Raw genomic sequence first — 72,089 nt, 5'->3', positions numbered from 1 at the left:
ACTAAAAGATTGAGGACCGGATCGCTCTGTGGAAGAGGGGAGAGCTGCCTGCTAAAATCCACATACAACAATCAGTTACAATCACATTTTCAACAAGAACTGCTTGCTAACGACGTGCCAGAGAGCATTGATAGGTATTTAGGTAATAAGTGTGTTTGTTTACTGTACTGTTTACCCTAGAGTTTTCATCTAATTTGATGTACAGCTTGTTACGCCTTCTTAGTGTACCATAAATAAAGTGTGATTGAAGAATGAGCTAAATTTCTAAACAACTCTAAAGCTAAAGCTGTATAAAGTAGAGGGGAGCATAACAAAGTTGGCAAAGGAAAATGGGGATAACAGTACACATTTACTTTTGTTGGGGAAATTCATGGTGTTGCAGATTGTGTTTCATAAAGTTACAAAAAATTGTCCGGGTTGATGCATGCAGAAAGATCAGTATGTTAGAATACCATTTTAAAATGTTATAACAATTCTTTCTGTGGGAAACATCACATCATGATCTGGACCATTTTGGAGGTAAACATTGCACTTTTTACTTTTTATTAAACAGTATTAGTTACTTTGCAGATTCTGATCATACAAAATACATAACATAAATCAACTGATAAATTATGATATATTATTGTTGGTTAATCTGCCCAGCAGTATAGAAAGTAATTAAAATGAGCTCCCCCATTACCAGCTGCAAATTAAAGTAATAAACACACACAAATGCATCGGTAATCATAAGCCAGTGATATAATACTATGATTATGAACTTGTAATGTTGCTTAAGTAAAACTTTGAATGCAGGATTTGTAATGTAACAGAGTGTTTTATACTGTAACAGCCTATTAGCTACTTTGACTGAATATCTGAATACTTCTTCCACCACTGATGCTGCAACTGAGCGTAATAGAACGACTTGAATTGCGGTAAAGATGGGCTTTGGAATGATTGTTCGAGTATAATTAGCTCAAAGAAAACAGAAAAGAGAAAAAAATGAATTATGTAATGATCCTTGAAACGTGAGCAGAGTGGAGTCTTTCAAGATACCAAGACAGAATGACCTGTGAAAGAATAAAGCCTCATTAAGAGCAGGATAGGGATTATCACTCTTCAGCTGCAGACTGACTGGGACCTAAAGAGCTTGAGAGCATCATTTCCTGCAATCCATTTACTCTTACACATCTCCTCTGCTGTAAGACACCACACATTGTGCTATCCATCCCACCTCTAACTCTCTTCTCCTTTGCCTTCTTTCTGTCCTGTCACACTCTTCAACCTCTCTGTGTTTCGTTTTATCATTCCTCAGCCTTCAACCTTGTTGTTCATGCCCTCGGTCTGCCTCTACACCTCCTCTGCTTTCTACTCTTCCTCTCCACAAACAACTCATTCCTCCTTAAGATCTTCTCCCGTAGCACCGAGCCAACTACCCACACACTTTTCCCTCCGTCCATCTTTTTCTGTTATGTATGACCTTTCTCTCTCTCTCTCTCTCTCTCTCTCTCTCTCTCTCTCTCTCTCTCTCTCTCTCTCTCTCTCTCTCTCTCTCTCTCACTCACCCTCTCAGTCTCTTTCTTTTCCTCTCACTATTGCTCTCTTGTCCTCTCTCTCTCCCCTCCTCCCATCTCTTTCTTTGTAAATATTTCATGATTTGGTGGCACAGTGATGAGGTGAGGAGCCTTCCTCTGTCTATAGCTTGCACAGCACAAATATTTACTCTCCAAGCTGAGTTTAGTTCAGTGCTAGGACAGACTAACAGTGTGTGTGTGTGTGTGTGTGTGTGTGTGTGTGTGTGTGTGTGTGTGTGTGTGTGTGTGTGTGTGTGTGTGCGTGTGTTCTAAGTAACAGTGATTACATGTGGCATGGCCCCAGTGGGGAAAGGAGGTCTTTGGTCTCTTCCTACATTGATGTTACTGCTCCATTGCACACTCTCTGAAGTTTTCCTGGATGGATGGATAGATGGATAGATAGATAGATAGATAGATAGATAGATAGATAGATAGATAGATAGATAGACAGACAGACAGACAGACAGACAGACAGACAGACAGACAGACAGACAGACAGACAGACGGATAGATAGATAGATTGATAGATAGATAGATAGATAGATAGATAGATAGATAGATAGATAGATAGATAGATAGATAGATAGATAGATAGATAGATAGATAGATAGATAGATAGATAGATAGATAGATAGATAGATAGATAGATAGATACATAGATAGATAGATAGATAGATAGATAGATAGATAGATAGATAGATAGATAGATAGATAGATACATAGATAGATAGATAGATAGATAGATAGATAGATAGATAGATAGATAGATAGATAGATAGATAGATAGATAGATAGATAGATAGATAGATAAGGAGCTTGGATAAAAGTGAGGAAAAAGGAGAGGAAATGGAGGGCAACAGAAGAAAATGTGTGTGAGAGAGCGATGGAAATCTCATGGTGCCTGTGCATTGACAAATGTCTGTTCTGTTTTGGCTGGCAAGAGTGGAGCTCAATTGCAGGTCTGGAGGAACATCAAAACACAATTAAAGGCTGACATGGAACTGGTCATGCAGAAGAGTGAGGACAGGGGAAGAGGAAGAAATGGAGAGGAGAAGGAGTTGAGCTTGGTAAAGAGAGGACAAGAAATTGAGATATTCGTGAAGCAGACAGTGAAATACAGACACTTAATTGTATTTTGTTGGCAAGACGGAACTGATAGAAAAGGAATAAGACAGTATTTAGAAGGTGTGTGTGAATGGGATGGGATAGGTTCAGTTAAGCTTGTTCATCACACCAAAAATAATTTCTTGTGTATAGGAATTATAATGCATTTAGAGAGGCTAATTTAATTTTCAACTAAGTGATTCTAAAATTAAATATGCATGAATTGGTGTGCAGACACGACTATCAACAGATGACAGAATGTGAGGAGTGACTCAAAGTCCAATGAGCTATGCGGATTACCTGGTCCATCACGTTGGTCTAATGATACACCCAGCTGGAAGTTGGATTAAGTGCTAATTAGTAAACGTTAGCATGCTAACTAGCCACTAAATGAAGATGGTGAAAATGTTGAGCATTTGGCTTAAAACATTATTGGGAGGCAGTTAGCATAGCTTAGCATAAAGACTGATAGTAAAGGGAAATAGCTAGCCTGGCTAACCCCAAACTGAAAAGAATATGCCTACCAACATCTCTTAAGCTCATTAATTAACACAATGTCTTAGTTGTTCAATATATTTCAAAGAGAATTACATGTTAGGTTTTAGAACTATATAAAACAACCCTGTTGCAAAAAACACTGACATACGAGTGGTGACGATAAATCCATCAAGTGGTTTCAGCGCTGTAATGGTGACGTGTCTGATTGAGTTAGATGGGGTGGGGGTTTGGCAGCTTCATTTGGTTCATTAGGTTGGAACCCTCCTTCAATGGTGTTTCAATGATAGGCCCATGACACCTCCAGAGGGCTCATCGCAACACCTGGTGTCCCATGAGTGCCCCCCTCTACTTTTCAACCCCTATGTTCTGCAGGTGTTGGTGGCTCTGGAGGTGTTGTCTCACCTCTTCACCCATAACCACCAACTTGCTACTTCTGCTGCACCTGAGAGGGCTTTGATGGTTTGGCGTAGGGTTTGGCCTCAAACTCCCAAGTCCTTTAGCAGCCGGATGGTTGACTTGCCTACAAAGCCTCTGCAGCTGACTATCGTTTGGAAAACATTGGCTCCCCATTCGCGTTGCCTAGCATCCACTGCCAACTCGGTGTACTTAAGGCCCTTGCGTTCGAATGCCTTCTCCACGGCAGCCTCCCAGGGAACTGTAAGCTCTATGATGTACACGGTGTGGAGTGAAGAGGACCAGAGCACAAGGTCTGGTCTGAGGTTTGTTGTAGCAATCTTAAGAGAAAAGAAGAGCCTTTGGTTCAGATCTGCGGCCAACTTACAGTCACAAGCCCCTCCAAGCTGGCCGAGGTCCGATGTTGTATGGACTTTGACTGGCTTTGCACCTTCTCAGATGAACTTCCTTGCAGATGTAAGATGGATTTCTTCGCAAAAACGGGCCAGGACCAGTGACTTTATGTAGCCTCCTCGGTCTTGTCGTTGTGAGTTTGCCAGGTGTGGTATTGCTCGTCTTTGGATTGAGAGTACAAGACAACCTGCGCTACAGCTGGTGACACTGTGCAAAATTGTTGGGTGGACAGAGAAAAAATTAACTTTGACTTTAAATGTAGTTTTGTCAAGGTTTTCATTGACTCCTTTATTAATCTGAAGGTGTACTTTTCTTTAATTCCAGCCAAAGTTCAACCACTCGATAGAGATATATTCAAAACAAAGGGCCCCTCCTTTCTCTCAATACAGTTTTGCTTGAACTTTATTTCATAGGGACAAGGCATTCTTTATTTTGAGTCACACCAGCATTTTAGGGTTACGATTTTCCATTAGCATTCATTTCTTCAAGAATACATTATAATTGATATGCTTGAAAAATCTGGATTTTAACTATCAAGTAGCTGTGTTGTAAAACTGAGCGTTATATACCTATAGATACAACAAGGCTGTAAAGTCAGCAGGAAGAACATCTTTAGCATTACAGTGGATTAAGCCCGTCTCTACTGTGACTATTAAACTTGACTTCATTGCTATTAAATGGAACAGTGAACACTGAACGAGAAAAAGGGCCATATGAAAATGAAGTTGTGTGTATGTTAAGTTTAATATCCATTCTAGGCTCGTTCTGCCCTTTTGCAAGTGTGTAGTGTTTGATTGATAAACTTTATTTTCCCTCAGGGACAAGTTTCATTTTAGTCAAAAGCAAAAAGGTTATAATTAACATTTTGTTAATGTTTTTTTGTTTTTTTTATCCCCGGCAAGCATAGCTGTAACCTCAAGAAATACACACTAAACAATACAGATAACATTCATTAAAATCTCTTCTGAAAGACATGCAAAACCGGGCATGAGTCATCATCATCATCATCATCATCATCATCATCATCATCATCATCATCATCATCATCATCATCATCATCATGGTCATCACATTGCCAAAAAATAAATATCTCAAAGTTTGAACTGACTTGACCCCATTTCAGGGCATATTGTGTCCACCAGAGCTCATTATCTCACTCTTTTCTGGACCTGGGCATTTGTTTCTTGAATCGTCAAACGTCTCCAGGCATTTTCCAGCCTACCTTGTTTACTTTTTTCCTGTTTCCTGTCGATCGTAGTCCAGGGCTTGTCCTCGGCTGTTATCTGTATGCCTCCTAAGGGTGTGACCTAACCATTTCCACTTTCCTCTTTTGACCAGAGTAGCGTTATCTTCCTGGTGGCTCATCCTCCACCTCATTCGTGGTTTTGACGGGCCACCAAAGCTTTGGCATGTTAAATAGGCATTAGTTGACAAACACCTGTTTTTTTTTGTGTGTGCCTTGGAGGTTGTCCACATCTCAGAACCATAGAGACAGCACGTAATCAAGTTTAATCATGCTTTAACGTTCATTGGAGGTGGTAGTCATTATGAAGAATACTATCTGTCCATATAACAGTGAATCTGCTCTGCCTTCCTTCAAGTCAGAGGACGTTTTAGGTATTCAACCCTACATCTCCAGTGCAAAGGGAATGTGACATATCAAACCTCTAGAGGACATCACATAAACTGCGGCCCTCCCCCTGCACACTGCACACTGAGCTGATTTCCTTTGTTCTAAAGCTGAGAAAGGCTTTCGGTCGATGTGTGACCACATTTGAACACCTGTGAACACCTGTTGTTATACGATCGATCTCGTTGGCAGGAGGGGAAGCCCAGATTTGGGGTTTAGGAATTGGATTGAAGCTGTGTCTAAGAGGCCCAGTGGGATGTTGAATCCTGAGTGATTAAGGTATGTGAAAGGCTTCATGCCCTTCAAAAGTGTTTTATAACTACAGATCGGCACCCACTACTTCTGTATTAATCCATAACATAATAATGCAATAGGTAAACAGATAAAAGTAGTGGTATGTGTGTTTGTTTGTTTTTTTGTAGTCTTTAAGGCAGTTGTGTACGATCAGTGTCCGTTTATTCAAGCCCAAAACTGCACCAGGAAACGATTAAACAACAACAACAACAACAAAAAAAACAAAACATGAAAAGCTCCAATACTAGCTCTTTTTTCTCTCGCTCTCTCTCTCTCCATGAAGCAAGTGTCTGATGAGGATTAAGCTCAGGCCCAGTTTGATAAAAATGAGTCAATGAGGCCCATGTATCACTTCTCCAGAGGGGATCTGACAGCGTGATCACACTGTCCTTTTGGCCGCGGCCAAAACCGGTTTTTCAGCTAAAGTCTAGTACCTTTAAGTAGTGTGAGCGCACCCGCTCCGCGCTCAACTGCGGCCAGCGGACCGTGGACGGCCCGCTTGAAAGAGGTGGGCTTTAGCGGAGCCGTTTGCACATGTACGAGCACGAGCGTTCGCACGTGCACGCGCACGCGCACGAGCCCTACGGCAGTAGCGTTATGTCCGCCTGTTCGGACATGTAAATAGAAGGACGGACCATGCGCGGACATTTAACAACAACAACAATGGCGGTGAAAGGTTCACGTTGGTGTGATGCGGAGGTGGAGTGTTTACTGCAGATTTGGTCGATGAAAAGATTCAAAAACAGTCGACAAGACGCACAAAAACTCCGAGGTCTACGGAAAGATTTGTAAACAAAGCCACACACGCGATCAATGCGTGTGACGTGTTACGGCTTGAAGGCGTGTGGACAGCAAGAAGCATTGGCCGAGGCCCAGGCAGTGTGAGTACAAACGGGGCTGGGGCGCGGGGGGAGAGGGAGGGGGGACAAGTACCCTAAAGTCCGGGTCTCGGTCCGGGAGGACAGTGTGATCACGCCCTGAAAGAGCTGGCACAAGTTGGCCCCCCTCTCAGTGACCACAAAGACAGCCAGCACAGCAAACTCTGAGCATACTAGATTCTCCCAAAAAGTGCTCAAGCAAGGGATTTCAAACCTTGAGTCATCCAAGAATACATTTCTCAGGCATTTAGGCCTGGCTGATAATTCATGCTTGGTCAACTATTTGTATGTTCTTGTTCTTCTCATCATAAAAAAAAATATCAGCAAATAACAAAGAAAACCATCTAATTATCGTGTGGCATTCTCTGTCCCTTTCCACAGCTTTCTTTGTAATTTCTTCGTCTACCTCTTTCTCCTTTTCGATCATGCATATTATTATTTAATCCTGGTCTTCTAGCTTGCAGGTATTTAATTTTTGTTACCATGCTTGCGGCATGGCTCTGTGGATGGCTAATATCTCAACCACGACTGAAGGGATTTAGTACACATATTTATTGTCCTCAGAAGAGGAACCCTACAGACTTTGTTGATCCACTCACTTTTACTCTAGTGCCATCACAAGGTTGACATTTGTGGTTTTAAATGAAATGTTTGGACGACTATTGCATTCATGTCACATCCGCCTTAAGATCATTTGTAAAATATTGATGAGCCTTTAACTCTTCTTCTAGTAGCATCATTATGTCATCATTTTAATGTGTCCATTATTTTAGTTTTTTCCCCAAATACCCAAAAAACGAACACTATTTTAGTCAGTTATGCTTTGTCTTTACTGCTAATAAGGACATTTAAGACAACTTATCATTTAGTTCAAAGCACCACTGGGCCAAAGTAGAGAGAGACTCTTAGACTCTTAAACGCTCCTGATATAAACAAACAAACATACCTTTTTCACAATTTTCAAAATACTCTCTTTATCTCTGTCCATTTATAATCTTACTTAAGAATACGTGTCACCTGCCATCCTTCATCTTACAGCTCATTGATCCCATTAAAGGTTAGAGGCTCATCTTGAGTTTCTTTCTACTTCCTGGCAGCTCACCTCATTACCTTTCACTTAACATAATTAGCCTTACTTGTCTTCAAATTGTGTTCAACACATTTTCATTTATAATAATATATTATCCATTAGCATACTTATCTGTTACATTCTCTCTTTATTGTGAATACACTATATTTTCATTAACTATAAATCAGTCTGGTTCATCTGGTAATCTGCATTTAAAATGTAAATGTAAGATATCACTTAAGCTGTCATATTAAATCCTAAAATGTATTTAATTTGATTAATTATATATTGTATGGTAATGCAAAACTATGTGTAATATTGGTTCTGTTTTTTATGAGCAGGTGGCTGTGTAGCGGCTGTAGGGATATAATGGCGATTTACCTGACACAAAAAAGATTGGTCTTGAAATTGACATGGCCATGTCCCTACAAGGGTTTTCCCTTTACCAAATGCATACTGGAAAAAGCAGCAGTGCACCCCTGAAACATAATGCACTAACCATGTACAATATGCTAAATGGATGTATGGATAATGTGGAATGCTGAAGCATATCTATTAAAGCTTGATTTGGATCTTAAAGCCCATTGATAATTGAAAGCCCTTCTTATTTCATTGTTCTAATTAATGAGTGATGGACAGGCAAGTGGGCGAAGCATGGCTGGGAAAAAGGGGTGAAGGGAACTGAAGTGGTAGGGGAAGCTCACAGTTTTATTTGACCATTTAATCAGGAGAGGAACAGTTTGGAAAAGAAAAGAAGATCATCTCTCAAAAGTGGAAATTAAGTTTGTTTCAGACATGCTGACGACTAAGTTTCCTGAATTCGGACTGTAAACAACTCAAGATGCATCAGTCACCTTGAACAAGAGTGATTCTATTTTCTCTACATACTTGAAACTCGATATCACCCTTGTGAAAGTGTTTTCGCTTTGCCTGAGAACAGATATTCTGTTCTATTCTGTGTTCAAGTGATTTGTAGGTTGTGTTGAAGAGAACTTTATTTGTCAAAAAGTCTGCCAAAGTGATTATGCACCACCTCACTGTGACTAAAAATCTCCAAGCACCTTTTAATAATACATTTATAATTCATGATGATAATTGAACTACTTCTGTAGAACCATTTAGTCACCTGCATTATTCATTTAAACTAGCTGTGCATAATGAATGTGGCAAAGCACCAACAACACAAAGGACTGTCTGTTTATGTTTCCACACTTGGACCTACAATATGTTTTTGTTCCCCAAGGCTTTAACATTCATCTTCCTTTCCTTGTTGGCATATTTCAACAGGCATTGATTAAAAAATAATCTGACATTCATTTTCATGTATCAGTTTAGGAAGTAATACAAAAAGGATGGTACCTAAAATAGAAGAAAAATTAGCAAAAGTGTTGCTCTTGCTCCTTACAGATAATGTATTGTTAGTGGGATCATAAAGCCAGTCCTGCTCCTACAGAGCTACCTGTACTATGTGTGTGTGTGTGTGTGTGTGTGTGTGTGTGTGTGTGTGTGTGTGTGTGTGTGTGTGTGTGTGTGTGTGTGTGTGTGTGTGTGTGTGTGTGTGTGTGTGTGTGTGTGTGTGTGTGTGTGTGTGTGTGTGTGTGTGTGTGTGTGTGTGTGTGTGTGTGTGTGTGTGTGTGTGTGTGTGCGTGCGTGCGTGCGTGCGTGCGTGCGTGCGTGCGTGCGTGCGTGCGTGCGTGCGTGCGTGCGTGCGTGCGTGCGTGCGTGTGTAGCTTGAAATAAGACAACAATTCAAAGAACAAGGCCCTCTGAGGCATGAGAAAATTAAACATTAATTTCTGGTCCACGGTTTGTTTGTTTGTTCAGCCGTGATTCTATGGATTGGCCCAACCAGTAAGACTCTCCTGATGCTTGTTAACAAAGAAACAAGGGCACATGATGCAGGACGTGAACCAGCTATTTTGCATTTCCATCCACTGATTATCTACAGTTTGCTTTACACGAATTTAAAAAAAAACGTTTAATGTTAAAAAGCTTTATTGAATTCTCAAAGAGCAATTTAAAGTAGCTCTATTACAAGATTTATTAAATATAACTTCAGTGTATTGAATTCCAAAAGCCTTATTCCTCAAATATAGTACTTATTGATTTCAGAGAGAGAAAAAAGACCTCATTCAATCCAGCTTTGATATTCTGGCCAATAGCCACCTGTCACATCGATTTGATCCACCTCCAGGAAAGAGAAATGAAATGAAAATTAACACCTCCTTTCTGTCTTCTCAGCATCTATATGCTACAGACACTGTGCAACATAGTACTTGGGAAGATGCTCGATTGATTTATTTAACTCTGCCTGCTGAAGCCTAATATGAGACTCTAGCTGAAGTTCAGAGGTAATTTTTACACCTAAGGACTGTAGATCTTGGCCTTCTTTACGTTGAAACTGCTTCAGCATAAAATATGAATCTATCCTTTAAATTAGTTTTTTAGGTTCTATGAATGTTTTATGAACAATACATATCATTAACGTATGAGCTCTCAATTAGGGTTCAACATTTTAGGCAATATTGATGCTTACGGTTATCTATATGGTTGCTTAGTAGCTAGCATCAGCTCAACATCAATTATCCACATTGTGACAAAAGTGTCAAATAAATGTCAATAATACAGTTAATGATGGTAGCATTCCATTTAGCTTCTCCAGTTTCAGGGTCCTGCTAGTAAACCTTTGCAACAGAATTCCATTGCTAGGGTCCTTGTTAACTTCCTGTCAGCTAATGTCATTTAAATACAATGTAACAGGCAAGCTGTCCTCATTCATTGCTCTAAAAACTTGTAATCTACAGTAATTTGTGTGTAATCCAAGTAATTAGCTCTGTAGTATTCCATGTATGACTATCAGGTGATTACGTACAAGTCTTCTAATCTCCACGTAGGGAGAAAGGTTGAGATGATGGATGAATCCCAAAACACAGATCTTTCACCTGGGGGACTGAAGTTTGGGTCCCAGCGGTGTTTGTGTCCTGGAAGTACTAGGTCAATTTTTTTCTAATCCTAACCAAGTTGTTTTGATGCCTAAACCTAATCGACACCTTTTGTTTCCATCCAACCTGATGATGACACTACATTGCAACTGAAAATAAAAAGAGGACACGTTTATAATGTTTTTGTTTACAACAGTGAAATAGTCTATTGTTCATGCTGGCCCACTGTCACACCTTACTGGGACACTTCAATAAAATAGAGCCATACGTATGTCATTCATGTTGAATGAGTACATTTCAACCATAAATGAGACGAAAAGGCTGAATGTACAAAAATAAAACCCCATTAAAACTTATGGTTGGCATGGCAGCTTAAAGGCCCTACAGGCACTAAGCCCACCCACACAGGAGTTTTCACTTATGCTGCCTAATTAGACCTCATTTCAAGACTGTGTGGGCGTGTACAAACTGTGCTTGATTGACACCTCCGTCCTCTACTGTTTTGCATCTGCACAACTTGTGTCATTCTTATTATGACACGGGGACATCTACCAACATGTGTAATCAGCCTCAGTCATTCAAAACACTGCAAATGTCGTACAAGTTGATTCAATTCAAACTCAACTCAGTGTCATTTGATACAAAGTCAAGTCATCGTGAAATTAATTTTTTTTAAAAACAGTCACAATAATTGAGTCAGTCTAGGGCACTTTGGTCATGATTCGGGGCGTGGATAGGTAAAGGTCCATTTAGGATTTATGAATTCACCCTAAGCCAGCATACAAGATGTATTTTTGCCCTCACATTCATAGCAAGGCTTGGTTTTGTGGGCATATATGCAATTACGAGTGTGTACACTGTACTGACAGAGGTAATAGTAAATACTCTTCCTTTCTCCTCCGTCTCTTTTCCTCTGGGTGAACGGTCTTGAAAATGTATGTTATGGGTCTTGAGTGCTGAGTGCACTTGTAAGATTCACAAGAACATCAAAACACAATCAAGTCATGTGGATCCCCAAGGCTCAAGGCTGGGAGCTAGCACTTAGGGAAAGAGAGGATTAAGGCGTGAGAGAAAGAGGGACTTCAGAAACGGGGAAGGAGAAGGATGTGCAGCTGGAAAATAGATGATGCGATAAATGACTTTCCATCCTTCACTACTGTTGAAACTTGCTGATAAGATATGTTAATACAAAACCTAGATTGCATGATATTGCATTGTTCATATCAGTGTTGGTAGGAAGCAAAGTTCATGAGTAATTGATTCCCTCATACATACATTTATTCATTGAAAAGATATTACCCCCCTCTGTTGTTAAGTACTGAATTCACAACCTTACAAAGCTCAGCTGCAGTCCATAAACCTCTTCATATACAGATGTCCCAATTCACTACTGAGCACTGTGAACTCTGACAGTCAGAGAGGGGGAGTAGGGGGAAATTAAGTTTTTTGTTTTTTTTACATGGTAAAGACATGCTGCTCAATTTTGCTCACTTGTGAAGCCAGAGTGTGAGGAATGGTAATTGAGCCATCACTCCAGGAGAGAGAGAAAGATGAATGGGAGAGAGAGAGAGAGAGAGAGAGAGAGAGAGAGAGAGAGAGAGAGAGAGAGAGAGAGAGAGAGAGAGAGAGAGAGAGAGAGAGAGAGAGAGAGAGAGAGAGAGAAAGAGAGAGAGAGAGAGAGAGACTATGTAAGACTGGTTCACAGAGAGATGAAAGCAAAGCAAGCGTATCTCCTTTGAATTTTGTTCATTTGCAACTTTATTTATATATCTGTGCTAGCAAAATACATTTCGGGGACAGCATAATGATGCTAACATTATTACAACATTTTCACTGCCAGAGTAAGACCAGGGATGTGCCCTATTTTACTATTTAGATATATTTATAGCTTTGGAAACAAGACTTGATTTTCCTTTGAAGCCACCTTTACATATGTGTTGGACTATATGGCAATGTTGTATTCATGCATGCATCCTTACACTGCGTACACATGCTTACTGTCTACCCTTACTCATCATTGTTTTTTTATTTGCTCAGTTTGGATGGTCTGCTTGTCCACCCGTAGACTCAACTATTGGTATACTCTTATTTATAAGGCTGTTCTTGGACTGCTTCCATCTTACAGATCGACATCCTACAAACAAAGTATGAGAAGTTATCATCTTCACTCCTAGAACTTTTTCCAACCTCAGACTTCAGGAGCTTCGGGTCGATTTTATCCCCCTTTTTTTTTTTTTTTAAATCTGGTCAGGGACTTTGATTGGTACCAATGTTTGGACCAGATTATCTGGTAATGTGTGCGGTTTATAGATCAAATCGTAAACCTCCCAAACTAGTGGCTGCCCTGATCACTTCAAACATTATTTAGGGATAGGATTTAGTAGTTAAAAACTGAATGATTACATTTATGATTATGTCTGTACTTTCACAATAACCAATGAGAGAGAGAAAGAGTGCTGGAGCCAAGAAACGCTAAACATCATAGCCCCTGTGAGTAACGGCTATCATACTACTGTTGACATATATTAAAAGTGATATTAAAACAGTTAAAATCTTACCTCCAGTTCTCTCTGAAGAACAGGCAGTCCATGTCAACCTCATCTCCCCAACACATGATAATAATAACATGATAATCTTAACTGATATCCTGTAAGTGTGTGATGCGCCACTATTTTCAGATCTTGTAGTGTGTGAATGTTTGAGATTAAAGAGAAAATCTGTGAAGATTCTCCTTACGTGCATATGCAACCCGATTTCAAAATCCTCTAGTCTGAGCCCAGCTTAACTGTCCTGAAAGTCCACAATGAACCGGGAAAAAGGCGTTAAGTACACTGCGCCCTCGGCTTGGAATCAGTTACAATACCATCTGAATCTTCAGAAGCTGGTTTCATTGGACACACTTGAAGTGATTCTAAATTACATCTATCTGTAGATGTTTCGAATGTTGAATAATGTTTTTATATCTTATTAGACTGTCATTTGTTCTTAGTTGACATTTTTAAGTGTTAGAAGTTTGTTTTATGTTGGAAACTGTTAGTGGTGCTCCCTTGTCTTGGCCCGTATGAGACTTTTTTTTATCTCAATGAATCGTTTACTCACTATAAAAAAGGTTAAATAATTGTTAAATAATACATATATATAACTTATTTGTGCTACCTGCCTGTTTGCACTATTTGTTTTTGTTCTAAATGGTGTGTTGTGTTATACCTTTGATGTCGATGTGTGGGAAAAGCTAAAGACACATTTTCACTAAAGAGTCAATCTAATATAAAATAATCTAAAGGTTAGACATGCTAGCGGCTTTCAATTATTGTGCCTTTAGGAGTTAAATGGTTTTATTGTAATTCATTCAGGGATTATAGGAATCATGTCAAGTGATGACTGTCTTTTCCCATGACTTCTGTGGGATCTGTAAAAATGTTAATAAATGTTAATTCTGTTTTTATTTACGTCAAAGTAGAGCCGAAACAATTAGTCACTTAACCGATGAGGCTGATTACACATCTATTCTCAGTGTGACTGAGCTTCATTTCATGTCTGTTTCATCAAATATTTCAACTCTCTAACTGTGAGGAGTGTTGTGCGCTCTTGATATCATTATTTTTGTGTGACAGGGAAAGCAATCTTGGCACCCTCCACAACAGATATTTATCTTAATTCACCAGTTTACTTTATTGCCACAGAGACATTTGTTTCTTCCCACTTTCCTGGAGCAATAATGATTCAGAATTTAAGACCACAGAATGATGCCATGATGAGGCAAAGTTTAGGATGAAATATTTAGATGCCACATATTAATTTATCCTATACAGTAATAAAACGGCTCACATGATAATCTTATTGTGTGAAGTTATATGTGTGTGTGTGTGTGTGTGTGTGTGTCAGAATTATGCTATTGCTAGCTGTTTCCACATTTATTTCAGCTTATATGAATTTTAAACCTCACACACACACACACACACACACACACTCACACACACACACACACACACACACAGACACACACACACACAATATGCTTGTGATTAAGGGTGTCCAGGGCTGTCATTAGACCGTGCGGTGTGGGGAAATGATGTCTCAGTAGACCTCCTGCAGAAGGCAGAGCAAGAGTTAAGACATTAGTAGGCAGAGAAAAGCTATACAGCATCACTGTCTACCTCTGTGCTAGAGCTGGCAAGATCAAAGGCTGACTCTGAGAGGGAAGGAGGGAGAGAGAGAGGGGGTGGGGGTAGAGAAATACAGGAAGGGAGAGAAAAAGTCATCCAGCGACAAGGAGACCGAGAGAATAGCAAGTTCTGAAAGCACAGAAGGGACAAGGTGGGCAGGTAAAGAAAAAAGTCGACAGGGAGGATAAATAGAAGACATTTCCCTTCTGCCACCTGCCTTGATGCTGGCTCCAGATTATGTGCTGCATTGGCCTCTGCGTCACCTTCTGTATGCTTTCTGAGACCCTTGAAACAAGGCAAACATTAAACCTGTCTGGTCAGCACATTGACGACTGTGTCATGCTAATTGGAAATAAGCCTGGCATGGCTCTATCAATGACGCGTTCTAGTTGTCAGTCTGTTGATCGGTTTACCACTTTTGTCCATCTTATATTTCTCATACTTTCTGTATTCACCCTCTGTCTGAAACGATGTTTTAGCGCCTGTAAGTGATGCATGGATTGCACTCCGTGGGCACCGCAATTAATGCGTTGATCAGGTTAAACAACATTCTGATTAACAGTGGATGGGTTGTGGGTGGATGTGATAATACATCCTTACGGAAAATATTAATTACATTCTATAAATGTAGCAGAAAACAGAGCTGCAGAACTTTAATTACTGTAGCACAGGCATTTTTCATTTTATCAATGCCAGATTTCAAGGGCAGACCAAGTGTTACCATTTTAAACCAAAAATAAAAACAAAGAGAGAGAGAGAGAGAGATGACATTGTGCAACACATAACATCTGCACACATTCCACTACGGCAGGATGAATAATAAATATATTATGTAGAAGTGCTTAAGTGCTTACGTAAAATGTGATGAATAGACTATTAAATATATAAAATCTAAGCATTTTTAAAGGTAGGCTCCAGGATGACCCCCTTTATTTGCAAACTACTACAGACATGTTCTTAATTTGAGGAAGTGCCACCCATTTGATTCTTACAATGAAATCCCCCACAAATGTTTTTTTTTATGAAGTTTCAAACTCAAAGTAACCGTAAGAAATCTATCAGTTATAATCAGCCCCTTCATACTTCTCCCCCTTCCTTACCCCTCTTTTGCCCTTTGGGTGAATAATCTATTATTCATGCTTTTTCTTCACTCGAGTGTCCACTTTTATACGATTTGAAGTGGGGAAGTTTAACAGAAGTGAAGTAAACATTGAGATGACGTAACTCAGTCTGGCTACACCTTTTTAATATGAGCATTTTATTCTTGGAGAACATGTACCACAGGGATCCATGCAAGGGTCAACTAGATGCTAATACAGATATATCAGTATGTATGTTTCTTTAAGATATGATGAAACACACAGTAATGGGGCTGGTTAACATGAGATGTACTGGAGTGAAAGAGAGATTTCCTAATTGACACTAAACCAATAACGAAGCATGGAGTCCCCTGAAGTGCAACTGAAGTTTAATCCAATATTGGACAAAATTCCCCCCATACATTTAAAATGTAACAAATAAATGTACGTGATTTTCATTATGCTGCGTTTATCTAAGTGTCATGGGTCTCAGGGTAGCTTCAGCATTGTCTTTGACATCTTTGATGGATGGGTGTTTTCCTTCTCGGGCATATGTTTGGGTGATTTTCACCCAGCAATAGTGATGGAAGGTAAAGGTTTTTGGTGGATTTTACCCAGGGAAAGTGTTATTTGTGTGCCAAGGACACTGGTGGACCAAAAACCATGTTTCCATCTTCATTATTTATTTATTTTAGGAATTTTTTGTTCCCAAATTCCTAATTTTCCAGTAACTTTGGAGCATTTTTATATCTTCCCCTCATGATGCTTTTCTTTCATTTTGTTAGACATAAAATAAAATAAAAGAACACTACTCAAATGTGTCATGTATTGTCATGTTTTGATATATTTTGATGACAAGTGCTTTTTATTGGGCGTATTACCTCAGCCATTATCAGTGATAGTGTTTTGAACTTGAGCGATAGTGTTCTAGGGTTAAACAGTTAATGATATTTTGTTGTGTGTGGCGAATAAAGCTGCGTTAGTTTTAGAGCTGTTTTGACAACCTGATCTTATGGGAGGGTTTACAAATAGCACGCCACTTTCAAGGACATTTTACGTGTTCGCATTTTAATCTTTTCACATCATTCGCAATTTTAAACACATTGTTAACATTATAAATTCAAACAAAACTACTCGGTTGCTTTAGAAAAAGATCATGTTTTTGGTTAAAATAAGTATATTTCTTTCGTAAATCAAGTCACGTGCGTAAAATAAATAGTCAACAAAAGTACAGTAAATCTTAAATGTTTGTATGACCCATCGATCCACCCCAACCTCCTCCGTTCATGGACTTTATCCCTCTTTATACTAAGTCAGTATAAGTCAGTAGGGAATAAATGGCTTGAAATGACAAAAGCATAAAACATGTTATTCATACACCATTTGATATAGGCTGTTTTTAAGTCCTTGGGGTAAAAGTCAAGTTTTCAAGACCAAGTCCGGGTCAAGTCTTTGAGCAAACTTCAAGTCAAGCTGCAAGTCTCTCAGATCTTTTAATTCAGACAATTAAAATGCGATGACACTTGTTTGGCTTTCAAATAATTGTTCATTTAATATTAACTCATGTGAATAATGTCCTTTTGATACATATGCCTACAAATTAAAATTCAAGACAGGCATGTGTCTATACAAGGCATGTCTGGCAATGTCTCAAGCCTAATTTTCTTTGATTAATGTATGACTGAATTCCAAGTGTGTCAGTCAGTAATCCTTGCCTGTCAGAAGGGTCCAAACCTGGCAAGTCATGTAGATTGTTTTATTTTTCTTGTTTAATAAATGAAAAATGTACTCAGTATATTTGACACACTTTAGGACCTTGGTGATAAATTAAGGAGTCATTTATCAACTGTAAATTTTAGAAAACACTAGAGGTCAGTCTTTCAAATATTTACAATGGTAAAAACCATGCTGTAATTCACACATTCTTAAATCGGACTTACGTTTTTTTTTTTTTCCTTTTGTAAGACTGAATGGTTTCCAGTTGCTTTTGTTCCCCGTTCTGCTTTTGTAGCCATGCCACAGTCACAGAAAGGATTGTAAACCACTGTTGGAATAGTAACTGTTTCAGTGGTGAGAAGTGTACACTCATTTCCTAAATTGCTGTAATGGCTCCCAGTTTTACCAATCTGCTGTTCCAATTTGCATTTAATTTGTGGAAAAGGGATGGCTTGATACTTAAAACTGAAAAAGGCAGAGTAGTAATCTGTCAAATCCTATTTCCCTGCAAGACTGAGCAAAGCTTTTATGTAGTTTCTGTATCTCCCGATCAATTCTATCTTTTCCTCAAAGGGTGAATGAATGTCCGAGCCAGGGTAATCTGTCCTGCCTTCACTCTGTTGGGCCCGTGCTTTGTCTTCTTGTGCAGCCGTTATGGATGTCTCCTTCCTAGTAGCTGCTGAGGCTCACAGAGGACTACGGGAGGGAGGAACAACCGCACACATCTCTTCCTGGTGTACAGTAGTTAATCAGGGGCCACACTGCAGTTAGTCTTGAAGTGTTCTGGATGCTTCAGTGTTTTTTTTCTTTTTCCCATGAGTCCTTTTAGCATTGAAACAATTTTTGAAGTAATGGTAAACGTGTGCCGTAAAAAAAAATAGGTCAGACAAGCATTAGTCACCTTGTGTTGCTTTAAGCAATTTTAAATAATATCCAACTACAATTTGACTGCTAGAATTTTATCCAAGCCTGTTTTTCTCCAAGACACTCGTCAGTCCAGCATTCATTTTCATTATTTTTCTCCTTGGATCATCGCCCCGTCAGATAAATCTCTAAACAAATGTACAAAACAAAACACACTTTTTGACTTCGCTTTGTAGTTTCTTGCATTTGGAGCCAATGTGTGTGTAACAGACAAACAGTAGATAAAAAGATGGAAATATCTGTTTATCTTGGAGTTGTTTCAGTCACACCCCAACTTAATTTCCCTCTGGCGTTGTCTGTCTGTGCTGACATTGATGCCACCCGTTGTCTCCCCAGGCCATAAAACACATGATTGGAAATGTTCTCTCAATCTGTCCTCAAATAAAATCCCTTTTTTTTTCCTTTTAAATATTGCATTTGGACTATACAAAAATGAACAAATAAGCTGCACTGTCTTTCTCTGAAGTGTCACAGGTGGTGGTTTCAGATTTTCTGCTAGTTCATCATGGACCTAACTAGCCATAAGTGGTAAGATGATGACTTGAGCATGTTTTTTTTTGTTGCTTTTTTAAGATTGCATCGCAGGAGTACAGCAATTGGTAGACCCACTTCTAGTCCATAATGTGTTTTCGAGGCTGCGAACCTCAGGTTTTCTTGGTCACTCCTATTGCTTTTCATGTGTTCTATAATAATACACACTTATTCTGGTAAAAAAGGCTGCTGTAGCCTCAATGACCTTACTCTTGTGCTTTTGTGTGCACATGGGAAAACTGTTTAACTTAACCTCTATAAGTATTTCAATTAAGAGAGACGTATTTACAGTGAAGAATCAATCAATACATGGTGCAAAAAAAAGTGAATTGTAAAGATTCTTTGGTGATTAGATCTCATTGTGACATAGTGTATTAAGGGGGGTAGTGATGATATGATTGGTTTAAGAATATTCCCCCCTGGGGGGTTTGGTGGTGGTGAGGGCACATGTGGACTATAAACTGGCTGGTTTAATGTGAGTAAACGCCCATCGTCAGCTGATGGAGTAGAAGCCAGAGAGCGGGAAAGAGAAAGCATGTGTATGAGTAAGAGTGTAAAGAAGGTCTTCCTTATTGAACTTTCGCTAAGCTTCGTTCGTTCTTTGCAGACTTTTCCCCCTCAGAGATTAGTAGTGTGACAATCAATCAAGAGCAGCAATCCTGGTCTCTCACTTCCACTAATGGAATATTGACAAATGATGACGTTTGATATGAGTGATGGGTACCCCAAAAGGTACTAAATCTAAAGACCCACTTGTTAGCTGTCAGGCACATTCAGTGTCAAACACATCAAGTCAAACATTTGTCACAATCATGAGAATGACCGATTGACTGTGATTATTGTGGGTCAAATCTGATTGGAATAAGCCAGTGACGTTCTATAGAGTATCCTGCATGAATATATCATCTCATTATGTATTGTACCCAAAAAGTCAACTTTGTCTGCTGCTTGGCGCTGAGCAGCTAGAACATGGTGGGTTTGAGAGTTTTTTTTCTACGCTGAAAACGGCTGCCTGCTGCTGGAAACAGTTAATGAGAACAGTGAGACTGAGCCATATAGCAAATTTACAGGCTGTAAGTGGAGCTGCTCAATGGCTTTCAGTGTGACTGACATACATAGCTTCCTAAATACCTGTTCTCCTGATGTGTTGTCATCGCTGTGTACACACCTAAAATAATAATGAACATACTAAATAAACACAGTGTCAGAGCTGAATGTTACCAGACTGAAAAAACAGCATACTGGCTCAGCAGAGCTCAGGCCAGATTAGCCTGCTTAGTGTCCTCTGACACTGAGAACCATCCAATGCTCCATATTTCTTTCTCATTCTATATAGTGTTCGACAATTCCAACCTCCATTTCCTCCTCCTCCTCCCTTTATTGTCAATGACTAGGGTTTTAATGATTACATCTGGCGGGGCCACAAATTAATTCCTGCCTCTCTGGCAAAAAGCTGTTCCCCACCTGATTATGCAAAGCAGGCCTACATTCTCTCCCTTTGAAGTGAAGGAAAAGCTGCTTAGAGATTCTCCCCTTGAGGAAACACTGCAATACAGGGAACATCAACAAACGGCAGTTCACACAAAGGTCACCAACATAGTTAACCTCAGTGAAGCCTCTTCTCATCTGCACATCTTGCTACTTTTGAGTTGTGTTGGTGTCGCTGTGGTGTAATGACGCACTCGTATCAGAGACTGAAGTTACTTTCCAAAGACGCACAGAAGTGGAGCAAAAGTAGGACAGCCAATACAAATAGCAGTATAAATGCACCCAATAATGCTTGTGTCTATGGCCATGCAGAGAAGTTGAATGAAACCGGTGTAATGCTGTTGTTGGTCTCCTATTTCAGCAATCACATCCTTGACAGTGTCTCATAGGCTCGCTCAGAACCACCAGCCTTACAGTATATATTTGGGGAGGAAGAAAGAAAGGGTTTCACACATAACTGCCTTTGCAAAAGCATACTTTATGAGTCTCTTATGTTTACCAGGGTAAAACAAAAATGAATTCTTGTTTGTTATTGTCTACAGTTACTTTCAAAATGCCTTTCTGTCTGAACAATCTCAGCCTGATGAAAAGCTACAACACTGCAGTAAAACTCTTTTTAAAGTACTTTTCACACAAGAACAGTCCACCCAGGTAATGAGCCACTGTAAGAGATGGAACTGTCGTCTCATTCACACTGAAGGGAGGTGCGATGATAGTTGGAAGGTTACTGTTAGTGAGACTTGAAGCGTGTGTGTTAATTCCGGAGGACATTGCAGGGAGGGAATAGCAGTGATGAAGAAAGAGAAACTGTGAGAAACTTAATTATATCATTACTGCTCTTCCTGGTTATTAAACTAATCTCAGACAGGAAGAAGGCCTCCTGTTGAGTATGTGATGTTGATGCATTGACACTTGCAATAGTGTTACGGCACTAAGATGCCTAAAAACAAACACATTCCAACAAACATATCGTAAGTGTTCAGATAGATACTTTTAAAATATTCAGTGATGACAACGATAAAGTCAAGAGGTTATCAAAATTTAATGAATGCAACCAGATTCAGTGACTTGTAGTGCTTTAGGGAAATAGATTCTAAATGTGTTTCTGTGGTGCTAAGTCTTATAATATCATCTCTCATTCTCTAACTAGCATCTTACATCTTAGAATATTGCAGTCTTGTTGTATTATCAATTTTATTGTACAACGTGGACACTAGTTATTAATGTGAAGCACTTAAAAACATGTTCAATCGATATCATCTAATTGTATATCTGCAGTGTCAGCAGTTTCCATAAACAATAAATCATAACAATAATAAATAATAAATAAAAAAGGTGTGGGTTGCAAAAGCTAAAAGAAATTAAACTTGCAACTACTGATTGTTTGGGCCATTTGGGGGCGGCGGAAAAATGTTGTGAATACAACATTGATTTATCAAATGTAAGTTAGTACAAGACAGTTTCATGAGGCACTTTGAATCTAAGCCCACAGGTAACAAAAGTCGTACCAAGGTGATGTCTATATTTAACTATTGTTCAACATATCTTTTCTACGCAGGAGGATACACACTATTTCCTTCTTCTAATCCGAGATAAAAACATGGGTCCCCAGGTCTTGCCGGGCTGAGGAACCACTAAAATGCCAAGTCTTTCGTGATAAGAGGGCAAAGTGCCATTCTGTGGCTGCAAGGATGACTTGTGAGGTGACAGTCCACGACCAGGGTAAGCAGGACTAAATGTAAAGTATTTTGATAAAGGAACGGCAATCTCCTCCCACAGGTCTTCAGGTTCAGCCTCAGGACAGTCTCTCAGCACAGTCTCAACCACAGCGCAGTTTTCAGCACTGGACAGAGTGCAAGTTGAATAGACCACAACGCCCCCTGGACGCACAGCTGACAGCGCAGACCTGTGAAGAGTAGACAGATATTGCACTTAATGCCAAGAGAACTTAATGAATTTGACACATTGCACATTTTGTAGCTCCTGAGGGAACTGTGCGAAGTCTGATAAATTGACTCAAGTGATGCCACTTGAGTCTGAGTCTATTGGGTCTGGAGACTAATATTTAAAAAAAAATGTAAGATCTGGGACTGTGGAGTCAAAAAGAAGTGCGATTACAAAAGCTCTGTAGCCCGCTCATCATCTCTGCTTGAGGCAAGCAGGCCGACGATACATATTCATGCCCCCACTAGCATAACACACCTAAATCTCTGACTAAACTGTTGAGTTACATTGTGGTTAATGTAGGTGCGAGGTCTTGGAAAAAGAAGAAAGCATGAAACAAAAATGGCGATATCTCCGGTTCTGTTCTCTTTTAAAACTGAGGAATTTCATTAAGCATTGATTTCACACAATTCCTCAAAGCTGGGTAATATTAATTTGCATACAAATTGTCACTCCCAATATACTGTATGAGTCTGTTGAGTTTCTCCTCCTTCAACACAGTGAACTATTTTACTATCTTTAGACTGATTATGTAATTTCCCTTTGTAGCACTGTTTGTAATTGTGATTAATTTAAATCATTTTCTATATAGTGTATTATTATTATTATTATTATTATTATTGTTATTATTATTCGGTGTACAACTGTACAGTACAGGGGAATATTCAATTATTCCTCATCCTGAACCAAAACAATGTTTGTTTTTTTGACCATCTTAAGGCATTCATAGTTCGCATATGCTGAGTAATAACATGTAGGAGGACGGGAGAGTACCACAAGGGTAACACATAGCAGACATTGGGGGATTGGACTTACCTAAGCAGTTGAGCCTGGAGCACAGGCAGCTTGGCTCTTCCCTTCAGCCTCTGTTCCCCCTGCAGGCTGCTGGAAGAATACAACCAGCTCCTGTCATTGGAACATGGAGCATCGACTAAAACCTGCAACAGAGAAAGCAAAAAATAAGTAGTTCAGAGTCAGAGAGTTCAGAGTGTAATGACATCAGGAGACAGAAAGTATCAAAGAAGAAAAGCAAAAGGGACAAAGTAAATAATTAATGAAAATAAAAGCACAAAAAAACAAATGATGGAGCTCTGTAAAATCCAAGTGCATGTTGTATTTTTTCCCACATAAACTCTGAAACTTCACACCTCCTCTGAAAATCTTCCAACAAATCTGTCGTCTATGATGCCAATGCATCATAGAGAATGCAGCTTGACTCTGTGTAGTATGTTTGTTCCACTCTGATGTCTTTCCGCCTCTTCAGACTTTCATTCTGTGCTTTCCTTTTTTCAAATATTGTGGCCCATTATCAGTCACTGTGAGTCCTTTGAAACCTCCGTGCCATTTGTCCTCCTCCTCTTGGCTCCAATTTTTGAGTAAACACTTTTCTTCTCTTCTGCTGGGATTATTAGCTTGTCTTCAAAGGGTTGCTGTTCTAATTCATTTCTAACCACAGCCTTAAAAAGACACGATTTGTTTAACACTGAAGCCAATTTCAGCCGCATGCTGTCATAACTCCCCTCACCTTGTCATATGTTCCTGCTTCACTTTGCCCAAAAGACTGTCCGTCCTGTGCAGACACAATCACTCTGCTGATCAGTGACTGAGGCACAAAAGACTCAAGGGTTTTGGCCAGCCAGTCCCGTCTGTGGGGGTCTGGTTCATTACAGCAGAGAAGTGCTGGAACACAACACAGGGCAGCATTACTTGTTACCGGAATTCAATGCAAATAGACTCTTCAAAGCAGACAAAAATATTCCTTAGATTCAACTGCAAAGTATTTTTAAGAAAAACAATCTTTACACATTTCAACAAAAAGGTTTTTGTGTTTTTGTGCAAACACATCTACCCTGGAAAATTCAACAGTAAGTTATGATGTCATTTCCATCAAATTTAGTATGTCCATTAATATTGATTATAATATGTATAATTATATGACTTGACAAATAAGAATATTATAAATAACAATATTTAAAATTTAACATGACCCTAAGTTATAACATGACCCTAAGTTATAACTTGACGTATACACTCCGCTGTATTTAAATTATATTGTATCCAGCCTTGTGTTAAAAACTGTACTAAATCCTCTATCTTATACCTTTTTGCATGCTAAAAATAAAATCAAAGTTAGCAAAGTCCTTTTAAAAACACTAGTTTACCTGGGGTAGCACACTGCATAATGGCTAAGGCTTTGCCCCCAGGGGCGGAGCACAGATCCAAAATCTTTTCCCCATCTCTCACATGCAGAGCAAGCACAGGAAGCAGGGACGCAGCATTCAGGAGGTAGTACTGCTTCAGCTGACCAGGCCTGTGAGCCTGAGAGGGAAACCGCATTGGATATGGATGGATGTAGCATTGTAATGTAGAACAGGACAAACTCAGTGAAGGCTCTGATTGAAGGTGCTGACCATCCGTGTAAAAAGTGCTGTGAGGTTGGGGATGGGAGTCATGAGGAGGGCACTTGGAGAAGAAGTCAGGTGGCCACAGAGAGTCTTTTCCTGCTTGGTATTTAGAATCTGACACTGCTGAGGGGCCATTACAAAGTGGGAGCAATGTGGAAAAGCCTTGTGATTTGAGAATCTGTGTTATGCCTGTCACAGTGCTGAAGCGGTTGAGCATGACCCCATACTGCCAAGAGTGACGGTCCAGGAGCACTGCTCTGCAGGAGAAAAGCAATCCCGGTGAAGGAAGGGTAAAAACCTTGTCTGTGTGTATGCTTCAATAATTATTTTAGAGAAAATGTACCTTGCAGATGCCCACAGGTTTCCTAGTTCCCGACTGTACTGCTGGTCGAAGCGGTCCAGTACTGGCTGACATGAAGATCTTTCTTTTCTGTGCCTTTTTGTTACCTGTTACAAAATAAAATGTTATCTAGAGAAAATCAAAATTAGGCAACATCCTTAGTGTAAACTCTGACAGTAAGTGCCATTCATGTAAAACAAATAATTTGGACCTATATAAAGAGTCAACAAGTGACCAAATCCAAAAGGAACATCTCCTGTTGAAATAATCAATTCATGTCATTTCCATCTTAACAATTTACTGACCGAAACCACTGGAAGAGTAATCTGCTGTCTTTTGTCTTGTACAGTCGCTACCCCTGGTGGATACTCACTGTAAAAGCTGTCCTTTTAGAAATGAGTGCAGGTTATAGAGTTTAAATGGCTGAGTGTACATGAAGGCTCCATAGTCCGAACAGGATTAACTGACCTATTGCAACGGAGCCAAAAGAAAGGCAGTTTTTGTTCGTTCCATCTCCAATAATTAAATTAACATTTGCTTTCTTCACAAACGATCACAAAACCAGATGATTTTTACTTTGTTGATCTGCAGCTGATTCATCGACATGAATTCAAATGCATACTTTCATCCAACAATGTATATAATTTATTGATAACATAATTTTGAATAAATAACTTACACAATAACAAGCCCATGTCAAGGAAAACCGGACTGTGTGTAATAGTGTCACTGACTAAATTAGTCTCCACTGTGACAGTGTTTTTTGAATATAAGTATGTTGTTATACTGTAAAATTGGTCAGATTTTTTTTGCTGAAATCTAGGGCAAGTTTATCACAAGCATATGGCAAACAGTTTTAACATTTATTGGATTACACTCCTATCTGTAATTAAATCATAGATTTCCATAATAACATTTATTCTAGTCAAAATTGGATTCTTACCAGAGAATGATAATTAAACATATCCACAATGACATTCTTCCTATCTACAATGGTCATTTTAGATATCCACAACCTAATTCTTACTAGTACTGATGACATGACTTTTGCCATTGATATGTATTTGGCCTTTAAATAATCTATACATCCACAGTTATATTTTAGATATCTAGAATCAACATTCTGGATATCTGTAATGCCATTCGTACTGGTAAAAGTGTAGTTGTACATATCTGTAATGATATTTTTACTAGTCAGAATGTATTTTGAATAGTTAAAAATTTGGACAATAATTGGGTCTGAAATGGGAGTTTTTCCTAGTAAAAATTACATTACAGATATCCAAAATGTAATTGTGGATATCTAGATTAATAATAGCCCAATACACATGAATGGCAAAAGTGACGTCATTAGTACTAGTAAGAAAGATGGTGTGGATATCTGAAATGTTCTTTGTGACAAGGAAAGAACTGAACTACAGATATATGCGATACATATCCAGTCTAGATATGACATGTTAGAACCGCTTTGCCTCAAAAGCATGCCCTCGTGTTTGTTTACCTGGTTATTGGGGGCTCCTTTTTGCTCGTTCAGCTGTAAAACTACCTCGGGAGCCGTGTGGCAGTGAACCGACCACCACCACAGAGATGTCGGCGTCAGCTGCTTAACTGCTTTTGAACGGTTTATCATCCTTCCACTGTAGGATTGATGTTTGGAGAACACATATTTAGACATTCGGTTATTTATTTTACTGCCTGACAGACATGTCCGAATATATTTTCATAGCTTTTGTGTTTCTTTATAAATACGACCTCGGAAACGCGTGCGTTACTCAAATCCGTCCTCCCTCAACACTCAGTCTTTAGTTCCGCCCTCCACTACAGTGCTGGAGTGTGGTCTGGCAACGCGAGACTGGATCAAACTGCTGTTTTTTCTGTCGTTGCAGTACCATAACGCAGAGATCTTCAACCTCAGGGTTACTGTCAGATCTTTCCACCGTTTTGTTTTACACAATCTTGATAGGCTAACTGGCTTATGGGTAAGGTAGCCATGCACAGATACAATTGAGCTGAAGGATTCAAAGTGCCTTTTGCCTGTGCCCAAATGTATGTTTAACATTAACATATGTTTAAATATATGAATGTTAATAATCATTGTAATATCTTAGTATTGTATGCACCATAAAAAGCTGAGTGTATAGCTTTAGGCCACCCTAGCTGTAGGCCCAATTTAATATACTTAAAGTATTTAAGGTGTTCAATGGAAAAGGAGTCAATGTCACTGTTTATGTTAGATGTTTTAACTTTTTCCCCAATTTGCATCGTAACTCGTACTGACATTGGATTCCAACGCAGCCCAGGTTATCCTCTCGCACACAGGAAAGCTTATTAATCAGGGCTTTTTGCCAGAAAGGGTTTATTTGAACCCAGCCCACTATCTTTTCCTGAATTTTACCAAATCAACCGATTCCCGTGCCTCTTCTCTATAACTGACGTTAACGTTCCCCTGGGACTTGGGGGCCAGATGAACTAAATTTTTGACAATCATGTTGGGTCTCTTTGAAGCATGGTCTAAACCCACTCTATATGTTAAGTGTCTTGAGATAACTTTTGTATTTATATGGCACAAAATTAATAATAGAGACCACAGGTGATCTTAGCACTTGAGCTATGTTGTTAATTAACGGGAACTGTTGAAGGAAAAAAACTATCACAACTGATAAAATACGGTTTGAATTACTTCACATTTTGTGTAACTGTTAGTTTTACCATTATTCAGGAGAAACAGTGCCACTGCTAATCTAAATCAACAGAAATAACCCCACTACCATTTACAAATGTACAAACACACATGATGAATTAAACATTTTACTTCCGTTCTGGGTAGCATGTTTAACAAAAAACATTTATTCAAATATACAATATATTGGCAAAACTATCATTTGAAAATGATTTGAGTTTGCCAGAGTTTCTTACATATCAGTGGGTTCACAATCTTCTAAGAAATACCAACAAACAGGAATGGACAACACGATAATCTGACCTTATCGTACCATTCAAGGGCAACTGAAAGTGCTAATCCTTATTAACATTGTGATGTATTCCTTAACAGTGAATGCCTGACTGGTTTACATGGCAAACAGAATAAGGAATGCAACCATCAGACAGAAGAGACCCATGGCTTCAGACAGAGCGAAGCCCAAGATGGCATAAGAGAACAGCTGCTGCTTCAGAGAGGGGTTCCTGTTAGGAAAGAGAGAGACAAATTGGAGGTACAAAGTGTTACACATACAACTGCCAAGACATTTCAGGGAGCAAACAATTCCAGTATCTTTTATTGTTCCCCATGAAGGACTTAACACATGTGATAAAATAATTTGGTTAATAACTGGAGGGCAGTAAGGCGGTAAAAACCCTTCATCATGTTGAATAATTCCCTTAATAATTCACTTGAAGACACCATCCCTTTCAGAAATTAAATAATTTTGACCATGGCAACATTCACGGTGTGAGAAATCACTGAGAGTTAATTAGTTGTTATTTGACCAAAACCGTATCTGTCTAACTGAGATGTCCTTAAACGATATGATGTGTTTTATTTACCTGGCATATCCGATAATAAGGCTACCGAACACTGTTCCAATTCCAGCTCCAGATCCGGCCACTCCCACAGTGGCAGCTCCTGCTCCGATGAACTTTGCAGCAGTGTCGATGTCACGGCTCACAGCACTAGTCTGGAACCCCCGCAGAGCCACCTGCTGCTGGGAGGCTACAAGGCTCTGTGGTGCCAGGAGTGAAGCAGTCTGAAAAACAAAAAAAAGTGAGGTGAGTACATAACAGTACAGGATCAAAAAGCAGCACAAAATGTTTTTTTCTGATAAATGCTGAAATATTTTTGATATTTTCCTGGCTCCTCTGTGGAATACTCAACATACCTAGAAAGTAGCGATGCACCAATACTGATACTGATACTGACTAATATCTGGATCAGGTGTCAGGGAAAATGGAGCTGATCTAATCAATTACATTTTTTATTATTATTATTTAAATAGTTAAAATGATCTTACACACAAAAGAGAGATCCCAGTCATTTCCACAAAGTGAAGAATCTATCTCATTAATTAAACATTGGTATTGCATCGTTACTATTGGATCAAGCCCAAGTATCGTATCAGGACTGGAAAAGTTGGATCCGTCCATCCCTACTATAAAGTTTATGCTGCAGCCAAATATCTGTCTCTATTATGGACTTGATTAAGGTTCTCCGGGAAAATGAATGCAGCTTTAGAAATGTAAAGGAAATGATGCATACTGATGCAGAATTGGCACTGCATTTGTTACAACCTATGTGCAGCTCACATTAGCCACTTAGGCTAGCTTGCCTTAAGCTTGTTTCCATTAAAATGTATGTTGTTTTATTCAGAAATGTCAAATCAGTTAGAATTCCCAGAACATATAGCTGCCTACCTCTGCTTTCCTGGCATCTGAGACTACTGCTGCTGAGAGTGGTCTGTACAGTGCCCGAGATCCAGCACGGACCTATATCAGGGAAAAAGAGAGGAAACATTAAGTTGAGACAGTTGTGCTCTGAGAAGATGCTCTCCCACAATGTTATACTGACATCTGTCTGTTTAATCAGCCAAGAATACATCTACACCGTTTAGTCTACAGCGACATTCAAGAAGTATTCAGTTTTAAAATACTCAATTACAAGTAAAAGTCCTGCATTCACATTTTCAGTGGCTTTCAGTGGCATTTTCAGTGGCTTCTTTACTATTAGATTATTAGATCCTTATTATGCATAATATGTAAGCAGGACTTTAATGTTAAAACTAATTTGAACTACTTCATATACTTTTGGTAGTTTATCTGTAACAATGGGTCATGTTGTGTACACTGATAAGGTATTGTAAGTAAAATCTTAATTTGAAATGTAACTATATCTCTTAAATTTTGGGCAACTGTGGTGCAGGAGGTGCTTTAAACCACAAGGTTGGAGTTTCGCTCCTCCTGTCTACATTTTTAAGTGTCCTTGAGCAAGACACTGAAGCCATAATTGCTCACCGGGCACTTTTCAGCTGCCCACTGCTCCTTTAGGAAGAGTTAAAAGCAGAAGTCAAATTTCACTATATAGTACTAACAACTGTATGTGACCACTGATCAATAAAGATGTTAAAAGTTTAAGTTTTTTTTAAAGTATAATGCTTTAAATTGTATTTAAGTAAAATACTTTACATCACTGAATGTTAAATTATGTCTTAAATCCAGCATACACAACACTGTATGCACAACAGTGACGCATTATAGTTTTGTATTGGATTAATCCTGCTCATCTTCTAAATTAACTACATTATATCCTTTAAATGATGTGAATGATTTAGATGATACTGGTTCATATAAGCTTCCAAAGGGGGGGACCGTGGACAGGCTGAGCTTTACCTTGATAATGCTCAGAACAAGGACGTCCTTGCAGAGTGAACACTAGCTCACTTTAGCAGAGGGTCAAAGACGGCTAGCTCTCATAGCTGGGTGCTAGCGGCGAGCTACATTAACACTGCAGGTTGTTAGCCTAGCACACAGACTGGCACCTTTTTTTGCATACAGTCATGATTAAGCGGATAAATAAAATACATGCAACTGCTATTATCTTCGTTAACTGACTCACCAGAGAGGGCGTGGAGACGAATTTAGCGCAGGCATACATGACGATAGGAGGTAGTGGTCAGGTCAACCAAAGGAGCTGGCGTTGATTCAGTGTCTGCTGTCTGTAGAAAGCAATGCATGAAAAAAAAAAAACGTTAATTAATACATTCAGTTGGTTGATATGTGGTGATATAACTAGTTAGCTAAACAAGAAAGAACAATGTGTGCAAAGTTACGTGGACACACACACGTAAGGTCAAGAAGAGCTGCAAACCGAGCAATGTCGCCAATAAACAAAGCTAGTTGTGAAGTCAGAAGAGCTGAGCAGAGTTTAAAGAGCTACAAAAATGTAGAGTTACAAAGAAGCGTCACAATTCAATGTTTAACTCACAACACAAGCTGGTGACAGAGGGGGTTAGCTCACCGGTCTGTAGTCTAGTAGAGGTCGAAGGCACGAGAAACATGCGCATGCGCTAAAGGGTTGATTTCCGGTTTCCTGATTGTAAGGAGAGAATGGAGGAGTCCATCAGAAAGTTAAACAGGACAGTACACAGCCTGCAAAGAGATTTGGTTATTAACCTGCACATTTTCACACACACTAGTTATTGGGTACCCCTTTAGAGATCAGTAGAACAAATCATACTGTATAAACATCCTCATTTAATATTAAAAAAATGTAACCACTACTAGAAAATACAGCCTCCAAAATTAGCCCAATGTTGAATCAACAAGTCTGTCAAAGTCCCATCAGAAAATGTGTATTAGCTTTACAATGTTAATTTATTGTTTATTGGTTTATATATGTCATGCAGAAAGGGTAAGTACGTATTTTGGAATATTTGATTCAAAATTATTATTAGCTTTTTTAAAAAATGTAAACAGCTCTTATCTGGTGTTGAACATTCATCATTCATTCATCTTCAACCGCTTGTCCCTGTCGGGGTCACGGGGGGCTGGAGCCAATCCCAGCTGACATTGGGCGTGAGGCGGGGTACACCCTGGACAGGACGCCAGTCTGTCGCAGGGCACATAGAGACGAACAGAGACAGACAACCATTCACACCTACGGGCAATTTTAGAGTCATCAATGAACCGAACACCTGCACGTCTTTGGACTGTGGGAGGAAACCAGAGAACCCGGAGAAAACCCACGCAGACACGGGGAGAACATGCAAACTCCACACAGAAGGGCCCCACCCCACATGAAGATACTATATTGACCAATGATAGCCTAGATATATCAGTATCGGTGTATATGAAAGCTGATACGTAACAATAAATTATATTACAGAATACCAAACGAGGTTTTAGGTCACTTAAAAACTGCGTAGAGAAAAAGGTCAAATCTAAGACAGCTGATAACATAAGTCAGTTGGTTTGTTTCATTTATTGTCCACAGTGTGTAAATTTGTCTTTAGTCTCAAAAACAACAAGCAGGACGGCAACAACAACACTTACACACAAACTTCTTAAAGGAAAGGCAAGGCAAGGCAAGTTTATTTGTATAGCACAATTCAACAACAAGGCAATTGAAAGTGCTTAACATAAAACATTAAAAGCATTGGGAGAAACAACACATAAAACATACAGTCTACATTTAAAACACATAAAAGGTCATTAAAAACATATAATAGATTTAAAACTTCAGGGCACAAAGCAGGACAGCAGTGGCAGTTACATTAAAAACGCATCAACGGGACATGGTGTTAAGTGCTCCAATGGCATTAGGGATGAAGGAATTTAAAATATATTACGATTTGCCCTTGGTAGTTTGTATCGTCCATAAGAGGGAATAAATATAAACTCCCTACTGAGTGGATGAGAGGGATCGTTTGCCATTTTCACAGCTTTTGTCCTAAACACTTCCTCGTACATACACTTTAATAGTTTCTGTCAGATAAGATTCAACTTCATTCATTTGTTGCAGCAGTACAAAAGAAACAACAGAAACAGCTACCGATACTTATTCTGCAGAATGTAATAGATTAACAATGAGATATTCATAAACTGAAATAGAATAGTATAAAATTGAAACTTTACATAGATATAAATACAAGAGTATTTGGACACAAAAATGACATGTGGGTGGTGCTGATAAAGTGACAGGGTTGTGATTAGTAGCAGCATGTCTATGTAAATAGTGTGCACCAGATCAAAGGATATGATATTGTAAATTAATTGTACTCAGTGTTTGTCTGTATTAATGTAATAGAAAAACAGCAAGAGTCAATGCAACATATTAACATAATGTAGTGTAATATGGTACATTGCAACAATGTGAGGTAAATTAGACAGTATGGTGCAATAATATAGTAAGAAGAAGAAGAATCCCTTTATTAATCCCGCAAGGGGAAATTCAATTTTTTCACTCTGTTATTATTATACAGGTTACACACACACAAGCCCAAAATGCACACACATGCACAAACAGGACCTATATACATTCAATTAATGGAGAGATGTCAGAGCGAAGGGGCTGCCAATGAATAGATGCCTCGAGCAATTGGGAGTTATGTGCCTTGCTCAACAGCACCCCGGTAGTACCATGGAGATGAACTGGCACCTCTCCAGCCACCAGTCCATCACCTCTATTCATGGTCCACACAGGGACTCGAACCGAGGACCCTACGGTTCCTAGCCGAGTCACCTACTGCCAGTTGTATAGAATAACATAACATATAGCACTGTACAACAATATAACAGAATATGGTAGAGTATAGTACGTATAGTATGGTAGTATAGTGCAGCAATTTGAGATAGTATATCTTAATAAAACGTAATACATCGTATAATGCAGCAATATAACTTATAGAATATCAGCATAATATGGTATTATATGAAATGAGACAAATTTTAACAGTGATAAATAGATTAAAAATATAATAAACGCTCAAATCAAAAGCATTAAAGCGTATATCATGATTATTTGCTTGTTTATTGTTTATTCACATTTCTCTCATAGGGAAGCAGAAAGTACACGATGATGTTGGACACACCCACACACGGAGTTTAACAGGTTCAATTGTAATGTAAACATTATGCCACAAGGGGGCGCCCACACACTATACAGAGTATGATACAAACTGGAAAACTGCATTATTGTCTGCGAGAAAATATCCGAAAACAAGCTGAATGCAATATTAAAAACATAAAAAAACTGATACCAAGGTAAAATAGTAAAAACTCTCATGAAGTCATTTAAGCTCCATTGATGTTTGGCCTCTATTAACGTGTCAAACAGCCTTGATATTTTAAATTGAAGGCATTTTGCATTATTCAGCTAAGTCATAGATTAGTAAAACCACGTTATACTGCTATAGGCCTATTAGGTCTGGCCTGTCAGTCCAGAAGAATTACAACTGCAAATAAGAGGTTTTGCGGCTGCAACCTTCATATTTCAGACAGCACGGTGGTGGGTGGAAATAGGGATGAATGATAAATGAAAAATGATAAATGCTTGTCACCTTGTGTAGAAGTGGGCGTATGTGTTTATTGCATTCTCACTGCAACTATGCATATGCACACAAAAAAATGAATTCAAATACGATGTTAGACTATAGATCAATACCAAATGTTTAGCGTGTCAAAATCCCGCTGCAGGCATATTTGTAATGTGTGCAACTCTCTCACATTAAAACGAAATTCCCATGATATTGTATAATTGTAGCATTGACCTCCGCCTTGCAGCGACCATGAAGCTGATAATTTAAGCAATGCAAGCGATCTTATTTCCATAGAAATCTTGCGCCCTAATACACATTAACATCTTGGATCATGCGGATATCCTTCCCTCGTTTCTAAGTGTATCCCCCAAATTAACATTAAATATTTATATCACTCTTGCTTTAAGTGGGCTTCCCCTCTTCAAGGATTCATCTCTGGCCGCCCCCTCAGAGGTAGGCTCTCCATAAGGCGATGCGGAAGGGAGATTCCTCAGCTCTTCCAGTCATACACCCCCTCCTCTGCAGGCCTATGATGGTACCGTTACGCACCACTATAATAAGCGGAGACGTGATTTTATGGGGCGAATCCCTGCCTACGTCACTCCCAGTCCTATATATAAATATCCTGAGCAGCGATCAGGACTCAAACAAAGGCGCTTTTTCGGCTACAACTCTTCAAACCAAGGATTATTGGATTGCCTTCGCTGGATATAATTGCCGGCAACGAGTAAGTATATTTAATACTGACGAGACATTTTAAGATTTAGGTTTAATTTTGCGTTTTTATGTTGAATAGAGTTGAATTAACATGTGGTCAGGTCGAGATTTCACATCTGCTTAATTAGTGGCTCATCCTTAGGTTTTAATTTTACAACATGACTTTTATTGATGAACATGTGTTGTATTATCCTTCACCATATCTCTATATAGACTTTTACACATTCCATGTGGGCTATTTAAATATGATTAAACATGAGAGCGCGCATTCACGCATGTCGCATCTATCCACAGATCCACAAGCACAATGACTTTGAACAAGGGTGACAAATTGCGGAACATGGACAAGAGAAGAGGCAGCATGCCGTTCCCCATGAATCTACCAAACCTACACCGGAGAAGCATGCCCGTGGACGACCGGGATCTGCGCGCCACGATGCCACAGACGGGGCAGACCGACGAGCTGTCCAACCTCCTGCGCTGTACGTCCTACTCCCCGAACGAGCAGCACCGAGGCAGCTGCGCGTCGGACTCTTCCGACTCCGTGATCTCCACCGGCAGCGAGACGGAGTCCCAGCTGTACAAGGTGGTTCTCCTCGGGGAACACGGCGTCGGCAAATCCAGCCTGGCGCGCGTCTTTGGAGGAGTTGAGGATGCTGGTCACGACTACGATGAAGCAGGTAAATGGTGATGCTGAGGATGAGTCATCAAGCCTATAGCAACCCACTCTCTCTCTCTCACACACACACACACACACACACACACACACACACACACACACACACACACACACACACACACACACACACACAGGCAAACACTCCAGATGTCTATTGTCTATAAATAAATACATGTGGTCTAAACAACTCTGTTTAATTAAACAACAGAACTTTGGAGGCCACTTTCTACGTTTTGAATTACTAATCTTTAAAAAAGAAGCATCACCACTCAAGCGTGAAGGTGCTTTTTTTTTTTTTTAGAATTACATGGAGCCTTTTAAGATATCTAATTCAGAATAATGGATGAGGACAGCCATACAGCTTGGCTGATGGATAAGGAAAAAGATGATCTTATTTTTGTATGCAAGAGTGTACACACATTGATTATTGCTATTTCCATCTACAGCAAGGCAGCAGCCCTGCCCTTAGTAGTACAGCTGTCAGAAGCACATCCAATGGCATAATGTGAAGGGAAAATATGTAAGGCCAGAGATGGCTTGATCAGAGGCTGTGATCAGCTTTCTGCTTCAGAGTGTAAACTACGAAAGAAAAAAATGTGCTCACATCACCAGAAGAAAAGCAGCAACAAACACGACTGTTCATATAAGAGATGCTTTGCTCCTTTCTTCTGTCAGTGTGTAATATCAGTTTTTTCTTCCTCAGGAAACACTTATGACAGATCTTTCGTAGTGGATGAAGAAGAGTCATCCATTTTGTTGTATGACATCTGGGAACAGGTGAGTTATATATTGTTAATGCAATTTGTGTCCCGTTTATATTCATTCATGGATATAACATTAGGAAAATATGGGATCAGACGTGAAGGCCTATGATGCTAAACTTGGTATCTGTTTCTTTCCTGAAGGATAACAGCCAGTGGCTTAAGGAACAGTGCATGAGGATGGGAGATGCCTACATCATTGTGTATTCAGTGACGGACAAATCAAGCTTCGAGAAGGCGTCAGAATTGCGGATTCAGCTGCGCAGGGCCAGGCAGTCAGAGAACATTCCCATAATCCTTGTGGGCAACAAGAGTGACCTGGTGCGGTCCAGAGAGGTGTCCGTAGATGGTAAGTCTATATGATTAACTAACTTTTGAACCTAAAATGTGCCTTTGATGTATGATGTGTTAAGAGAATATATGTTTTAAGTTCAGGGTAAATGGGTTATTAAATTGGTAAAAAAAAAAAAAAAAAAAAAAAAAAATCCAATATTTATCGTTTGAAGCTTAAAAGCTATTCTTGCTGATTTTCATTCTCAAAGAACTGATAAGGCTTGACTGGCTTTGATGGGGTCAGACCACATTTCTCACTTCACTGCTTTCAAGTTTGAAAACTATTATCACTATAGGGCTACCCTTTTCAGCCTTAATCTGCTTGAGCTTCTACCTTAATGTTTTTTTAATATACATTTGCTCAAAGCACTAATTCTCCTTTCTCCATATGTGCTTTATTGCAGAAGGAAGTGCCTGTGCAGTGGTATTCGACTGCAAGTTCATCGAGACGTCTGCATCCCTTCACCACAATGTGCAGGACCTATTCGAGGGCATCGTCCGACAGATCCGTTTGAGGAAAGACAGCAAGGAGGAGAACGCACGACGCATGGCCAACTGCAGGCGTAGAGAGAGCATCGGCAAGAAGGCCAAGCGGTTTCTGGGCCGCATGGTTGCACGCAAGAACAAGAAGATGGCTTTTAGGCAGAAGTCAAAGTCCTGCCATGACCTAACCGTTCTCTGAGGGACAGACGGGATGGACAGACATTTTTTCTTTGGCCTCTGAAGACCAAACGCTGTGTGTGTGTTTTAACACTAACCCTAAAGGACTAATAGAGCTGTACAGAAATATATTTTTTATTTTTTAGACACCAACCAAAAGCAAAGAGAGGACTCAATTAATAAAAATGACACTATTCAAGTCATATCATAATGGTGATAGCCCGCATGAAGCTTCGCAAAAATCTGTTTAATTTCATTATTATTTTTGTCTGCCTTAAACATGTTGCTGTTATAATATGATCAGTATGTATGAAGAATCCACAAAAGGCTTGTTATTTCTAATGAGTTGCAAAGATTGCCTTGCTGTTGGATTATTGTTGTGCTCTTTAATTGGAGGGAATTGATGTATATAATATAACATGAATGATATTGAATGCAATATACATCTCATTATCCTAAAAGACACGGTAAAGGATCACAATACTTGGTTATCTGGAGTCAAATTTACTTGAAACGTGGTACGCAGGTTCGTGCCTAAGCCAAGTAACTGAAGTCAAAGATATGAGAAAATGTCTGTTTTTCTATGTTTGTCCATGACATTGAATTCAGGTTGTGAATGTATGAGTAAAGCAATAAGTTATATTTGTCTTGTGAACCATGACATTATTTGGAAAATCTTTGTTTACGTTGATTTCCTTTTTCAATAAAAAAAAGTCATAATAAAAAACAGAAAATCTTCTCAATCATTATTCCTATAGCAAAGTGTTCAGCAGAATGCAACAGAAAGCAGGCTTTTTACATCCTCATGAATATTCATTTGATGGTATCAGTGGAATGGAACCTCACTGGCCATTGGTTTTACAGGAAGGAAACAAGGTAGTTAAGCATGTTTATCTGAAGGTGTTAACCATTAATCCACCAAAGCAATACAAGTACGCACTTTTTCCACCCAATTTAAACTCCTCTCACACCTCTCAGAGAGAACACACATCGTTTAGAGAAGGTAAGATACAAATTCTTTTGTTTAAAATGGGAGGAGAATTTAATAAGATTTGCTAAGGAACTGATTTTCTTTGCCACCATTATCATTGTCATCACCTGCTGTTGTTGAGCTACAGTATATCCAGAGTGTTGTTATACTTTAGAGGCTTGGATTGGAGTTACTGAAGTATATAGGACATTGCAGTTACTTGTACACTGCACCATTATCTGTGATTTGGTATTGCTAAAAAAAACAAATATATATAAAAGATATTCACTGAACTTACACAATCTTTTGCAGCCAATTTAATTTTTTTTCTCCAAATCAAACATGACTTTATTGGTTTTCTGTGCTACTATAGTAGAAGCAATATTGGGGGCGAAGATGTTACTTTAAACGGTGTTGTGAGCGGTTATGCATTTAAATTCAGGCTGACGTACATGTAAAAAACTGTGAACTCTTTGTGTATAAAAGACAACCATGGTGGTGAATCAGTAACGAGACAGAAATTGTGTTGATTGTCGGGCTGAGGCCATGTGGTTTGAAACACTGTGAACATGGCACATTCACAGGGGCTCACGGCTGACAGAGGAGATACGACAATGCTCATCATAGCTCTCATAGTAAGATGCTGTTTCATTTTAAATTACTCTTTAATATAATCCTTTGTTCATTTCCATGAGCAAGTTACTGCATGAACAATGTCTTTAAGACATGCTTATCTTTTTCCGCAGTTGGTGATCCTTTACACAGTGGCACCATGCTCTGGGGCAAATGTTAAAATCGGTGTCCCTGAAAACTATGATGGTATTTTCCCATGGTATCTCGCCAAGGTAAGACATTTGAATTTACTTGAAATTACCTAATGAAGGTTTCTTCTTATGCTCATAGACTTCTGATAAGAAACTCAATGTTTAATTCTTAAACGTTCCCCAATCTTTCCAACAATAACTGTGGTGAATGGCGTGTGAATTTACATTTACATTGAATATCAGCAAAAATGTTTTTATTCTCAGATCTCAAATTCAAGAATACATTTTGAAATGCAGGTTAACTGTAGCTCTACGCCTTGAGGAAAAACAGGCATCAACAACTGGTCTAGAACCCTGCTTATTAGAGTTATCTTTCAATATTCACCTAGATTTAATGCAAAGTCCACTGTTCTCAACACTAAAAGTAGGTTAATAAATTGATCTCCTGCCAGCCTTTTCAAGCTGTTCATCTTTTAGTTGTGAGGAAGGTGCTAAAAAAGACCATTATTGATATATAGGCAGAACATGAATTGCGTCAGTCTCTTTTATTCTCTCCTGTGTGCACTTAAGGCTGGAGATGTATGAACATGCTGCCGTCATCACCAGACTACAATTGGAGTGTTCACAATGACCCAGCCTCTGCATTCAGTCCAGCTGTGTGGCAGGCGGGGTGTTTTTTTCATACGTCACTCAGACATTCTCTTGCTTGTGCAGCAGCATGAGTATCTGGCACGTTGACTGGTTCTATTGTGACGTTATATGAAACATAGTCGTAATTTAAGTCTTTATGTCGAGCTGTCGGAGTGTCATTAACACTCTTTAAATAGCATGTTAATGGCCAGAATGGAGGAGGCGGATAATAAGCCCACTTTGTGTTATAAATGGAAAGGACATAATTGCTCCAGGTTAGATCATGGTAAAAACTCTTCATAATAGTTTGTTCATCAGAGTGGGCTACACTAAGTTCTCATATTTGAAATTCTCGAATGATCAATCCAGTAAACCTTCTTAATTGGCTAGATTAATATTTTTGGATCCTCATACATTTGGGCTTGGACCTTTATTTAGGAAATTCAAAACATCAGGACCTTGTGCTTGCGTATCTAGGTAAAGCCTTCAAAGTAGTAGAGAGTTCTATTGATCAATGTAGCAATAATTTGGTCATCAGACAAGTTTAATGGCAGGATGCTGGCAAAACATTTTTTGAAGAAAAATTGTTCTGTATTTCTTTTTGGATTGCCCAAGTCCAAGAGACTTAAAGACTAAAACCAATAATGTGTTGGTCCATCTCTTCATATTTTGCTGCCTCCTTACCCCATCTGTGGCCCATAGACCTTTAAAACAATCTAGTTTAATATATAAACAGCTCAGTAATTCCCTCAAACGAAGGGGCACTGTAGTTTTTAACCGTTATTCAAACAGAGGTAAATAATGTATTTGTTGGTAACTATTTTCAGCAGTGGATTAATACACATTTAGCGTGCTAGGGAGTATTTAAAGAAGCAGGATGGTGTATGTGGAACTGACTCAAAAGACATGTTAATTGTAATTACGGAACATGTCACCCAACACAATAGTGTGACTCACTGATGTGTTTTTTAATAATTTTATCAATGAATAAATTACAAAACAATAGCGTGTGGCCCAAAAGGAACAGGCTGTGCTGAGCTTTGGCAACACATAACAATACTTTTACGACCAGACCTATCATTTAAGGCATGTGGCACAGGTGGGGATCAGCTGCAGCCACTATGGGTGCTGTACACGTGTATATCTTAGTATTTATTTCATTACATAGAATGAGTTTCATTTTTCATGAGACTTTTCCCCAGAAAACCATAATAAATCTATCCCTTTTTAGTTTTTAGTATTCTTTTGCAAATCTCAATTGTACATGCTGTTCAAATTGGTCACTGGTGGCTGCAGGACTGCTCCTCCTACGCTTTATTTTTTGTGCATATGCCTCTCTTTTAAACAGAAACACAAACTGATGTTTTTTTGTTTGTTTTTTATTGTATGCTGCACAGCTTCATAGCCTGCCAGGTAATTACAGTGACCTGGTGGTAACTGGGGATGATGAGGGGATATTTGGAGTCGATGCTCAGTTTCTGTATGCTCTAAAACCACTGGACAGAGAGAAACAGCCGTCTTACTCTCTGCAGGTAGTATACAATATTGTGGCATATCATATCACAGTAGTGATGGCTATTATCTATACATGTCTTAGCTAATGAATAGTTGTTGCAAAATAATTATTTAAAATGCATCTTTAGATCCTCATGGGGAGGCTGCATGTCGACACCAGAGAGTGTCGTGTGCTGTATATATACCTACATTGTGTGTGTGTTTGTGTGTGTGTGTGTGTGTGTGTGTGTGTGTGTGTGTGTGTGTGTGTGTGTGTGTGTGTGTGTGTGTGTGTGTGTGTGTGTGTGTGTGTGTGTGTGTGTAATGCAGGTGTCCTTTAGAACACCAGAGCACCGTCAGACCTTCACTGTCGAAGTGTGTGTCATCGACAAGAATGACAATGTTCCCACTTTTATTGAAGAGAGCAAGAGAGGCAGCGTGCAGCTCGGGCTTCTCAAAGGTACGAGAACCTTGGGATCTGATTTCACCGTGTTGCACAATCTTTTTCAGTCTCGATCACGTTTTTCAGTCGTGCTGCATGGAATTCAAAACCTCATTAAGTTTTGCCTCAACCATGTTTAATGTAAGCCTGGAAACTGCAATATACCCTTAACCTCAGTGTGAAAAGAGTGAATGATGTGACATACTTGAACAGTTAAATTTGGTTTTCACTAAAAAAAGACTTTACTGCAAACTGTCACAAGCTGTAGCAATCACATCGGCTTAGATACAGTACCATAATCTCTATAAACAGATTCTGCATATGAATGTAGAATATGTAGCCATCTGTCTTGTTTCCATTTTTAGTATGAGTAGTATTGACCAATCATGTTTGAGAATGCTTTGGTTGCATGCAGGTAAACAGTGGAGGCATCAGCCGCCATGCAATCACTCAACCCATCTGCTATTGTCTAATGACAATTTAGTTTTTTATTTGCTTTTTGTTATTATTTACCTGCATTCATATGCAAATATCTCTATAAAGATATTTGCATATGAATCTCTACCCCAAATCCATTATCCTGTCTCAAGTTGCTAATTGAACTGTAAACAAATAAACGTTTATCATGCTTTTATGTGCTACTTATCCCTTAAAAAATATGAGGGTATATGCACAAGGGTTCATATTACAATTCCTGAAACCATTTAATAATGACTGCTGTCTTGTGTCCAAATCAGGCATTTTGTAGCTTGTATGCTTGTATTTCATTGGTTTTGTGCCTCCTGATTGGTAGAACCCATTTTAATGTGTTTTGAGTTTGTGGTGCAGAGAGACGCTTGTGGTACACAAGGTGATAATTTTGACCCTGCACCACCTGTGTCTCTCAGGGATCCCATTCATGCAGGTGGAGGCGCTGGATCGTGATGACCGCAACACTGCCCACGCTGAGCTGCGGTTTAGCCTCATGGAACAGACACCCAGGATTCCCTCCAGCCAAATGTTCTTCATCAATTCCATCACTGGAGAGGTTTCCCTCACAGAGGAAGGTCAGTCCCATTTAATGACTGTTGAGTATCAGGGAGCTCGCAATGCATGGATACCAGGAGTCACAGTGTGGTCCAGTTTAGGGTTATTTCCCAGCAACTTCAAAGGCTTCTTCTATTCATACACTCAAAAATGCTTTTTATTGCATGTTAGCAATGCTTGAACAAGCCACTTAGTTGTGGAACCATTAGTTTCTACCAGCATTGCCAAAAATATTTTGCAGATACGTATCAGCATCAGGGATGAATATGTAAAACAAATTTTCAGGACAGAAATGTGCAAGAAGTGTTGACATTGCGCCAGCGCCGTCGTATAGGGGGGAAAGGTGATGACAATTCTAAGGGCCCACAGCCAGCCAGGGCCCACACACTGCTCCAGTAGCCTCTATGACAAAATGATTATGCACTGAACTAATATATATTCATACGAATGAATCCGAATTAAAACAAAGCCACAAGTTGTACAATACTCTATATATATGTTTATTCTATTCAATAACCCCCCTGGCCCCTTCTTAGAAAATGGTTTGGTCCACACCGCGGCTCTTTCTTCCCGGGGTTCTTCCTCATCGGAATTAAGTGCTAGCCGGTAGAGAAGCTAACTGCAGCAGAGTCAGTATGCCCCCCAAAAAACACAAGTCTGGACACCAGAAAAGAGTTGAGAAAGAGGTCAGGTGTAGGAACAGCAGAGCAGGGGCCCAAGACATCAAAACCTTTTTTTTTAAGAATGGTGAGAGTAAACTGCCGAGGGCGGCTTAAACAATTAGCCTGCTTGTTCATTCATTTAATGTCTGTAATATTACCTTTGACGGGGCGCAGGCTGGAGCCTACGCTAGCTGTCATCGGGCCCCGCTCTGGACAGGTCGCCAGTTCATTAAAAAAAAATCGCCAGGTCATTGTAGAGCGACGGTTCCTAGAGTAGCTATAACTGAACGTTACTAATTTAGGGGCTACCACCGTGACTGTGTGTTTCGCACATAACACTGTCGGACAGTGCTCCAGTAAGCGCCCATTCAGAGGCTGCATTCAATTGTATTATGACCCATTCAATTTCTACTCAGTAATTATGAGCATCTGACGAAGGTCAGTTACGTTTTCATGATGTGTTCAATGTGGTCTTGTAAAATGTGTCATTAGTGGGACATTTGAATAGTCTAAATACAAAAAGAGTTAATTGTTCAAAGATTTGTCGTTGTTGTTCTGTTTTTTTGACAACAACAAAGTAAAAAAAAGACTATTCAGAGTTTTGGACAGTTTACACTGACTTTTGAATGGTTTAAAAATATTTTATCCATATCAGGACTTGAACCAGTCACCTTCTGGTTCCCGAGCCAAGTCCCAACGGACTGAGCTACTGACGCCCACCATTATTGTATACAATATATATAATTTAACAATAAACCTCTATCCTCTGCTGCTCCAGAATCAGCAGTGCCTGCTTCATCTGAGTTTGACCCCACAGCAGAACACTGAAAAACAATACAATTGAAGGTGGCAAGGAATAGGGTAGAGGGGCCCACACCGATATTCTTTCAGGGGGCCCAGAATTCCTAGCAACTGCCCTGCATTGCGCTGAAAAAGTTATTTTTCAAATGTAAAATAACCTGCTCAGTACTTGTGTTGGGTGAGAACACCCTCCTGACTCAATATTCAATATTAAAACTTCCTAAACATATGGGTGACAATATACCATACTTATTAAACAATATATTTTATTTATTTGAAAATAGATTTTTCTATCTTCTTAGGATAACTTATGCTCTTTTTGCCCCAAATAGTGTGTTCAGTGTGTCTTTTGTTTTTTGATTAATAATCATATATGGTGTATGTTAATAACTCTAGATGGGTTAGGATTCACATGTACCCTTATGACAGAAGAAAGAGCTCACCAAGAGCTTTAATTTGATAGAACTCATTTTCCTCAGAAGTCATCTCTCTGGTTCTCAGCCCCTCAATTTCTTTGAAAATCAAGTGTTAGGGTTATTAATAAAACTGCTGTGTTTATATATAAAAAAAGAAACATCAGCTGATATATTTTTATCAGATTTTCTAAAAATCTAAAATATCGGTACTGGCATCCGTCTCATAAATCCAGCATTGATCTGGCACTAAAATTAAATGGAATGCTAATTTGGAAACAAGCTCTGGCTTAAATTAAGTTTTTTTTAATGTGAAGCTAAGAAGAGATGGGAACCCTCTCCTTAAAAGGTCTAATACTTGTTTGTTCTGCTTATTGCAGAGAAATATGATCAAAAATGTGAGAAAACTTTAATTAATGAAAAAGAAAATATCCACTGATATATCCTATAAAAACCAAACATGAGATACAATTTATGTTGTAAGGGTCCAAGACATTCAGTCTGCAAACTGCATGTTATATCTGAAATAAAATACAAATAATGTAATAAGGTGTGTACTAAAGTAATGCAGTTATGGTCAATTATACTTCTTTTATGCAAACATACATACTAATACGTACAGTAAATTACTCTATATGCTGTAAAGTCCTGTTTGCTGGTGCTATTTCTGTAGTATTGCCCTTTGTTACAGCTTGGCAGGAGCTGGATGACTTTCACGCTTGCTGGTCCTTTCCGGTCCACACTGCTGCTGATGGTTCCCGCAGAGCATCAGCAGTGAAAATCGAAAATTACCTCCTTGATTTTCTACTTTATTTTTAGGCCAAGTCATAACTGATTGTTATGGTTACCTTCACAGTGGGTTGTTCTGACATTTCTTTTTCATTTTAGCAGGAAATTGGAAATTAAGTGATGAAAAGAGCACTAATGGACACGTTAAATTTAGCAGGCAGTGTGTATAATGTCTCAGTAATCGAAGGGAAAACACGATCTGTTATATATTTGTGTTTCATAAACCATCACATAATTTTATGGTGTTAGTCTATATTCTTTTTTTTTTGCATCTCTTTAAATGTGTTATTTCCCTTTGGTTCTTCATATACGTTGCACTGTCATCACATTATACACTACACAATATATGTATTTGTAAAAAAGGTTAAATTAGTAATAAAACTGATAATTTTGAGATAAGATATTCTCATATCATCTATTCCACTGTGACCACCAGGAGCCTCTACTCTGGACCCAGAGATGTGTGGCCGTTACAAGCTCTCAGTGATGGTGAAGGACATGGCTGGGAAGGCAAACGCTTTCTTCACTACTGGCATCGTTACTGTCGAAGTGACTGGAAACACCTGGGCATCGCCCGACCCTGTACGACTTCAGGAGAACCTCCCAGGCCCCTACCCCATCCCCATCTCACAGGTGAGGTTTGATCAACATGTTCACTGTGAAACACAAATCCACCACTTGTACAATGTCTATACCCATCTCCATTAAAACCACTATTAGTTATTTACCATAAATCACGCAAACAACTTGGAGGTAAGTGCTGGCTTTATTGTTTATGCAGTTCCAAGTGTTATATCATATTACTATAAAACAAACTCAGTCAATAGCCTGGACTGAGTAAAGTGGCATCATATTCCCAGTTGCTGTTTTTAGTGGCTCTTGGGTCCTGCTAAGTGACCAAATACTGAATTATTGATGCTGTTCAAATGCCATGGATCCTTTCAGGCTACCTCCTGACTGAGTCACTTTAACTCCCATAATCACTCACTCTCCCACCCACCAACCCACCAACCAACCAACCAACCAAACAGCCACCACCTTCGTCACTCTCAGGGGTACTATACAAACCAACAACTTAAAGGCAAAGTCCACCCTAAAACAAAAGTCGATACAGCTTGTTATTTTATTCATATTGTACAGGTCAGTATAGATATTTAATTTTTTTATGTAATATAGAGAAACATCTGACCTTCTCAATACAGTGGTTATTTATTGTTTTAATTTTGGGGGGAATTTGTCTACTTAATATCTAAACTCTGCTTTGGCAAAGTAATCTGAATTGGAATCAGTTCTAATGGCCAAGTAAGTGTGAACACATACAAGGAATTTGACTCCAGCTTTTTGTCGCTCTCAATATACGGTACATACAGATGAATAGACATACGGCTAAAAACAAAGATAACAAAATGAATGTAAACAAACATTTGACTACTATGTACAGATATAAATGTGAGCAATGACATTGTAAACATTATGACAATAGTGGAATAGTGCAGAGTGCAAAGGGTGTTGGAGGAAAAAAAAATATATAAATAAAATAATTCCCCAGATCATTTGATGATGGAAATGATTTGTAGGTGCAGTCCCACATGCCAATAAAGTTGGTTGAAATCAGAAATTTGAACTGAATAAAACGAAAAAGTACCTATGGTGATTTTATGAGAATACAGGCACATTTTCAGGTCTAAAGAGGGAAATCCTGTCTTCAAATAACAAAATGGATTATTCTCTCCCCCGAAAAACAAACTGTAAGCATAAAGAGTAAGTCCTTATTTCACTTTGGACTGAAAAAGTGTCACCTTATAATATCACCTGAGTTCTGGTGGAGAGGCACTGTTTTATTTAAAAAAATGAACATATCTTTTCTACATTATTGCAGTACCGTAATGTGAATTCAATTCAGTTCAAGGTTTCCCTGAGGTTCTCCTAACACTGTGTTTGTCCCTGGTCATATGTAACCTTTTGATTGTTAAAATATTAGCCATCAGCTACAAGTCTATAAATAACTCAAAAGCCCTCAGAGGTTTTTTAACACATGGAAAAAAAAAACCTTACCCTTTGTGAGTACATTTTTTACAAATGTACGCCTGCACGAGAAAAAAATGAACTGTATTCATTCACTATTGAGAACTGTGGAAACAAAGGCTTGTAGAGCTGAATGTGAATTAAATGCATTGTACAGGTTCTGAGAGCCGTCGTGGCCAGTAGGTGCATCACAGTACCTCCCCCTCCTCATGTTTTCTCCCACCTCCCCCTCACTCGCCCTCAGCCTCTCATCTCTCCTGTTCTAACAGCCCCTTCCACCCACTGAAAACGTGTGGATTCACAAGTGTAGGCACATTTGATTTTCTTTTTTTCCCATGGTTTTCAACGGCCAGTTCAATCTACAATAAAATATTTTTGCCCTTTAGGTTCATTACCTAAAAGCCAAAGCTTTTATAGCACACAGCTTGGTGATTTTTGATATGGCAATAATAAATTAACTATCAAATAGCATCAGTGCCTTTATGTAAATGAGGCTATGTGAAAATATGTCACTGAACAGATTTCCTCAGTTTCTCTGCTTTAGTTCATTTCTAAAAAAAAAAAAAAAAAATGTGTCAAAAGAGTGAGCTATGAAGCCTCAGTTGTTGCATCACTAAACCATGCACATAAAACCCACTTAGTTACATCCCGAATCTGAATCATCTCTAAAAACTGGATTCGTTTAACCTGGATGTTTACTTTGGGGAAGCCTCATTTCTCCCACGCTGAGTGATTGTACCGCTGTGCTCAGTAGGTGGTGGGACTATCCGCTGTTATGACACATACAGATAGTGTCCTGTTCAAGGGCCCACTCTATGGATCTCACCTCCTCTGCTGTCTCAGATAAACGCAGCAGTCATGTTCACATCCACTCATCTGGGACAAACGTGTATCTTTTCTTCGGCTGACATTGTCCGTAGTGTGACATTTTTTGACATCTGCTGCCCAGCGTACTTGCATTTCTACAATCATCTTTCTCGGTGTAAAACTAAGTGGAGATTGTTGTTGTGATCAATTTGTCCGATACTCCAATGAGATCAAAACATGTTCTGGCTGTAATTTGAAATATGAAATTCAGGCATATGTTATCCGTCCTTTTGCGTCATTGGGGCAAGGGAGGTTAATTTCAATCTGTTATCTATTGTATGTTTCTGATTGCCTGCCCAAAACTTTTATTATGTAATGCAATCAGTAGAACTACTTGAACTAAGTAATGCAATCTATTGAGACTTTGGAGTGGAAGAGAGGCCTCAGAGCCTGTGAATGAATGAGTCAAGGCTCTTAACTGTATTGGATTGGCAGTTTTCACAGTCAAATAAAATCTGATTATTCGTTGCAGAATTAGTTTGAGCCCCACTAGACCTTCGTCATGGCCCCATAATCAGTGTTCAATATGGAAAAGGATACTTGTATCAATGTGGTGCTTCAGCGAAAATTTGTCATCAGGAAAGCTGCTATAATGTGAATGTGAACAACAGATCACAGTAAATGCTAATGGTGCTCTGTATCTGCTGGATGTGGACATGATGGTGATAACATCATGCCAAGCAGGTTCAGTTTTTTAAAGGTAAAGTGAATACACTGGCACGTGAAACTAGACAATCTAAGGAATCCATTGGTACCAACCATGCCAAGGGGGCTAACGCTCCAAAGTTTGGTAAAAGTTTGGCAAAATTAAAACTGCCATTGCCGTTTTCAAAGGGGTCCCTTGATCCATGAGTCTCCCCTTTACAGACATGCCCACTTCTATTCGTTTCTGTGCCACTTTAAACTGAGCATTGGTACTCAACCTGGCCTCCCCAATGAAAACTTTTTGGCTCGACCACTGCCCCAAGAGGCCAAAAAAAACATGTTTATCGTTGGCCTGTTATTGCAATAACAACTCTCCCTTAATTCTTAGCTCATTAATACTTTTGTTTTGTGCTCCAGACAAAATACACACTGTAGTCGTATCTGTCACCCCCTGAAGTCAACAGCCAACATCAACTGTTATTGCTAGATTTGGATACTGGTGATCTGACAAGCAATTAAAGTTCCTCTGCCTACTCCAATATATCTAGTATTTACCATGTCAGTATTAATTTGATATTGTATCTATATTTTATAGGGTTTCTTTTCATTGTTGATTAATCTGCATATTATTTTCTCACTTAATCTATTATTAATCATATAGCATATTTAAATTGCTTGTTTTGTCCAACTTATCCTCCAAACCCCAAATATATTGTATTTTACTATTATTGATGACAAATGCAGCAAATCCTCACATTTGAGAATATGCAACTAAGCAAATATTTTACACCTTTCCTTGAAAATGGACTGAAATCATTATTATTATTTTGATTAATTGACAAATTATTCCAGCTGTGATATTTTAGTATTTCCTGATTTGTGTGTTATCCCGTGCATTGTATCCTTTATTGTAAATTTAGCAGCTGATTACTCTCCAGTTCACAGTGTCTTGGAAAAAAGCACACGCAGACATGAGGCCCTCTTGACGCAGCTCAAACACAAGCTATCGGGGGAGACAGAACGTGCTCTGCTAGGAGGCAAAACAGATGACCTCATAGAAGTTTTGTATCGTACTTATATATAGAGCAGCTGGTGATCATTAATCAGCTCTTTAAACATATCTCTTTAAAGTTCTGAGGTCTAGAAAACACAGCAGAACACCGAGAGGCAGCCAGCTGTGTGAAGCAGCTTTGTATATACAGAAGCATAGTGTTTGGGCAGTCATCTCCAAAACAAGGGAGGAGTGTGTGACAGTGAGTTGAGGAGATACACATGCACAGTGTGCATCAGCTGTGCTGTGACTGGGCTCCTCTCCTTCTTGGGTGCTGTTTGATGGCTACTAGGACTCTTTCAGCCCTGCTCACAGCCCTCTGTCACAGGGCTGTAAAGCAGAGTGGAAAATCCCCTTCAGCCTGCAGTTAGTTTTGTCCGTGCTCTCTGTTCCAAATCATTGTCAGTGCATTTTGTCAACTCCTTATCATGTAAACAAATGTAACTTAGCTTTGTACTTATACATCATGCAGGCCCTGCTGAATAGCTTTCTACATTCATACTGCATGATACATTTGCTGTTTCAGCCAGGTAGGAAACACATAAGACATTTTATTGTGAAATACGGTAGACAAGGGAAGGCATATACATGTTTGCCATGTTTATATATATTATCATTTTGTAATTATTTTTGTAATTTGGCGTCACTGCTGGGTTCCTGGCAGCTAATGGAGGCTAAAAGAGGAATCTCCCAGGATGCTTTGCACCTGATCACAGCCAGTAATGGCCGTACCAATAAAATGTGTACTTGTGGCATTATAATGTCTGCTGTAGAGTTGCATGGTTTGTGTGATATAACCCCAACATGTGTGTGTGTGTGTGTGTGTGTGTGTGTGTGTGTGTGTGTGTGTGTGTGTGTGTGTGTGTGTGTGTGTGTGTGTGTGTGTGTGTGTGTGTGTGTGTGTGTGTGTGTGTGTGTGTGTTGTGTGTATAGGTCAAATGGAGTGGAAGTCAGGCAGAGTACAGTCTGGAGGGGGAGTTTCCAGAGATGCTCTTCACTATCAGTCGAGAAGGAGTAATTTACCTCAACGCCCCGCTGGACAGGGAGACACAAGACCAGGTCTGTATAACTGCAAGCTAAACATAAACATCGCCAGCACCTAAAGCGTCAAAACATCAGGTCTGCAGGTGCAACACTGTTTCTTTCAAACAGGCAGAAGCAGATTTAATTCTATGGTTGAACTTTGTTACACCGTGTTTATTTCACATGCAGCAATAAAGGAGTGTGGTTGTCTTATAATTGGTGTGAATGCTGAAAGGATGGAGTGTTCAAATCTCCCAAAAATACATTCATTTTCATACATATTCAGCTGCTAACTGCTCATTCATACGTTCACTTAGAAACACCATTGAAACTTTAAAATGTTCTTCGTCTTTCCTACGTTCTAGGTATTTGACAGAATGTCCAGACTTTTCATTCATCATTAATTATTATTTAATTATTTTCTGCTGATGACTGGAAGTTAATCAGTGATTTACAAAATGCTGAAGACGAACAATACAAAGTGACAGATTTTATTGGACAAGAATCCTATTTTAATGCTCTTTCCTCATATTACTTACAGCGTACTGATCTTTTAATTAAAGAGACCCTGGTACACGTTATTGCAAAAAAGCTGAGTACTGAGCGCAGTCTATATTTCAAGCTAACAGAGGTAATTAAGCAAACATCCAAAACGGGAAAAGCACAGGTGCTGTGTGTTCCTGGAACCTATTCTGCCTTTGGCCAAAAAAATAATCATGTGCTGACAAAGACTATAAAACTAAAATCTTTAGACCTTTATTTGTGGTTTGTGGATAAAATTCACCATTTGTCTGCATTTTCTCTTGAGCTTTGCATAGCTCACTCAGAAGTGAACACAGAGATGCTGAGCTCCATTAGTGGATGTTATTAGTGTTTAAACACATGCTTATAGCATATTGCAATATATGTCTTCTGTAGTGACCATTTAATAGAAAGGTGCTACCCCTAGTAATAGAAATGTTGTGATGGATACCCTCACTCCAAATCCCATGCCTGAATATTGCTCCATCAATCAGTCTGTATCCTTCGTGAGTGATGGTGCTGATGGAGCCTTTTCACATTGTAAGCATTGTGTCTCCACCTGCCAGAGGTGAAGAATGATGAACGTAGAGATGCCTATTCAAGCAGGTTGTCTCTCACTTCAATCCATCTATATTGTTTACCAGTTTACCCCTAATGCAGGATCCTATCCCATCATGCAGAGGGTAGGGGTGCCCCCTGCACTGGTAACAGTCTACTGCTGGGCTGGTTTATATTGTTTTTCTTTTTGCTTTGTCAGTTCCAGATCAGCATTGTGGTTGAGCGTCCAGATGGCAGAGAGATTGCCAAGCCTGTGGAGCTGAGGGTGATGGTGGGCGATGCCAATGATAACAGGCCCACCTTTCCACAGGCACAGTACCATACTGTGGTCAAGGAACTGGCTGCTCGAGGTAACTGACAGCTTTTTAAAAAAATTATTTTAACAGTTTTAAATAATATTTGGGAAACAATGTTACCACTTAAAAATAATCAACTGTATATGTGCAAAATACTCAACTAAGTTGCAATACAGTTTTTTCAATTTCTAATTAGGGATCATCATAAAACAACACAATGTGACCGATGAATAATCACATTTCTTCTACAATGGGAATCTTGTTTTACAACAAGGTAGAGGAAACACTGGCTGGAAGGGACACTGCAGTGATGAAAGAGCTGAGAGTGCCAGATGCATTTTCTGAAAGCAGATTGGGATTTTTGCCAGGACACAGGGGAAAGCACCCTCGCTCATAAAAAGCACATGGTGTGTTGTGACATATTAGGTCCCGGCATGAAAGCTTTTTTGTTGATGCTTTAAAACGCTTGATTCTGGGAAATGAATTAGACTGGACAATCTGTTGATCTAAATGGAATTACTGAGTGAGGATTAAATGAGAAAGCTATTGTTATATCCTCCCTCTTATTTCCATTTAGTGTGCTTTATGACTGTGACGTAATGCAGAGAGACAGTCTAGGTTCTTTGGCTGCGTTACTAAAACGCTGAGGAGCTGTCTGAAGTGTTTAGATTTAGATTTATTGTCCCAGATGGATATTTGTTTTCATAGCCCGTACACATAAACATAGAGATGCAAGCAGAGCAACATATACAGTAGTTATGCACATAACCACATACAGGTATAAAAAGTACACAAAATCTACATGAATGCATTATCTCAACTCACAACAGTGTCAACAAGGCAAACTGTGTATTGCAGGGGGGACTAAACTCCTGCTTAAACAAGCTCTTCTCCATATAAGAATCCTGTCTCTCCAGTCAGATTGAAGTAATGTGATGTGTTGAGGGTTGATCAGTGTCATTTTGCTATTTAGATTCAGATTCTGAGTTTCTAAGAAAAACAGAAATTAGATTATATATATATGTATATATATATATATATATATATATATATTTTTTTTTTTTTTTTTTTTTAACAAAACATTATGTTAATATCTATCTGGAGAGCCTGCATTTACTTTTCTGTACTGGTCTGTATTTCCACAGGGACAGCAATCCTTACGGTGCAGGCAGCCGATAATGACGATCCCAAGACAGACAACGTGCGGATCTTCTACCGTTTAGTAGGACAAATTCCAGAGAGTCCCCGTGCCCTCTTCAGAGTGGACCGTGACTCAGGGGTCATCTCTGTCCAAGCCGACAGCATGGAGGGCACGGCACCTCAATACACCCTCACCATCACTGCGGAGGATGCCAAAGGTGACCTTGGATTGACACAAAATATAGTTTTCCTCATGATTTTTTCTTTTGCAACCTTACTTAGTCTCACATAAAGACATATATGCCATTTTAACTGTCACTTTCTTTTTTTCAACTTGACTGAATTTCATGATATAGGCCATGCCAATTTCCCCCAAAACTTTTTTTTTCACAAAATCACAAATTATTTGAAACCTACTTTTTTAAATTCCTGCTAAGCCGAGAGTCTAATGAGCACGCAACTTTTCACACAATCTTTGGACTCTCTGAGCAACAGTTCTCAAAATAATTGTGATACAGTAGTCCAATGAACTTCCTGTAGATTGCAGTTAAAACAGTAAGTGATGTTTATCTATGCAATAGTCAGTCTGATTAACAACACTTGTTTCACATTGTAAACAGACCCTCTGTGTAAAATGTGATGCCAATTGGCAAGTAGGCGGTACCTTTAAGTAAAATGGAAGAATATGTAAAACATGCATTTTTTAACTCCTATCTGCGCTTGACCTGCGACTTGCATCACACTCAAGGACCTGCATGTCCAACTTGCTTTGCCCACTTATGCGGACCCAGTGATACAGTACCTGTATATACCATTTATGTTGTGAGGAATAGAAAACTAGAGATAAAGGTTATTTTTTCATTGTTCTTTTCATAGTATTGTTTTTATTGATTTCTAGGAAGTAAAAGTCATGGGACTTTTTAACAGAAATACATAGCATATAGAAAAACACACAAGACCTAATAAATGTATAAAAATAATAGAAATATCATAATTCGATAACAGATCACGGGATATCTGTACTTCATATCCGGAAAAGTAATGTGAATTTCTTTATTGTTATTTTGATAACTAGTTTACCATCATACAAATCTATGACAGATTTATAAAATAACAATTAGATTATTTAAAATATAAGAGAAAATGGTTCAGTCAGAGGATCTATTTGTATACAAACACAGGTTGAAACTGTATGTATACCTAATTATTTTTCCTTCTTCCTCCAATATAGAAATATAGACACACACTGTAGACAGCTATAGTGGCTGTGTTTGGTTCTACTGGCTCACTTTTGGAAAGCTAAATTAGGTACTCCAGTATAAAATTAGTGCATCCCTAAAATATTCTTTACATGGCCAGGTTTCCAATCACCATCCCTGTTATTTAACTGGTAATGTCGTGGACTACATGGCCGTTCACAGTGTCCCTTAGTGTCAGTTTAAATTAAATTGACAATCAGGCTGCGAGCTGATGTTAGGGCATTACGTTTAAGCTGCCAATTAAGAGGAGAGATAGGAAATAAAGCAGCAAAAAAAAAAAACAATTATAAAGCAGTTACTCTACCAGGGAGTGACCTAACATGGGGTGACCAATGATGTCATCGATATGACTCATGCATCAGGTGGTGATGGAGGCAAGATGAGGTACTCGCTGTTCCTACAGCATATTTCATTTGTGTGATGGGCTGACCCTGAGTCACTAACAGAAGCTGTGATAATGTCCCTGGCAGGTCTTAACAGTTCGTGCACTGTGGTTGTGACGGTGCAGGATGAGAACAACAACCCACCGGTCTTCTCTCAACATGAGGTACAAGAGTGTTCAAACACACACTTCTGATGCAATGCTCTGCTCAGGACATAATAAACAACACTTTTTGATAAAAGGCAGGCCAAACATCACAGGCCATCATAAGTGGCTATTGAACTGCGGACTGTGAATCCGCTCTGCAGGTCACTGATCTAATTTTCCTGGCCGGGAACTAGATATGCCCTCTAATCTCAGGCTTATAGCGATGGCACCATGTTATTGGAGGAGTTTTATTCAGTGCTCTGTACTCAAAGTTGAATGTGTTCTTAGAGGTTAATCTGATAAAGCTTTCTTTGGAGACTTGTTTCCACTCAGTCAAATCTACATCATGACTACACAATGATCAGTGCCATTAACATGTTAGAAATTATGTAAGAATTAACATCGCCATAGCTATTATAATGTCACAGAAATGTCTGCATCAGTTGGTTCTTTATTTTAGCAGCGTATTTGTTTAAAGCTAAGCTAAATTAATTTTAATATTTAAGATACACTTTCTGCTCGAAAGGTGGCTATAAAATATATTTTTTGGTGGTCATAGAGTGTTTTCATGTTAATTGCAATAGATTCCAATGCTGACTAACAGCGGAAAAATAAAAATAAAAAGCTACAGAAGCATTAGGCGGACAATGTCCCAGGATCCCTTGTTTGCTTTTAGATGAGGACTTGTGTAGACTGTATAAAACAACACAACAATTCCCCTTGATTAGAAAACTAAAAGTAGAGACAAAAAGGAAATAAGGGGAAAGAGAGAGATAGGGAATGACAGAGGGACGCCAACGCCAGTTACTGCAGTCCCTCAAATGGCCACTTGAGGCTCCAAAAACGAATCATAGACGCTAATGTTGAAATGCTCAACTTTACATCATAAATAAACATGTTTAGAGCCTGGTACAAAAACGGTTCTGGTCTCAATAGCTAATTTCTCTGTTCATGACAATTGTATGGGGGGAATTTTTATATTTTAACTTATATTATATACATGAGTGACAGGTTGAACAATACCGAAATTCCCCTTAAGGCCCCAGATACACTAATGCATCATTAAAAAAAGGTTCAGCAATTGTACATCCTCATTTACATTTGATTTAGTCACAATAATAAAACCTCTTTGGGAACTCCGCCAAGTGATCCAGTTGATCATTAATGCTTCAGTCGCAGGCCCAGCATGAAATGGAACAGTGGTTTCTCTAATTTTGACAAAAATGCTGGTATGAAAGGAAAATGTTCTAAAGATAGGCAGTTACAGAGAATCCCCTCAATTTTCACCCACATGTGCGGCATAACAGAGGAGAGAAAAGGGGAGGGTTGGGAGTTACGTGGGAGAGCCATCATGCTGTGATAACTGGGAACCAGTCTCTTGCTGTTCTCTCTGTCAGACTGCAGTGACACCGAAAGACATTATGAGCTGTGAAGGAACATTTTATTTTTAAATTTAACAGTGGAAAATTGTCAGTAGAGGTTTTGCATGAATATCCAGACCAATAGCAGGGCACAGTATTGTATACAGACTTGATAAAAGAAAATATCTTTGGCAGAACATCTGCCGTCATGGTATTGTTCATGTCTTTGCTCCATCCAATTGAAAACTGTAGGATATCAACCTTGTGTCTTTCTAACATTGCTTTAATGCTCATTTTCAAGCTGTTACAAACAATGCCACCACACACACAAACACACACACACACACGAGCACAGAGGTGGAAAATGCTCTTGAGAAGGTCACGCCTGAGAAGTGCAGCTTTTTCCATGGCGATGTGAAGGAGGGGAGTGGTGACAGGGGTGAGTTCAGCGACCCTGGTGATGGGGCAGCCAGATCAGAGGCATGGCTGCTTCACTAGAGGACATCTGAGAGTGGCAGATTAAAAGGCTGTCTAAACACACAGAGGTGTGTGAATAAAGGTTAGCTAACACCGGGAGGGCAAGAGGGAACAAACATATACTCACATGTATGCACATACTGTCACGAGTCAAGAGTCAGTATATTGAAAAGTGGACTGTGTGAGCTGTGACTTTCATTGGAAACCACAGCATCACAAAATCATCAACAGTTCTTTGACACATTAGCCTGTTATTGATATACATATTTTATTGTATTATGTAATGTTAAATGTAGCGTTTAATTCAAAGTCAAGTCATGTTTTATAATGAGAATGAGTGACGTAAATGAGTAAAGCAAAGATCAGAGGCATTATGAATACTAATACAAGTTTGCGATTTCCTTTATTGACCTGATATTGAAATGTTCCATTTTTTTAACCAGGTATTTGTTTCTTCTCTCTTTGGGTTTTAACTTGCTCTTAATTCCATTTTACATAGAAGAGTCTCAAATGAATGGTTTCTTGTCTCCTTCCTATCAGTACGGGCCCTTTCACATTCCAGAGGACGCTCCAGTGGGCACCACTGTAACAGCTGTGCTGGCAGGGGATGCAGATGTTCGAGGTGGAGACAGCTGGCAGGTGGACTATCGTTTAGAATCTGGAAACGAGGAGGAGGTCTTTACATTAGTGACGGACAAGCAGACCAATGAGGTCTCACTCATCCTTTCAAAGGTAAACAACTGTGCTGTGACCTCTGCACACACACTTTTTCCTTATTGATTACTTTCCACGCATAACTCCTGTCAGGACCAAATTAAATTGGTATGCTAATTGTTTTAATTATCCTGTTTCGGGTATGAGGGAGTACAAACTAATTGATCCTCTCAGGAGTACAAATATTTATGCCAAGGATAATTTTGGCATGATGGCTTGTGTCCATCCATGTTGTCTGTGCAGTCCTTAGAGATCATTCAGGAGCTGGCCATGTCGAAATAGCAGTCACATTTAACTCAAGTAATTTTTGGCATGGTTTTAATGTCACAGTGTGTACATGTGAGGCACCGACAGAAAGGTTGAAAAAGAATATTATAATATATATATATATATATATATATATATATATATATATATATATATATATATATATATATATAATACTTCAGTCTGACATGCCTCAAATATAAAAAACGAGTCCAGATGACAATAAGATGTTTGAGCCCAGTAATCACTCCGGTCCCCGGGGGCAAATCACCCTTCCTCTGCCCTGTATATTCCAGCTGGACATTTTAGGGATGCATGAGGGAACAAGTGTGTGTCTATATGTGTGTCTGATGGTCTCTGTAAGTGGGCCAGACAGGAGACAGTCTATTATTTTCAACCTCTCTGTGGGAGTTGACGAATGTGATTGAACTGTGAGCTGCACATGCTCCACTGAGACGAAGCAGGAGATGTCTAAAAGCTAAAAATGGATCTCGTGTTATGTCGGATTACCACACGAGGGCTTCTGGTTTTTAGAAATTATATTACAAAGATTACATTCCTTTCTCTTTAAGCAGCTGTTATTAAAGCTCTTGTATTGACCTTGTGAGATATCACTTTAACTAACTTTGTATCAACAGGTTCTGTTGTTTATTTAGCTTACTTTAAAAAAGAAAAAAAAGCATAAAACCCCGGCCCAGTGGATTAAAATTCACTTGGTCAAATCCTCTAATTCATCGTGTTACAGTGTGAGGTCAGTGCCAGAAGGCTGACACATTTCATTATTAGAAATTACACACTGTCCACAGCCCAAGTGAATAATTAGATTGTGAGTGTGTGAGCAGACACTAATGGAAGTTTACCACACAGGCTAGAGGCTGCCGATTGAGGTAAATGTATGATGAACCAGGGGAAGTGAGGGGAATCTAATCAGGATGAGAAGAACAGGAAATGTTAGATATTACATCAAATACAAAACCATTTTGTTAAAGAGAAAAAGGATATGAAACATTGTTTGATGTTTAAGAGAATTGGAGCTTGTTGTTGCAGTTCAATTAACCATGAACATGTAATATTTACCATTAAGGACTAAATTTACAGTTTTCAGCAAATCCCCAATACATATTCATCAGTTACTAACTACAGGTGTGAGTCATCAAGTGCAAATCTAGTAATGTAAGAAAAAAGAATGATGTTAGCAGGAATAATGGAGTAACTTAATCAAATCAATAAATGGGATGTTTATTACAAATACATTTGTTGTATGCTTCAACCTAACATAATAACCGAATAGCTGCATTTATAATGGCTGGATGTGTAAAAAGCAGCTGTTTTGTGTGCAGCTCGTTTCTGTTTCCCACTAGTAGCTATTCTGTCTATTTTATAATAAACAGTACAAATAGATCCATATCATATTAATACTCGTAAGAAAAAAATAATTATGTATATTAGATTGACCCTGATTTTGAGGGTTTTTATAATGTTGAGTATAACGAGTGAGGGTGGGGCAAGGTTGATAACAGCGGTTCACTGATATCTGATTCATATTTGAGGGTAAAAGAAGAATTCATTAAAAATAGTGTCATCATGTGAAGACTGACTATAGCCCTGAGAGAGTCCATGCACATGTTCTGGTACACTGAGCAGTTTGATGCGTCATTTCCAGTCAACGGCAGTACTCGTGCACCCTCCAAGGTCTGCGTTTCTGCTCCCTGGCAACAGAGACGTACTCCTGCCTAGGCAGCGTGATGTCAAGCAACACTGGTTTAATAATGTCTTCTTTCATGGGCTGACAGAAAACCTTTAAAGGTTAAACCTGACAGCAAATACAAGCTTCAGGGCATGATTCAGAAGTATCAAATGCCTTACCGATAAAATAATATGATTCCTTCTGTTGGATTTTTGCCTCTAGTTGTTAAGATTTATGGATACATTTATCTGTTTATTTGTTTATTTTTACACTCTTTTACACTTAATAATTGATATATTGAATACCCTAGGATGTTAATGTAATTTTATATTTGTCCATCAAATTTCTTTTGATGTGTCGAGCTCATGCAGTGGTATTTATTTCACTGTTACATAGAGTAGGGGTTGCTCTGAGTGCATCATCATGGAAAGTTTCATTTGTGACACAGTGAATCAATTATCTCATCTCCCTGTGACCAGTGTCTGGCTCATATTGGAAATACAGCAAAACACTGCCAGTAAATCCAGTTTCCTTGGAATTGAGATAAGGGGATTGGACACAAGGGACTGCTCTGTGTCCTTCTTCTTCTGGCAAAGAGGACATGCTGTTTTTGCTTTGGGTGTGAGCCTTTGACAGAATGCTTATAAAATGTAACTGAATCCAAAGAAATTCAACTAGTAACCTTACATTTATTTCATTAGGTGATGCATTAATAATTTATAAAAAAAAAAGGACTGTCTAATTTCCCACGTAGCATAGTGGAACAGTATCTCACCCCTTCCCCACTTCGTACCCCACATCTGGCGCCCTTGCTCAGACTACACCCATCTTCTTTGATATCCACTACACACCTCTCCCTGTTTCCCTTGTGTGTACCCATGTTTTCACAGGTCTTAGACTTTGAGCGTGAGAGTGAGTACATCCTCGTGCTCAGTGCTCAGAACCCAGTGGCACTGGTCCGTGGCCGATACGGACCTGCATCCACGGCAACCGTTTCCATCTATGTTGACGATGTGAATGAAGGTCCAATCCTGTCTCAAAGCCATTATGAGGTGACTGTCAGAGAGGGGGAGGAACCCGGACGGGTTATCGCCACCATCCGAGGTTACGACCCCGACTCTCACCCAATCAGGTAAGCCTCATAATCGACGACTGCTGTAGGAAAAATGATCTGCTTCCACAGATCTAATTCTACAGAGTTGCATGTGTTTTTTGTGCAGATACTCTCTTCAAGGGGACACCAAGAAATACTTTTCAATAGGGAAGTATTCTGGTGAACTGAAGACAGTGCAGGCCTTGGACAGAGAGGAGAACAGCACGTACACCATGGAGGTCATTGCAGTGGATGGACGTAAGGTCATCTTCATCGTTATAAAAACAACTATTTGATTAATTAAAAAGTGTAAAAAGTGAGATTTCCATGTCTTTTTTTGTTATAATGTAGATCGAGGTGCTCTATAAATGCTGTGAAAGTATCAAAACTCTCAAGCCACAGAAATGAACACAGCTTGTTTTCAGAAACGGTGACTTTAAATGAGCTGTCAGGACTTTTGTACGATTGTGATATAAGTAGAAAGTGCTACTATAGTGCCGTAACAGTCATTTTCCAGCTGCAATGATGGTGCAGAGACGCCATGAGCGCAGATGTGAAAGACAGTGAAATGGTGACCAATCCGAGAATACTGGGCTTTTTTGGGAGTTTTTTTTTTAAAATAACTATGTACACATGTTCTTTTAGAACCCCAAAATACTGTGTGAACCTGAAAATGAGCATACAAGTGGACCTTTAATAACTTTAATAACTATTATTTAAGCGACATTTTATTTAAGGTTTAAAATTTCAAATCAATACAATTTTTGTGGATTTTATAAATATTATCTTAAATGAGACAAATCCATGGTCCCGATTTTTTTCCTACCATTGAATAACCTTTATATAACTCCAAATCTTTTTGATTGCTTTGCACATCCAGCTTATAATTTACAAAACACCAAAAAGAAAAATGCACACATGCACATATAAACAGCCAAACAGAAAGTCTTAAGAATACAGAAGGAGAAACAAGGTTGGAGAAGAGTGAGATCAGAAAAAATCAGTGTACAGAGTGCGAGAGAGCAGAAACCCCAAATAACCAGCAAAGAAGGTGAAGAATGTGCTGAGCTGGTGTATCAAATGACAACATTTAGATTTCTTGTCTTCCTCTTAGGAAACTCTTCCTTATCTGCGTCCACCTTGGTGACAGTCCAAATCCTGGATGTCAATGACAACAGCCCTGTGCTGGTTGGAGACTATTCCTGGAAGTACCTGTGTACGCCTCGCTGGGAGGACCAAGCTCTGGTGCTGGCCTCACGGGACAGCGATGGGCCACAGCATGGAGGACGACTCAACTTCTCCCTGCGCAGTGACGCCACAGTCCGACGTAACTGGAAGCTAACACCTATTAATGGTAAGACTCAGCCCGCTGTTGCGTAATGTAGAGAGTATGGAAGTTTATTTATTGGGGAAGACAGGTTGATGTCATCTAGCCACAAGGTCATTACTGAAAAATGGCTTTTTAAATACATGCTAACTGTTTTGAGTTACTTTGACTTGCATGAAATAAAATAGGTGATATGCCATCTATGGGTCCAAGAGTGACTTGTCCCTAAAGATGTGCAAATTGCCCTGTTCTATTTTCTTCCTGCATAATTTTGTCAGTCCTATCTGGGAAGGGAGGCGTAATGTAATTATCCTTTTTTTGTTGTAAACTGCTAGTGTGAGGCTCATTTAATACACACTATTTGCTGCCATGACGTCTGTCATTAAATCATTCAAACAGCTCAACCACTTCCCTCTCAGTTTTTTTTTTATCTCCCTCTTTCACTCCCCTGTTCCTGATGGTATTGATTGAGCCAAGCTGTAATTATATCTTCTGTGTAATTTCTTTGGCGTCACTGCTGGGTTCCTGCCAGCTAATGGAGGCTAAAAGAGGAATCTCCCAGGATGCTTTGCACCTGATCACAGCCAGTAATGGTCGTACCAATAAAATGTGTACTTGTGGCACTATAAGGTCTCCTGTAGAGTTGAATGTTTTTTGTGATATAACCCCAACACGTGTGTGTGTGTGTGTGTGTGTGTGTGTGTGTGTGTGTGTGTGTGTGTGTGTGTGTGTGTGTGTGTGTGTGTGTGTGTGTGTGTGTGTGTGTGTGTGTGTGTGTGTGTGTGTGTGTGTCATGGCCAATTATCGCTTGTCTTTCAGAGAATATCAAATATACAATATGTAGTTATATTCAGAGTAGAAATTCAGTTAATGAGGCACTATTCCACTTATGTCCGCTCTTAATGGTTGTTCATAGAAGTACGGAGAGAACTGTGACTCATCTATTCTTTATGTAACATATTTAATAGGATTGTAATGTAAAAAGTGCATTATGGTATCGCAGTTATTCTAAATAGTGCTGAGCAGGTAGGTGGTCACCGACCTGCTAAAATGTCACATCAGAGGTGAAACAGTGCAGATAGAGGGTGAATTAACAGCCTGCACAGCTTGTGTTTCCCTGACAAATGGAACATGAAGGGGAATGATGGTGAAGTGCAAGCTCTGAGTTTAAGACCCTCAGATAAGGGTTCAAACAGCTTGATAAAACAGTTCTCTTCACGAGACAGGGCTAATACGTCATTCAACCAGGCATGTATTTTTGACTGATTTACAGAGATAAGATAAATAGTCACACACTCCAGACCACTCCATGCACAGCTCCATTAGTCCGTCTCATTCTGTGTGTTGTGCAGCTGTGTGCATGGGTTTTTTTTAATTTTTTTTATTTCTTTGCTAGTATAAAATTGTGAAATATTATAAAGGCATACATCATTGACATGTGTACCAGTGTTGCAAATATATATATATATACTTATATATAGCACATTTTGGCTTTATTCTGGGTTTGTATCCTCATGGTTGAATGCACTTATTGGAAGTCACCTCTGATAAAAGAGTCAGCTAAGTTAAATGTAATGTAATTTAGCTTAATTTAACACCTTTGAGAATTGATCTGTGATGTACCCGACTGTTACTCAATTATAATGCTGCACAGGAAGCACACTTTTCTCTAACGTCATCAAAAGAACAACAGACAGCAGTTGTGAATCTGGAACAGGGTGCTGCCAAGTTGCCAGTCACATTGAGCTTTGATAATAAGTTAATGTTATCAAAATGTAATACAAAAAAATGTCTTGGTAACAATGGCAACTTTTACCTTGTCAATCGAAGAAAGATTAGAAAAGGCTTTTGTCTGAAAATTGTACATTTTTATGTTAAATTTGTGTGTTTCGTCTTTCAGATACTCACACCAACCTGTCCCTAAACATCCCGTACCTGGCACCTGAGGTCTACACGGTGCCTTTCACCATCTCTGACAGCAGCTCTCCTCCCAGAAGCACATTCATAAACCTGCCAGGTAATGCCGACTCTCTTGCTGATAAAATAAAGCAACCACAGGGGTAATATGGGAAAAGAGTGTAGGAACAATCAATAGAAAACAACCCCTGTGTGTGCGCCAGCTTGTCCTCGCACTGTTCTTGTTTAATAATGATGCAATGCAATGATTTTTCCAGGCTTGTGATTATACAGCTCTCTTAAGTTTATGACACATTACTTCTTATGTAGTAAGTAACTAGAAACGACACCTAACTTCTCATACACAGGTTATAAACTATATTGTTAAGGGAATAATAGATTTGTAGGTGTTTTCTCCTTTTTATGTTGAATTCAGTTTTCATACATGCCAAATATAGTCATAAATACGGCATTTGTTCTTTCACCAGTCAACTGCAACTGTGTGTATATGAATTATTTTCTGGATTCTCAAATAAATCTTCCATTTATTATACCTTGAGCGTTGTTTTTGTTGTGTATATAACTTAAATTGCCTTGAAGAATCTTGGCACTGAACATTACCTCCAAAAATAACAGAAATTCTTTCAATGAGTGGTATTTCCTGTTTTGTCAGAACTGCTCTGGTGTCTGATGTTAAAAAAAAGCCCTGATCTGTGAGTTGTTGTTGTTTTCACTTTTTCCCTATCCTCTTAGTGACAGTGTGTCCCTGCAATGTCAGAGGGAACTGCAAAATGGCTGTCAAGCAGTTGCAGGGCATGCCAACAATTCAGTCTGCAGTGGGGATTCTGCTCGGCACCTTTGCAGTCATAGGTAAGCAGAGTGGCGGAAAAAAAACAGTTTTACTGCCACTATAACATATAAACATGTGTGCAACTGAGAGCTTTTCAAGGTTTTGTGATACTAACAGATGAATAAGGCATAATATAGCCATGTTGTTGAATATCTCAGTGTTTTTGCTGTTTTGTTTTTAATTCCAGGAACTATCCTCATTGTTGTGTTTGTGAGACTGTCCTACCAGAACCCAAAACAGCCAAGCAAAACCAACCAGGAAAGAGTTCCCCTGAAGATTTCAATTTAATTACGATGATACTGTATTTTCTGTCCTGCTCTCTTCTTTGGCCAACTGGACCAATGTAATAATGTTGTTGTGAATTCATGAAGTGAATGTCCAAAAGTGAATGTATATTTCAGTTATCGAATCAAAGTTCAGATGTACACTGACCTGACAGTAACATAACCAAATATTTTAGATCAGTCAAGATGTGTAATGTATGTTAAGTGTTTAGGCCTGTGCCTGGGACATGATGTTGACTTATGTTTTAAGTTGTTGTTTTTTTTTGTTTTTTTTTGCCGTAGACCTGTTCATTTGTTTCACAATTACTGCTACAGAGTAGTGTGGCAATGGTTTGGAAAACAGTTGAGAGATTTTGAGAATAAAGTGATAATGTTAAAAAAAAGATATAAAAAGGTTTTGCTAATAAAGTGTTATGATTTTGAATTTGAAGCTTTAAGTTTCAAGTTCAAGTGACTTATTTCATCTAAAACAATTTTTTACTCTATCCTCTGTTCTTGAAATCACTTTTTCTCTAACCTTGGCCCGAAGTCTCAGTTCTAATTTAAACTTAATTTTTCTATTATTCATTTATGTTAAACACACCTGGTCATTGAAATATGATATGCTATCTCGTTGATCCCTAATTATGATGAATTATTACAAGGGATTTGTGTAAAACCATCAAACAGAAGAAATATACTTGTAAATACTGAGGTATGATTTGATCTAATTTAACACATAGATTCTCAATTGAAATATTTTGCAAGCACTAATACAATTTAATTTAACTCCAAATCTTCATATCTTTTCTTTTGTTTTATAAATGTATTTGTTAATAACTATACATAAGATGTGCATTAGATCTGAGCTTATCTACCCTGCAGCAATGGATTCGCTCCTTCACTTCAAATCTTTTCTTTTATACCTGCAAGCTTCTACAATAAAGAACAATACATGTTTAATCTAATAAGACAACCTGAAATTGTCCTGTGTTTAGCAGAGCGTTTATAAATGCGAACCCAGGCGACCTCACAGACAAGCAAAGCTATATTCAGACCAAAGTGTTGCTATAAATATCTCAACAATTGAAGGCCCACTGAATGACACTAACCTAAGTGTCCAACCAACAAATTGCCTCTCATTAACAAGACAACGTTTTAAAAATTGTAGAGATGCTAATTACTCATCCATTAGTTCATGACAAATGCAAATTAACCCAAACTGGGGTCATACTCACACTATGAACAAATATTCAGCCATTTTTCAAAAGAGTGTCAAGAATCGCAGATTTGAAATGATGATGACGTACACACTAGGATCAGGCCTCATCTGTGTGAAGGTTAGCAGCTGTATCTGTTTTTATCTCCCAGGTCACAGTCAGTAGACCAGTAAATTAGCAAACAACCACATTTTCAGCTGCTCAACTTCTATTGTTGCTGCAGGCATGAAATGGAGGGAAAAAGATGGAGCAACAATGGAGCAGAGGTGAGGTGTCAAATCTAAAAATAGCCACATTAACATATTAACTATTACAAATAAGTGAGTAAAGAAATGCTCCCTCAACTGAACATTTTCAATGTGCAATGACTTAACAAATATACAGACAATGCAGAAAGCCAACGGACGCACTCCCCATTTATATTAGGCTATTTATAACTCCCACTAGCTGTTCCAATCAAAGCAACATAGCTCCAAGTAAAAGAAAAGTAGACTGAGGAGGACCCAGTGGGAGATGAGAGAGTACAAGGGAAGGGATTAGCTAGTGAAATGGGGGTCAGGCGTTACGTTTGGGAGGTAATGAGCCTCCAACTTTAGCCTTGATGTGTTCCAACAGATCTTCCAAGGACAGAGATGGTTCAGCTGGATGACATGGGGTTCAAGGCCACAGAGAGAAATGGGGGCGAGATTTCCAATCACTTCAAGTAGCTTGGGAAATGAGAGATAATTCACCACATATGGACGCCTGCTCAGGGACAGGAACAGTGGAGCAGTGGACAGTTTTCCCCAAGCGGCCGGGTGGTTTTCCATTGCACGGTTACCAGCAGAGACAAGTGTTTTTCCTTATCCCCCCTCCTCCCTCTGTTCTGAGTTTCCCCACAGCTCCGGCTATTTTAAGCTTGTTTTAAGATCGTGTAGTTTCACTTTGGCTCTAAACATGACAGTTTTCCCGTCTGTAGTTGTCAGGCTTGCTGTGTATCAGTAAGTCGTCCGTTATTATGAATATGACACATCACTTTTGAAAAGTACTTGCAATAGCTATTTTTCTACCTACATCGCGCTATAGCAACAATCGATCTTTTGAAATATGCCTCAAGTGACTATTTGTGTGTGAAAGATACTAGTGAACCCAAAGATGATTGTCATCTCTGCAGTTCTTGTTTTAACATCTTTTAGCTCATTGCTTTGGTTTTCTGGCCCCCAACTTCATTGTCACTGCTCTCATAGCGTTGTTTTGGTTGCATCATGCAGCGGTTTATAATACAAAGCCCTCTTAAACCCACTGCACAGCACTTAACAATGGAGAGAAAAATAGCCGTTACTATAAATGTTTTTTAATGCAATAAAACTTCCTTAATTGTGCATAGAAGTTTTTATGCTCACTTGACGTTTCTGCCTTTTTCGAAATAGTGTTGATGCACAAAAATGGCATATGGAAACACCTTAGTTCTGACGTGATCAGCATCTTCTCAGGTAATTCCGATGTGTCTTCATCTCATTCACCTCAATTTCCGAAGATCTTCCATCTTTCTCCCGTAGATGTGGTTGGATGACTGAGGCGACTTGTTTTGTTTCCGGTCAGCAACGTCAACTTCTTCTGCACTGTTAATTGGCGGATTACAGCCATGCGTAACCTACAGTATAGCACCTACTTCTGATTAAATTAGTTTATTTGCTCCAAACCAGTTGATAGAAACACACCTAATTTAAAATAAAAATTGCGACATTTTAAAACTTCTCTTAAAATTAGCTTGACAGCAGTATGGAAACACAGCTAATGCTAGCCACTAGCTGGTTTACATAGCAAAGCTGCTAAAGAGCCTGATATTTTTCTCAAGAACGAATATTGTACTCACATGGTCTTACAAATTAATGATAAATGTTGATTGTTTCCTGGACATCTAATACATTGACAATTGTTTGCAAAAAAGTTAGCTTTATGCGGTGATGTGTCAGTCTCGTGTTTACATCTTTCTCCATATAAGAGGGGAAGAGCTTATTCACTCAAAATCACAGTTGATGAGAAGATTGAAACCACACTTGAGTCTCTATGGTAAATATGAAGCTAACAACAGCAACAGCTTAGCTTAGCACAAACATTGGAAACAAGGGGAAGGAGCTAGCCTATCTCTCTCCAAAATAACGGCACACTCACACTGTCCATCTGTACTGTGCCCAAGCACGCTTCGTGGCTAAAGTCTAGTTTGTTTGACCAGTGAGCCAGGGCACGCTTGCCGGCCGTGGCCCAGTTTCCTGGAAGGACTTCACTGCCGTATCTACTGCTGTATCAATGTAGGCTACAACAACTCAACCCCCTTTTGTTTTTTTTCCCTCTGTTCATCAGGGGGAGGTCAACTGAGGGTTAAAAAACAAGAACAGAGTGCCCTAAATCTCTTCTACAATATTAAAAACTGATGCATGTTTACTCAGTTTGAGCATCTCCATCTCTTGTAGGTTTGAGAGAGTTTCAGCATGAAATCCAATTTGTATTTGTTGTGATACGGAACTTCTCAGAGTCTGAAGGAGATGTCTCTTTGAGAGACCAGTCATTGTTTGTCATTTGAGTGATTTATTGTACCTCCATACATGGCAGCGGTGTGGAGTACAGATTTATATAGTGCTCATTTGCATTTTGATTCCAATATCTCTGATTACATTTCATCTAGAGGCAAACACTTTTTTGATAATGTGATTGCATGCATACGGGTTTTCATTTAAATAAAAAAGAAGTCCTACCAGCTAAGGTGGAGAAGCATGTAGGACATCTGCTTATTGGTAATATTGTAGGACTTCAGTCTCAAAAAGGTTAAAATCATTTTCTCTGTGAAATGACCTCCCGAAATGCTGCGATAAATGACCCGCACAGTGTGGGAATAAACTGGCTCTTCGTTCAACGTCTCCTGCTATTTCAGTAAAGTATGTTTGACAAATATAAATTGCCTGCAATTACTGGCCGTTGAGAAAGGTCAGGGGCTGTTAGGGTTTTCCATTTGCACAATACATTGATTCAATGACAGGAATGGTGCTGCATAACAGCAACACAAGTCAGTGGTGCGTTATGTTACATCAGTGTGACTGATGTGTTCCAGCTGGACACTTTTACCGTAACATCCTCTGCCTCAGTCGATCTAGCAAGTCGTTCAACAAACGGTGCTCATCTTGGGAAAGGAATCTTGAATGAAAATACTGAAAAAACTATGTGTTCATTCCAGCTTACTTTCAACCATAAACTTAAATTAAGTGGAGATGCCCTGTGGGATTGAAGGAGGCTTCAAGGCTTCACACAACGCTGTCACTGGCATCACGAGAAGCTGTTAGTCCCGATTGCTCCAGCTCTGCTCCGGCTAATGTAAATAAGTACTTTTACTCAAGTACTGGGCTTAATTTAAGATTCAACTTTACTCAACCTTTTGTAAAGTTTACATCATTACGACCACACTAAAGAGGGGTTTGTGTGAATTGCCCGTTAATACACATGAGAATTTGAATGCTTAGAGTTAAAGCCCTAAAAGATTCAGGAGCGTAGTTTTATATTTTATTTTCTATTATTGGTTCAACACAGTAATTTGATATCCTGGACAGGAAAACAGTTTAAACTGCATGTCACATGAAATGGACATTTGACAGAGTATGTGCGTCACTCCTGCTATTTCTGGCATTTCAGAGACTGTAATCTCTCTTATGTTTCATGCTATCAAGACAGGAAACTGGAAATCAACAATTTGATTCAAGAAACAGCCGGAATATGCATGAGAAAGAAAACCAGGCTCTACCACTCACTGTGAAATTGCTGCCTTTACCCTCTAATATGTAGGGTTTCAAAAGTGTTCAGTGGTAGAGCAGAAACGTCATTCCAGACTGCAGAATTGTTATTCATGTGTTGCTTGATTACCGTACATATAGTCTTCATTCACTCATTAGAGATTATGTATTCATACAAACAAATTTTTTTTGGAGACATATACAGGTATTTAGATTAATCAGACTCATTTTCATTTCTTCCAAACCTTGTGATGTAATAATATCATTTATTAAAACTTAAAGAAAGGAGTTTAAATGGAGCATTTCAGATAGAGAGTGAATACTGGTTTATTCAGACAGACAGTATAGAAACATAATGTTTTTTTTACATTAAAGCATGTTAACATGTTTTAGTAAAAACACAAAATACAAGTATGAACCTGAAAATAAACATAATATTTCCTATTTAAAGGAAAATATTGGTAATATTCTATATTTTTGTTAATACCATGAAAAGACCAAAACCAACAAAGTATTCCTCTGTACTTTCAGATCAGCTGTTTCAGATTCAGCAATTTTCTAAAACAGCTGTTCACTGTAATTTTTTTCCTTTTTTTGCAAACGTTACACAAACAGGAGTAATAACTGCACTGTTTTAAGCTCCAGATTTGGGAATCTTTGAATATTTGAAGCAGCAGGACGATTGGGACTGACCTGATATAAACTCTAGTGCTCATATTCATGGTGATGAAGAGACATACAGTATGTCATCCAGTGCAACTGTCTGGCTCACAGATTTGAACGATATGGAGGCAAAAAGAAGTAAGCTACTGTATATCAGACTTTTGGCTCCTCACATAATACTTATAACCAGCCACAACAGTGACGCTGCATTGTCACACTGCATTGTTTTCACCTTGTGAGTCTGTGTGTATGTGTCATCATGGCAAAATGTGGTCCCGGAGACACCTACTGTAGCGGGAACTGCCACAGTAGGTGGATTTTGAGTACTGTCTGTTTGTGGACTGATTTTGCCACCGCGACACAAACGTGCAATATACGGCCACAAACTTTACAGGTGTGGCGTTGACTTAAAGATGTGTTTGGAGATGGGTGTGATCTGAGCAAGGGCGCAGGAAGTAGGTAGGTTAGCTAGGTAGGTTTTAGTCCCTTTATGTAATTTGTTGACAAAAAATATGAAACATCACCAGGCTTTTCCTTTAATGCATTAAATACAACTCAATTCATCAAGCTAAACAAGAGAAAAGCATGCACATTATGTATGATTATTGCTTTAATTTATTCCACGCAGCATTTATGAAAAAAACACTTGAGAGGGATGGAGGCAAGGAGCAAAGTGTGCTCTGCAACTGGAGAGGGAGGACTGTGAATAAAAAGAGCATCACAAAAGGTTCATATCAGGGATCAGGACAAAGAGTGCTGAATGATTAAATATCTAAAAAGTGCTGATGAGAGCATCATGAAAAACTATTCTGTGACACTAAATGCTCCGTACATGTTATTCTTCTAAAATCACAGCACAGCATGAAAAAGAACAGGTAATGAGTCTGACTTGAGAAAAAGAAACAAAGGAGATTCATTTTTTTTCCTTCATCCCCCTTTATGACCCAGCACCCTGTTTCTATGGCAACCAAAAAAGGCTTTGTGTATCTTTTTACTCGGACAAAATTAAACTTTATCATATTTTAATGTCACTTGTTGCTGAAATCTAACGACATTA

At 39.0% G+C, this 72,089-nt stretch overlaps 4 protein-coding genes across 5 annotated transcripts; 2 read left to right on the top strand and 2 right to left on the bottom strand.

The window, feature by feature from the left end:
• Positions 1-21,962: 21,962 nt before the first annotated feature.
• nsun3 (NOP2/Sun RNA methyltransferase 3) lies at positions 21,963-27,001 on the bottom strand (the record flags this gene model as incomplete). Its single annotated transcript, XM_083920397.1, has 6 exons — positions 21,963-22,588; positions 23,443-23,564; positions 24,152-24,306; positions 24,789-25,288; positions 25,375-25,478; positions 26,873-27,001. 6 exons carry the CDS (start codon positions 26,999-27,001, stop codon positions 22,252-22,254), a joined length of 1,347 nt encoding a protein of 448 aa, XP_083776523.1. The 3' UTR covers positions 21,963-22,251.
• Positions 27,002-28,165: 1,164 nt separating this feature from the next.
• On the bottom strand, positions 28,166-31,438 carry LOC310949887 (ATP synthase F(0) complex subunit C3, mitochondrial-like). Of its 2 annotated transcripts, none has more exons than XM_083917490.1 (5): positions 31,379-31,438; positions 30,977-31,076; positions 29,779-29,850; positions 28,915-29,114; positions 28,166-28,554 (listed from the first exon to the last, which is right to left on the bottom strand). In XM_083917490.1, exons 2-5 carry the CDS (start codon positions 31,013-31,015, stop codon positions 28,440-28,442), a joined length of 426 nt encoding a protein of 141 aa, XP_083773616.1. In that variant the 5' UTR covers positions 31,016-31,076; positions 31,379-31,438; the 3' UTR covers positions 28,166-28,439. The 2 variants fall into 2 exon arrangements, with proteins under 2 accessions (XP_083773616.1, XP_083773615.1); XM_083917489.1 differs by having other exon boundaries at positions 31,346-31,405.
• A 3,629-nt stretch (positions 31,439-35,067) lies between these two features.
• rrad (Ras-related associated with diabetes) lies at positions 35,068-37,995 on the top strand. The gene is made up of 5 exons (XM_083922829.1): positions 35,068-35,124; positions 35,409-35,794; positions 36,497-36,570; positions 36,699-36,903; positions 37,292-37,995. The coding sequence occupies exons 2-5, from the start codon at positions 35,422-35,424 to the stop codon at positions 37,567-37,569; spliced, it is 930 nt and encodes a 309-aa protein (XP_083778955.1). The 5' UTR covers positions 35,068-35,124; positions 35,409-35,421; the 3' UTR covers positions 37,570-37,995.
• Positions 37,996-39,086: 1,091 nt separating this feature from the next.
• Positions 39,087-65,413, top strand: cdh16 (cadherin 16, KSP-cadherin; the record flags this gene model as incomplete). The annotated part of the gene is made up of 17 exons (XM_083920386.1): positions 39,087-39,152; positions 39,264-39,362; positions 41,309-41,443; positions 41,736-41,865; positions 42,735-42,893; positions 45,975-46,171; positions 51,060-51,185; positions 52,429-52,579; positions 53,671-53,883; positions 55,395-55,471; positions 57,832-58,023; positions 60,850-61,091; positions 61,180-61,310; positions 62,167-62,406; positions 64,280-64,396; positions 65,029-65,145; positions 65,313-65,413. The coding sequence occupies 17 exons, from the start codon at positions 39,087-39,089 to the stop codon at positions 65,411-65,413; spliced, it is 2,493 nt and encodes an 830-aa protein (XP_083776512.1).
• Positions 65,414-72,089: the final 6,676 nt, after the last annotated feature.

The sequence above is a fragment of the Echiichthys vipera genome (assembly GCF_963691815.1).
Source record: "Echiichthys vipera genome assembly, chromosome: 1".
In the NCBI taxonomy this organism is placed as follows: domain Eukaryota; kingdom Metazoa; phylum Chordata; class Actinopteri; order Perciformes; family Trachinidae; genus Echiichthys; species Echiichthys vipera.
Note: the sequence above shows the minus strand (reverse complement) of the source record. Positions and strands in the feature narration are given on the sequence as shown.

What these genes read in the sequence shown, in the direction of transcription:
- LOC310949887 (XM_083917490.1), bottom strand. Translation starts at nt 31,015, where the DNA reads ATGTATGCCTGCGCTAAATTCGTCTCCACGCCCTCTCTG. An exon ending in TCGTCTCCACGCCCTCTCTG is followed by an intron (nt 29,851 to 30,976) that starts GTGAGTCAGTTA and finishes TCCCTGATATAG; the next exon opens with GTCCGTGCTGGATCTCGGGC. An exon ending in CTTATTATCGGATATGCCAG is followed by an intron (nt 28,555 to 28,914) that starts GTAAATAAAACA and finishes CTTTCCTAACAG; the next exon opens with GAACCCCTCTCTGAAGCAGC.
- rrad (XM_083922829.1), top strand. Translation starts at nt 35,422, where the DNA reads ATGACTTTGAACAAGGGTGACAAATTGCGGAACATGGACAAGAGAAGA. An exon ending in TGTATGACATCTGGGAACAG is followed by an intron (nt 36,571 to 36,698) that starts GTGAGTTATATA and finishes TCTTTCCTGAAG; the next exon opens with GATAACAGCCAGTGGCTTAA. An exon ending in CAGAGAGGTGTCCGTAGATG is followed by an intron (nt 36,904 to 37,291) that starts GTAAGTCTATAT and finishes GCTTTATTGCAG; the next exon opens with AAGGAAGTGCCTGTGCAGTG.